The following is a 70,807-nucleotide window of genomic DNA, read 5'->3' on the forward strand; positions in this document are numbered from 1 at the left end:
TCAATTGCATATATATGGGTTTAGCAGTTGCACTTTTCTACCCATTTCCTTTACTTTTTTATTTGCATCAGTAGTTTCACCTCTTTGATGATTGGTTCCTAATTAGCCTTAGTATAATTCTCAGTCTCTGGCTTTTGATTTAATCGCTGGTGGACTTTATACATCTATAGGCGTACACTAGATTTTATTCCAATTGTCCTTGAAATGAAAGAATTTTATTTTGTTTGAAAAGGAATAATTCATGATTTGATTTTCTTATATAACAATGGAATAGCATTGAAGCCCAGAATATAGTGTACAGAGAACGAGCGAGCAATACTCACAGAGCAACCATAACAATTAGGCTGATTTAACGTTAGTCGAAAAGAAAATCGTTTAAGTGAGTATTAAGGCCTTTAATCCTGTAAATGACAGTTTGGGAAGAAAAAATTATATGAGTTGTATTTAGTGACGAGATTATTTTACTAGCCGTTAGATCATATGAAAGATGAGGATTACACTAACTTTACATAACTTTACAGAAACTCACTTTAGAGGAGTCGGATCCATATCGGATTTCTGTTAGCTGTGTATGTGAACATTTCCACCCGTATGGTGCAAACAGTATATCCATTAGATGCAGGTCAGTATGAGCTGAGCAGAACTAGACTCTAGACATGATCTAGTTTCTCCATGTTTGTATAAGACTGCGTAGAAATCTTGCAAAAAGAATTTCGTAACCATTTTCTCCATAGATATCTCTAAACATGTGGGTACACCAAACATGAAATCTGATTGATGTCAGTTTACCAACCAAGGTTCACACACTAGCAGTATACAAAGTAACAGGAAACTGTGTGATTATAGTTTATCCACTGGTTCTACATATTAATGTTCTATAGTTCATCAACTTAAGTTAATTTTCAGAGGCGTTACATACTACGAAGAAAAAAAAGAAAAACAATTCTGCCTTTTTTGGGGTTACATGTGTTTCTGCACTATTTGATTTTAAGAAGGGTGGACAATCCCTTGCCACCTTAATTTCTAAATCATCATCAAAGCTCTTTGGCCGAAAAAGAGCATATAGAATATTATCAGCAAACATTTATCTTCTTATAGTTTAGTAAACAAGTTATTACATAAACTAGCAAGATCGTAGACAAGATAATGTATGTAAACAAAACCATAAGCTTTATTTTTATGTCCTTTTGGGTGACCTTTCACTACTTGTTATTTTCCTCTATTTTTATGAAATGATATTGGGGAGGGAGGGAATTATACTTGGGACCTCAAATGTCAGGGTAAATTATTCTAAGCCCCCATGTTGTTATCCCTTGAAGGATGCACAAGTATAAAGACTATTCCAGGGTCAGGATATGCGGTGTTCTATAGAGTCTTATATTGCAAAAAATTCAAGAATCATCACTTTTTAATTCTTTGCTATAGAATATAATTATTTTCTTGGAATAAAGTATGGGTCCTTATGCTGTTAAGAATTTGGTTTTTCAACTCGTCAGTGGAACAAACAAGCTCGGACAAGAGGGATTGTAGTGTAATTGGTTTTCCATGTCTTTAGGTGGCAAGTCTTATGCCTTTCAGTGCACTAATTGTCAAACAAGATGATCTATAATTTTCCTTTCAGTGGTGGTGTTCTTAAGCTCTGTAATCTGGAGTACTCGGTATGTCCTTGCATGAAAAAGCAGCAGGATGACTAAACCCTTGATAATTGAACCTGTCAACCAGAATGAGTTGTGTCTGCTTACTATATGTGATCATGTCATTAGCAGATATTAGCACTTGGATATTGTAAGAAGCACTTTAAATAGACTGAAGTAGAGAGTGCATGGAACATTATTGTGCTTTTCTTTATTCTCATGAACACAGTTGCATAAGTTTGTCAAGAAATTGCTAGGAAGTTTTAGGCTAATAAGAGAGCTCATAAAAGTGTGTTAGAATTGCGTCTGCTTACTATCTATGGTATGTTCTTAGCAGAAATTAGTACTTGATTTTGTGAACAACAAATAGAATTAGTAGAGTGCATGCAACATTGTCACACTTTTGGTTATTCTATTGAATACACTGTCACACGGTATTAGACTGATGAGAGAACTTAAGAGTAGTGTATTAGAATCTAGATAAAGTACAAACACGTACAAAATATGGACAAATGAGTTGGAAGACATCATGTTTCAATTGTGGGCTGCATACTTCTACTTAGCGTGCGCACCACAATATGCATCACAGCAAACAACCAAACTTCTAGCACTTCGATGTTATAAGCTTCTTGTATATGATAAACTCAAGCAACCTACCTTTCTCTTACAGTTTTACTCCACTCAATTCTTTTGTCTTTGGTTTATAATTCTGACTTATCTACCCGTCCTGCTCTTTCAAATGTCAACTATTTAGATGGGGATGACAAACACACTGCGACAAAGTATTTTGCAGTTTTTGGAGGTTATCAAGAATGCAAGAATTGCTCCTCAAAACCGTTCCCAGAATGCTGATTCTGAAACTGCAGTTTTATGCTTTGCAGCAACTGTTTTGCACAACTTTTTTCATGGACTTCCCTTGTAATTTATGGCCAACAGGTTAATGACACTTAGTCCTCTGCATTAGTACTTCATGATCCATGGCTTTATTGCTCCCTTTAGGCTCCTATTTCTCTTGAATCACTCCACAAACTACCTAAAAAGAAAACAAAGTTAAAACTGACTTTTTGAAGGAAATAGCTAAGAAAAGTGTAAAGGTTTGCACATTATATTTGTCACATTTTATGCTCCTATCATTACTAGACAGGATAGGGCCATAGTGATTTGGCCGACAGATAATAAACTGTAAGCTAAAGATGGAACAATAAGAATAGTATCTAAGGTCACGGAAGGTGATAAAATTACAGAACCCTCTCCAGTGACTGGAGAAGGACTACCATCTAGTAGAGATAATAGCTTGAGTGGAGGGTTTGATGGATTGGAGTTGATTTGGGTCATTAGTCATATGATCTGATACACCTGTATCAATTATCCATGTAGAATTACTAGCACTGGCATTAACATTGAGAGACTGACCAAGGTTACCTGTTTGAGTCACATTTGCTTGTGGCAGTGAGCAGGTACCTGTTTCTTGAGATGTTTTTGTAGTTGCAACTGCAGCTTTGCCTCCAATATTCTTCCGAGGCCTCTTGGTGAAATCCCACCATTCTGGATAACCCATAATTTCATAACACTTCCACTTAGAATGACCAGCATCCCCACAATGTTGACACACCAAACCTCCAGGTCGGATGGAAGAGCTATTCCGAGGCCGAAAACTTTGTTAAGAAGCTCCAGGTTTTGTCTGTGAGAATCCAGGAGGTGGGCCTTATCTAGGACGATTTGCCATTGCGGCGGAGCCCTCCAGGTTAAGTCTATTGACAGCCATAACTATACTTTCTGCATTCATTGAAGAATTTTCCATAGTCTTCTTTTGTTGCTCCACCATACGCACATAAGCATAACTACTCTCAAGATCCAGTTTTGTTTCCTTCCTCAAAATTACTCCACGCACCTGGTCAAAGTCTGAATCAAGACCACTTAAGAAGATATGAACCCGAAGTCTCTTCAGAGAGATGCTGAGCTGAGTAACTCCTTCCACCGTGTCTTCTTGAGTTGTGCTCCTGTGATCAATTTCTTGAAAAATAGCAATCAATTCATTATAATATGTAGAGAGAGGTCTAACATTCTGCAGAGTAGTGAATGATTTCCAGTTCAATTCAAAAATTCAAGTCTCATTAGACCCATCATAAAAGGTCTTGGAAACAGCTTCCCAGATTTCCTGAGCGGTGCCAAAACGAATGAATCTCTGCATCAGTGATGGAATCATTGAATCAATAAGCCAACTTTTGACTTTGTGGTTGTCAGTTACCCACGTATCATAGTTGGGATCTCTAGGTGCTAGTTTAACTGTTGTGCCGGTAAGATAGTCGGCTTTGTTCCGCACACCAATACGCATCTCCAAGACTTGAGACCAAAGAGAATAATTGGTTTCATCCAGGATGACTCCAGTAGGGAATGGTGAATTGTCACTGTGATACTAAACATGAAGAATTGGTAGAGGTTGGACTAAGATGACGATGCAAATGATGACAATGGAGGTGGAAGATTCGTTGCGGGTTCCCGTCGGCATCCACGGCTGAATAAGCTTTGGATGTGTAAGGATTTCACTTCAATTCTGTTTTAGAACTGTTTTGGTGTTTTGGTTGTTTGTGTTTGCAGCGAAATGAGATGGAAATTTGATATTCGGGATTCGGTATTCAGAATTCGGAAGTCGGGATTCAAGGATTGGAAGGCAGGAGAGCATTGTCCTATGATTTAGGATCGAACAGCTCTGATACCATATCAGAACTAGTGAATAATTTGGTGATACTCTATTCTTCTCTATGAGGAGGAATATATACAATTACATTGTGTGTACAATAAGAAAGGCAATGAATACTGCTTACAATAGGAAACTAAATCCTAATTGATTACAAAATATTTACAGGAATGTTTACAGCTCATTCCAACACTGAAAAGTTGCTGCTAATTTGCCTTAAAGAACCTAATCCAATTCCTCCTCTTAACCTTGCTGCTGCTGTTGCTAATCCCGGTTGAATCATCTCTTTTGTCCCTGATTTTTCTTTTGCTGTGATAGGTTTTTCTTTTCAGTGCAACCTTGCTAGGGTTTTTGTTACTCTAGCTAATTCCCTTTTCTTATTAGTATTATATTATCTCTGGTCAGCCAAAACCCTAGTCAAGGTTGGAAAAGGGATTTTATTTTTACTTGTCCATCGCAATTTTCAGATTTCACTGGATTTAAAGATTTTCTTGCCCTTTTTTTTAGAACAAAATAGAGAAAATCTCCATTTACCCAAAATTGAGCTTCATTTACCCCACTTACCCAAGCATCTTATAAGATTTCCCACTTACCCAACAAATTACATATTTTTTGCCCTAATACCCAATTAAGTATTTTTTTTAAATTATTTTTATGTATATTATTGAGACAATTTTGCCCTCCCTCCCATTGTCACTTAGAGAGAAGTCAACGGAGACTTGACTGGAGTCTGGTTAATGCTCGCTGGATTTCGATCACATGTCGTCGGAATCAGGTCACCGGTTGTCGGAGTCCCATCACCGCCGCCGGAGTTCGGTCACTGGTCGCTGAAGTCCCGTCACCGGTGGCCGGAATCCGATCACAAGTCGCCGAAAGTTTTCAAAAAGCTCATCGGAGATCTCATAGGTCACAGGAGCATATTAGTGTTCCCCAATAATATAATTACTGCCCCACAGTAACCCCTAATAATAGGATTATTGCCTCCCAGTAATATGATTATTGTCCCCCAATAGAAACATTACTGACCCCTAATAATATGATTATTGCTCCCCAATAGAAACATTACTGCCCCCAAGAATAAGTGTATTGCCCCAATAAAATGATTATTGCCTCCCAATAATTGGTTAATCCAACTATTCTGATCATCAACTTAAGGGAAAAACAACTTGAAACAAAATCCAAAAACCCAAAATATCACCCACCAAAAAAAATGTAAAAAATTGTAGACCTTACGTGTTAGAGCTTTCCACACGGAACATTGCACAAATACTCAAGACAGAGAGAATGACCCCGAGAATCAATTTCCACAAATTCTTGCTTACTAAATTGCCAACGGCACTCTCTTTGAGCCCTTTAAGCTTTCTTTGACCTTTGATTCAAAAACCCCATTTCTGAGGTGGGTGAAGCTTCATGGGGTCGAACCCATCTCAATCTCTTTCTTCATCAATCCAATGGTCCAGTTCGTTCACTTCGTTCCACGTCACCACTTGTTCGATCAATTGATCATCATCATCACTGTCTATAATGCAATAGAGAAAGCTTGCAGCTCTGTGAAGAAGAGAAGGGACTTAATTGGCTTCGTTCACTGAACCCTCGTCGACGTCGTAGAGTTCGAGTCCTTGAACAATTCGAATATATAGAGACTTGAAGGCGACACCGAGTCGAGTTGGACTAACTACACCTCCACGTGTTTCAGCATCGAAACGGCGAAGAGTTAAGACAATCCTGCTTTGATTAGGGTCGAATCCTTTTTCGGACTAGTTAATTTCAACAATTCAGGCAACACTCTGTCCCGCTCGGTGCTCACGGCGATCGATTCCAGAACCCTAGCAGAGGTTATTCGAGTCTCGGCACTTCTATAATAATGTCTTTCCAGATCATTAACAAGTGTCATACTAAGGAGGAACAAAAGATGGTGGCTCGGCAGAATGAAACCAACACCAACCAAACCAAAACCTAATCATATCAGACATGTAAAGTTAACCAAACTCAACAAAATAATGCAAATATAAAATATGATCTTCAAGACCAGCTTGAAATACCTCAACCACATAACCTAATCTACATCTACTTTAAGTTTAATTATCCAAAATAAAATGCAACAATTCCATCAATAATTGCCATAATTGAAACTCCAAAGCTTACTGAAGGAGTGATCTGATACTCTGCCTCTACAGCAACTTGAATGCCCAATCCTGTAGCAATTTTGGCAACACAAATTTTAAATTCCACAAATTAGAAACCCTAAATCAACACTAATTTCAATCAATTCGAAATAAACAAAAAGAAGATTCAACTTACAGGTAGATGAAGCTAAAGTGGTTGCGATCTAGTGATGAGGAAGATGGTGCCGATGAATCTCAGGCAGTTGAGAGCTCTTTGCGCTCTCGATCTCGTCCTTTGAAGCTTCGTCTTCAACCTCCTCACCTAGCATCGCCGGACCGTCAGGTTGCCGGAACTGGACGACGCGGCGATGGGTTTGTCGTTTGGATTCCAAGATCTGAGGCCGAACTACTCCAGCTCGTCTCCGTTCGGGTCAGCTCCTGCTGAGAACGGTAATAGAGAACGGAATCGATGACGGAGTTGTCGCATCCGACAGTCCTGTGCTACCGGAGCCGAGCGAGATGGTGAGGAAGGATGCTGTCAGAGCTGAACGAGATCCTAAGGAAGGGTTCTCGCCGAGAGAGAGAGAGAGAGAGAGAGAATGATTTTCTTTTTTTGCAATAGAGAGAGTGAATGATGCAGTTAGTTTTCTTTTATGAAGGACAAAACGGTCAGAAAAAAATAATTTGAGGATGCAAGTGGCCTTATATGTACAAGAAAAATTAAGTGACCTTATGACTAATTAAAGTTTCAAAATGACACTTATGAGAATTTTCTATAAATTCTTTTGCATATTAATATTGATTGTAAATTACTTTTGAGTTTTAAACATATACATAAAAATACAAGAAACCGGATAAACATCAGAAAACACAATATTAAACCAAACAAATCAGATAACATAAAAGAGATTTTTGTACATATCAAGACACGTTCACTCTCTTACAAGTTACAAGGCCTTGCCACTAAGTTAAGGTACAATATAGAACCGTCTAAACTAAGACATGAGAAATACTGAGCGTCGAAGTAGTTATAATTACATAAAGCCAAAAGTAGTCTCTCACAAATTCACATTATGACGGGTTCATTTCTGAACCTTAGAGACATTCCTGCCTGCAAATCAATCAAAAACCAGACAAATAAGTTAATGTCACATAAGAATCCTCAATACGGAAATGAAAATCAGTTGAATGGACAAAAGATGAAAACAAAAATAGACTACACAGAGAAGCTAGGCCAGTTCATTGATTAAAGAAGAAACTTGCAACAATTTTCATATAAGCAACTTTTGCTGCACATACTTGTATCCCCAACCTAAATTCAAAATACTTGGTTCAGCAACCCTCTCTACACCTTTCAAATGTGTCCACAGTGATGGTGTAAAAGACTAAAATAATAACATTGGACCTAACCAAAAAAACCATGAATTTAGAATTCATATCAACTGATCTAACTCAAATATCGAGATCAACCTTGCTTAATAGCTATCTAAAATACTTAATAGCTATCTAATACACAACTACGCATTACAAGTTGTTCTTATATAAGAGCAATGGTTTTGATAGGGAGGGGATATAAGCAAAGACTAATAACTGGTTCAGAACGTAGCAAGCCTATTGTGAAGTAGTCTTTCAAAAACTTGAAAAAGTGATGTTCCTACTAGGCTAAGAAAAAGTGAAAAACACATAAGACCAACAAACAAGAGTTCAATTTTCATACCCATAACTTCCTACCATCCTGGCTCCCCATCGTCTCTTTCTAATATCCTTTTCCAATTTCCAATCAACAACCGGTAGATCTATAGGAGATACCGACAGCCAGCTTTTCTCCATATTTTTATAGAAGCTAAATAAATAAATAAGGAAGGAGTTCTAAACTTCTTTTTTTACTGATCTGACTATTGTAAATTAGTCTTTCAGAAACATGAAAAAAGTGATACTCCTACAAGACTAAACAGCACAGAAGACCAACAAACAAGAGTTCAATTTTCATACCCATAACTTCCTACCATCCTGGCTCCCCATCGTCTCTTTCTAATATCCTTTTCCAATTTCCAATCAACAACCGGTAGATCTATAGGAGATACCGACAGCCAGCTTTTCTCCATATTTTTTATAGAAGCTAAATAAATAAATAAGGAAGGAGTTCTAAACTTCTTTTTTTACTGATCTGACTATTGTAAATTAGTCTTTCAGAAACATGAAAAAAGTGATACTCCTACAAGACTAAACAGCACAGAAGACCAACAAACAAGAGTTCAATTTTCATACCCATAACTTGTTACCATCCTTGCTACCTTTCCCGCACAAAACCGAAAGAATAACAGGAAGAAAAAGATTTGTATTGGAATTTCTAAGCAACTTACATAGTTATATTATTCCACAAACCAACCTAAATTCAAAATACTTGATGATGACAAAAAAGAATACAGGACAACAAGAAGGCATTAATTTTGATGAATATAGAGATTAAAAAAAAGAAACTAATTAATAAAGGATAATGTGCATCCAAACAAACTAGAGAATCAATATGATTTCAGAATCCTATTAGCGTCTCTAATTAATAAAGGAACATATCGATCACAAAATTCAGAGATACACATCAAAGTAAATAAATCTGGAAAAAAGGAAAATCACTTTTCTAACCAACCTCTTTCTCTCATCTCCTCCGTGCAAGATTCCAGTATGATCTCGTTGCTACGTTTCCAGTCTTTTAGCATGTCTTCAGCGATAGGTGTGACCTTTGCAAAGTATCCAACAAGCAGGACTCCCAAAACGGGGTTTACGAGAGCATAGAACACCTCAGACGATACCATGATTCGGCGAGAATTGGGATTTTTCTGGATCTGATTTTAGGGTTTCGCTAGATATGCCTTTATATCGTTGGACATGAAGTGTTGGGTTGGGCCCTTTTTACATGTGTTGGGCCCGTTCAAATATTTTTTATATTCAAGTCATATATATCTATACCGTTATTAAGATAAGAGAGTTTGTCAACCAAAACAGAATTTTTTACCAAAATATCCTTAAAATATTAAAAAGTATTTCAACTGAAATATTCGAGAAGGAAAAAAAGACCAATTCACAAGATAAAAGAAAAATAAAAGAAATTTTACAGAAAAAATAAAAAATAGCAAAGATGAAGCAATTTTCTCTATATTCTATTAAATAACTGCCCACGTAATTATACATTATACATATCTATAAAGTGTACTTGGCGTCTAGTATATATGAATGAAGGCATTGCAATGTTTTGGTCTCATAGTGAGAGATATGGATTCCTGTAAATGGTATGATTACTGCCAGTATTGATTTCTTCATTTTCTTGAGTCCTTGGTGAAAAGCTTAACAAGGATCAAACATGCTGTTTTCTTTTCCTAATGCAATTTATGATTGTAATTACTATCTTCTCTTTAAAGAAGAACAAATATATGCATAGAGGTTTTGCCGTCCCTTTATATGAATGGACTGCACTAAACTAAATTGTTATCACACATATGTATAATCATATATATATATATATATATATAGTATATGCATATTTATACATCTGCCTTTTCTTAACTTTTATGCACTGCACTCCCTCTAACTTATTATGCATAGCACCACACACACACACACACACACACACACACACATATATATATATATATAAAATTTAGTCTTGCTAGTATATATGTGTTTCTAGCTGTCGAAGCCAACCATTATCTTAAGACTGATAACTATTGAGACTTAAAATCACACATGTGACCATTCTCTAGGCATTAGGTTTCTTCGAAGTGTGTACATAGCAAGAATCATGCTACTTCACCATTATAGGAATGCTTCCAAGTATTTTGTCTGATTTCTAAAACAGGGTGGTGCAACTGTGATGTTTGTAGATGAAGAAGGTGAGGTTACCCGACTAAATACTTGGGGAATAGTGAAGGACTTTGGAGAGGATCCTCTCTTGGGCAAATTAAATACCTGAGCTTTTCATAATAATCTGCCACGTGTCCAAATACACATCTAATGGCTCTAATCTTTTGTTGCACTTATTTCATTTTTTGCAGCTTAATCCAACAATCAAAACATTCTCATGGCAGAACGAAGTAGAAGTCTCTATGGGCTCAAGCCTAGGCAACATTTTGGGCCAAAAACCCTTGAGTATATATATATATATATATATATATATATATATATATATATATATATATACCTTTAGCCCATACCAGCCCAAAGAAAAAAAAAATTATATGATGATTCATGATTGTATTTTTAGTTAGAATTATCGACTGATGTCTCTAGTGACAAATTACTAGCTAAAAAAAAGAAAAAATAAAGTAACAACAAGCGAATGAGCTTTTGTTGGGTTTTGGGATTTCTTGATGCTTTCTTTGGCTTCTGATTTCCCTACATTGATAATGATTCTTTGATTGCTGAGTTTGAAGTGAGTGGGTCTCGGAGGGTACGATTTAGTTAGTTTTTTGTTGTTTTACAACAAATGTATGCTTGTAGTTTTTAATTTATGGGATTTGGTTTTATGTCCCCTCCGTTGTATGTTTTGATATATCCAAAATAATAAAGGCGTGAGGATGAGCCTCCCACTGAGTTCTAAATCTCAAAAAAAAAAAAAAAATTATTGTACACTTCTAATTAGCCTAGACAACAATTCGATCCTGGATCCGCCACTGATTCTCTCTTCTTCTTCTTCTTCTTCTTCTTCTTCTTCTTCAACTTCGTATTCCATTTTGTGGTTCAATTAACTGCAATTCTCCACCTCCATTATCTCCACTTAACCTCTCTCTTTGTTCATGATCATTCTGATTTTTTTTTTTTGGCTTCCTTGCTCTCTTCACTTTCATACAAACCCAAAAAATAACAATCCAAAATTGAAATCCTTGGCATTCAATCTTAGCAAAATCAAATCTAAACGAAAACCAAATCTCAGGTTTTACCCTTGGCATTCTCTCTTCTCTTCCTATCCAAGTACCCAGACCAAATTAAGGCCGTGGGTTATAAAAATTGAATCTTTTGAAGTTCATCCTTCGAGACCTGGGTTATCTGGGTACTCTACTTTGTTTTTGATTTGATTCTCCAAGCGACTGTGAATGGGAAGTTGAAGTCGGATGAAGACGAGAGAGAGAGGGGTGGATTGCAAAACAACAAATCTCAAGTTGCTTTAAATGCCAAGAAAGCCTACTAATGAATCAATTGCAAAGTATAAACGCAAAAAAAAATTGGTTTAATGAGTCATTCAAGTTGAGGACAGGGAGAAAGAGTATTTGACTATTATCTGTAAGAAATCGAAAAGTTTTGGAGCTGAAGATGCGGTCTTTAAGAAAAAGAAGCAAACTTTGGGAGAAATTTTTGTTGTTGGGAAATTGCATTCATTGTGAGTATATCTTTTATTACAACTTTCCAATCAGTAATCAAGTATTAGGCAATGGAATATTAGAGAGAAGAAACATAAATTGAAATCAACAATTGAATCATAGCCCCAAATTCTACCCATCAATTGAATCCCAACCCAACTCATCCACTGAATCTTAATCCCAGAGTGAACATGAAAGATTGCTGGACCTTAAATTGACCGGAAATACGAGGGTGAAGAGGAAGAAGAAAGAACTGTTTAGAGCGGGAGATGATAGCTTAGATGTGGCAAAATAGAGATTTAAAACAGAGAGAGGTTTTGTCATAAGAAGATTTCATCTGATAAAGAGTGAAGAAGAACAGAAGAGAGAGAAAGGGAAGGAAAAGAAGAACGTGCAGTGAAGGAAAGGGAAATCAGAAGAGAGAGGAAGGAAAGAAGTGACCAAAGGAAAAGAAGAATCATAGACTGTTAGATTTGATAAATCCACGTGTCGTCATCTGCTTCAAAGCTCAGGTAGCTCAGGTGTTTAATTTGCTCATGAGAGGATCCTCTCCCAAAAGACTTACCAGTGGATGGAGAGGATTTTCGATTGACCATGAGTTGGTGGATGGGGATGCACGCGTTGGTGTTTCAATTAATCAGGCCCATGACATTCAAGGTGATTACTTTAAAATCAATTTTAAGGACCCAGTGGATACATGAGAAACTTTTAAAACCCAAGACCCGGGAATTGGTATATTAGCTTAGAATAGACCAAGAAGTACTTACTTAACCATAATTAAGACCTACTTACAAGTTTCTTGATTTGGTTCAAATGTAAGAGGAATCTCTAGGGAATGGTGCAAATAAATATACTATCTTCCGTAGATACAAATGATTCCAACTAGATAAGTGCCTTATTCTTCTTTCTTTTCCAAGTCTATACGTACATTCTATTTTTAATACACTGTTTTTGCATTATCATTATAGGTGTACATCATAATGGTGGAAAGCTCTTCAAGAGTTCAACTACCTCTTAACTCATGAGTTAGGTTGGTTGAGGTCATATTTTTTGCATTTTTCAGTATGTACATTGATAATTAAATCTCAATCTTTGATTTTATTTCTGTCACTGCTCAAAGCATTAAAGTGAGTCAAAATTATCCCACTTACCCCAACAACATATTTTTATCCCTACTAATCCAATTTAACATAAAAAGATAATTTTATCCACAGCCAAAATAAACAATTACATCAAAGACTCATTCCTTATATCTGCACACTCTCTCTCTCGCCGTCCCCGCACGATAACACCAACTTCAATCGCCGATTGCCTTCTTTGACTATCGCAGATCTAGACTCCTCAAGGTAATCGAGCTCAACCTTGTTGTGATCGGCGTCGTGGCCAGAGCATCGCCAGCCCCCAAATCCAGCAACAAAACAAGCATCGAAGAAGGAGGAAGAGGAGGAAGCATCTACGATCACCTCCGGCAATATGGCTTACCCATCGGCCTTCTCCCCAAAGGCATCATGGAATATTCCCTCAACGATTCCAGTGGCGAATTCCAGGTCTTTCTGCCCCAGCCTTGCCTCGCCAAGTTCTAAAATCGGGTCCGGTATGATTTCAACGTCTCCAGGACTCACAATTTTGGAGAATCCGGCATCTCCGCTCAGGATCTCTTCCTTTGGTTTCCAGTGAAAGGTATCCGAGTCGATGTGCCCATCTCCGGCCTCATTGACTTCGATATCGGCGTTGTCGATAAGCAGTTCTCTTTGTCCTTCAGTGTTTTACGATGACGAAGAAGTTAGGGTTCTCGTCTGCAACCATGGAATAAGGAAGAAGAAGCAGATTGGGTGCCCAGAGCATTTTTTTTTGGTGCCCAAATCAATTTTTGTTTTTTTTTTTTGTTTTAAGTAATGGGAGAAAAGGAAAGAAAAAAAAATAGTTTTGAACGTCTATTGGAGGGCAATAGACGTTTTGAATTGATGTAATCTCCTCGTTTTTCTTTCTTCAATCAAAGTTTTATTTGTCTAATTTTAAGAAGATTAATTCTCATTTCAATGACCGAAAGTTCTATTTGGGGGGAAATAGACATCTATTGAAGGGCAATAGACTATATATTGCCTCTCAATTGGGGGGTAATAGACGTCCATTGAGGGGTGATAGATGTCTATTAGAGGGCAATATATGTCTATTGGGGGCAATAAACCTTTTTAGCGACCTATGAGATCTCCGACGACTTCCTTGAGAATCTCTGGGGAGGTTTTCAGAAAAGTCCGGTGGGCGGCACCGATGACCTGATTCCGGGGTAAGTTACCTGATTCCTACGACCAGTGACGAGAATTCGGCGACTGGTGACCGGGTTCCGGCGAAGTCTCTTATAGTTTTTCTCTCTTTCATTCTCTCTCTCTCTCTAAGTAATAAAGGGGTGAGAGTAAAATTGTCTTAAAAAAAAAAAAACTTAATGGGGTATTAGGGAAGACTTCCTTAGAGTGTTTTGGGTAAGGGGAAATTAAAAGAACTTAATGGGGCAAGGGAGAAAAAAATCCCTAGAAATGGGGTAAATTGACAAAAACCCTAAGATAAACATGTAAAAGTTTTCTGTAAAGCAAAACCAATCAAGCAATCTCACATAAGCAACATAGATATCACAACTATAGAAATCGCAACTTTTATTCAATCATAGAGATGGGCTTTAAACTTTTCCCTTAATGTTTTGCCCTTAATGTTATATGTTAACTAATTACATAGTTTACAAAATCAAACCAAGCAAACTTAAAGAAGTTCATAAGGAAAAATGTAAAATTACACCGTGAAGGGGATGAGATGAACACTTGAGACGTTGAACTTTGAAGATCTTGAAAGCAAGTGTCCTCAAGACAACGGCACAAGATGGACGATGGCTAGGCAAGATGATGCTCACAGCTCATTCTCCTTCTCCTCCACCTCCTTGGCTTGAAGACGTAGAACTAAGAACTAGAGAATGGAAAGAGTTTTTTCTGAAGTTGAAAAGAATGAATCAATGAGGCTTGAAGGGTGAATCTATATATAGGAGACGTCTAGGTCTTTTGGATCTTTCTTTTAACTTCTAGGAATTATTTAATTGATCCACACAACATTAGCCAATCAGATAATCACGTCATCCTTCCTGTGTCATCCAACTAATGGGAAGCCTCCAAAATAACACCTTGATTTAAGGGAGATTATTTTTGCTGAAATTCTATGGATCTTTCTGATTTTTATCTCTTCAATTTAGGCCAAGAATGAAATGTGGACTTCAAGGAATGTATGTGGACCTTTTTTCAACCTTTCTACATATTTCAATCCCTTGAAATTCTCCTTCATTATTTGTAGAAGTCTTCCTTTGGCCGCAATCATGTCTAGATGCATTTAGAATTTAATTGAGATGTCATTATCAAGATGTATACTTGAAGTTCGGCCAAAATCAGTTTATGTCTAATACGGACTCCAAATTTAATTTTTAACCATCTTTTGTTGTTAAAAATGACTCCCAATCCATATCACCATTGTAGAGGACGTTCTGAGCTTGTTCTTGGGCTCTCCTAGTCCACCCAGATATCTTATTGTCATCAAGACTCCTAGTCTAATGAGGACTCTTCACATGAAATGTTCTTGAACCTTCCGGAATCTTCTTTTGCTTTCCTAGTTCAACTGGGACTCCTTGTGTCATTAGGATTCCTTTTCCTGACAGGAGTAGGTTTCCTAGTCCAACTTCCAACTAGGACTCTGCATTTTTCGCTATTTTTCTTCATTTCTCCGAACATGTTTCCTAGTTTATCCAGGATTCCTACTTTGACTGGGTTTCGTAGTCGGACCAGGATTTCTTGGTTGGATAAGGATTTTCTGGCTGGACCAGGAATTTTTTTTCTTCTTCATTTCAATTCATTTCTGCATCCTTGTGCCTTGCCTTTATCGTTTCCAACATCTCGTTTGCTTCTCATATGCATTTAGGCTCATTTGCTCCAGTGCACCTAAAAATAGAAACTTTATTAAAACTGATTTATTTAAGGAAATAACTAAGTAAAATATGAGGAAATAACTATTAAAACATCGCATTAAAATGCTTCTATCATTGCCAACTCTATTGATATTTTATCAGTCTCCTAGTTTTGCTTTGCTATGAGAGTTAGATAGGTTTATGGGGGATTATGGCAGTTGATCGCAATTAGTAAGAAGGAAGATTCATAGAAGAGTAGTTAAATTTTGAACACTAAGCTAGGTCTAATAATTGATGCAAAGGCTTTAGTGAGTTTGTGTTGAAGTCTAGCTGAGCAGTGGGTTTGTGTCAGGAGTCATGAGGTCCCTGTGAATGATTGCAAGGATATGAATTTAGTTGCTAGTCTGTTTAATAAATTATATATATATATATATATATGCTTTGTTGCTAGTAACTCGCAGTTTTTTTTTTTTGAACTTTAATTGCAGTGTCCTTTGCTGTTACTCTTTTCTTATGCCAGTGCTGCATTTGTTCTTGTAATTTAAATAAAATTGCCAAAGTAGAAGCACTTCAGATTTTCTTTCCATTTATATCCTGGAGCTCGTAGTTCGATTTATGTGTTTTAGTCTGTCATTGGCCGATTTGCTATTATTAGGGACCTGTAGATTATATTGTTACATGTCTAATAAATGATACATGTTTACTCTATGTCTACAACTCAATATTTTAGAGATAATCTGTTGTGGTGGTTGCAGACAAATATACAAGTTGCACATATATAATCTCTTTTAAGTTAACATTTTTAGAATTAGAAGTGTTTGTCTTTCAAAATTGATGGTCATGCATTCATAAGCTTACGAGAATTCAAGCTATTGTGACCATTAGCTTTATTGTTTGTACTTAAAACACCTTACTCACAAAATCTATAACTTGGACGTTGATTAGAAAGTAGATTGTTTTATGTGCATGACAAGATTAGAGATGGTGGTGTTACTGAGAATAAGATAAAGGTTGCAAAAATAGCAAGGTAACTTCTACACACTGGTGCTAATAGACAAAGGAGGTAAAAGTTGTTGATTAATAATCATATTGTTGTATGTGTATTAGCTTGAGATTTGAAGAACCTACTATCTAATAACATCATTATCAATACATATCAGTATTGATTCATGAAAGAATTTGTTCTCTTCAGTTGAATTTGCTCAATATCCAATTACCTTCTTTGATAATTTTTGGTTCTTGCATACTCTCAATTGCCATTAGCATAGTGGGAGATCAGATCTAACACTTTCAGTGCCTGAAAGTTTTGATGTAGCTAATATAGTAAGTAGAAAAGAAAATATTACAATTGAGAGTTAAGTTCATACTTACATTCATTGTGTTTCATGTTGAGAGTTAAGTTCATACTTGCAGTTATTTCTTTTATGGCATTTGTCTTCAAATATGCTTCACACAATAAAATTATGTAAGACTATGGTTGTTTTGTTTCTCATACAATACAAAACTGTTGTTTTACCACTTTCAAAGATACAGATCACATTGGCCCTAAAATGCAAAACTCGTCAGACAACACATGACTTTTATTTGTTTCTGTCTTCTGATACCCCAGGACACAACATCGTACTAGACGACAGACTCGGGTTCCTGCAGACGATAGAACAATTAACTCCAGCTCCGGTCCAAACCCCTTTATACAATCCAAACCAAAGCCTCTTTGCAGACCTGGCAAGTGCAACAAGATGTGGAAGCATATGAAGGAGAGAGACCCCTCCTATTGATTCAGTTACAGATTTGTTTGCAACAACCACACTTAGCTGGTAAACTCCTAAAATGAGAATTATCTCTTCCTTGTACTCATTTTATTTGCTTCTCCAATTAACATGTTATTGGTTAAAACCTTCTTTTTTCTTTATTTTGTGATGGTGCTAAAGGCTATGAATAGTGACGTTTTTCAGTCTCTATGAGACGTTGTGTCAACTTACATTCCCACGAAAACATTTTGCAATAAATTGGTGCAGGCCTTCATATTGGGACTAATGGTTAAACACGGACAGCACTATATAACCCAATTACAAGGTCTTAAAATTAAACATGGAGTCGCAAAATAAGACTTGCGGCGACAATCATATAAAAAAGCCATAAGGCTGGAGGTGCCTTAAAAGTAAGCAAAAGATAGACATAATAGATACATAATTCAATTACAAGGTCTTAAAATTATTCAAGCAAAGTATTAGTCATCCTCCAACACCCATCGCATCGCATCACATTACATTACCATTGCACCCATTAATTTAGAACACAAGGGTGTTACTCGGTTCGAGACCTGGACCAGCACTGATGAAAGGCCCTGCAATAAACCGGAAAGTAGTGTTACTCAGGCAATTTGCGCTAGCCAAAATACAATTTTATGATGAACACAGAACAACAACAACAGGCCACCGAAGAGATTTGAACAAAATTAAAGATTGAATTAAAAATTGGTCAAACACCGGCCAATGAGGATTTTTGAGTAAGCTACGATATTTGCTGTGACCTTTATTTATATTTTTGCTGATTACAAAAATAGATAAATTCTTACTGAAATTCAAACAAAACTGCATATAATATAAGACGAAGAACAAGAATATCAGAACGGATCAGGGGAAAAAAAGAAAAAGAAAAAATCTATCTCTTAAAATTGTTGGCAACACAAGATCTAGATCTCAAAATAGTAATTAAGAAATTTTCCAAGTAATTAGAATGATAAAAAAAGTTTCTTACTCGTTTGCAGCCTTTTGGGATTTCATGACTTCACCGAACAACGGGACCGTACGGTAAAAAAAGTAGGCTGTAGATCCAAAAGTTAAGGTTCTAGTAAAGGCACTCGAAATTGCAATCCAGGGCAAGGCCTTTGTGACAGAGAAAACCTTCGACCACATGTTTGCGAGCGATGGAGACGATTGATGACTAATCGATTTTAGGGTTCAAGGACGTTTATATAGCTCCGATCCCCATTATGTTTTCAGCCGTTGGATTCCTCTCAAAACTTGTAGTTGGGCGTTTCGTTATGTTATGCCCAAATGTTCAACATTCTAGATGGTCCAAAAGATAAAGTCTTCAATTATCTGGACGAGCCCAACACATGTCCACAAAAATCTCAATTCCAAAGTGTACTATAGCCATCACTCAACTTCTTGTTCTGTTGTCATAAAAAAAAGAAAAACTTCTTGTTATGAGGTGCATATGAAATCTCGCTATATGTGTGTGTATATATATACACATTAATACATATCATGAAAGGTACATGATATTTATTATATACTAATTCTCAGTTAACTGTTCATCGCTTAGTAACAATGCTGGCTTAAGCCGAGACCAGCACTGTAAAATGATGATTTTGCCCTTCCTTTATTGGCTTAATTACAGTGTGTTGTTTGACCTAACGATAGAACATGCTAAACTGATAGAGCCAATCTTTTTTCTCTCTCTTTGTTCTCGGCTGAGCTCTACGCATCTGGAGGTAGTGCAATAGCTAAGTCCTTGGTCATTGAGCACAGTCTTGGATAAAGGGGAGCTTCAAATTGCTGGCAGCTTCGATATTTTGCCTACTTTTTCCCCTTTCTCTACGTTCTATCATTGACAAAGAGTGAAAGAGAGGGAGAGAGTTGTAACAGGTTCTGCATGTCGTGATTGTGTGTGTTCTCTTTCAATTTAGGGCTTAGTTAGTGAGTTTTTGTGAAAAGAATTTCTTCAAATTCACTTCGAATCTTTGTATGTGATTGCTTTGGGGATTTGCTTATGCAAGGTTTTCGGGTTGTCATATTGGGTTTGTCATCAACAAGGAGAAGGAAGATGATTCTGGAGGTAAAGTGGTTAACCCAAGCGAGTGGATTTAGTTGAGGTTTTCATTGCGCAAGAGATTTTATTACAAATTAGGGTTCATGGAGGCCTTAATCACTTACTAAATTGGGGGTTTTCTTGGGTAATTGAATTTGATTCTCTAATTTCAGAATTTCAATTCCGAGTTTGTTGAAAGTTAAATTCAGTTCACTTTGCTGGGATTATGCTTAATTGAACAGTTGGCTAATATGATTGATTGAAATGAAGTTTCCGAATAGAATTGTGGAAATGAAATTTGTTAATATGATTGTGGTTATGGAAATAAACCCAAAATATGGTAATTGAAATGAAGTTTTGTAATATGGTAGTCTCCCTTTTTTTTTTTTGGATAATAATATGGTAGTCTCCTTTCTACCCATGTATATCAATACATGTGTTCGATCTCTTTTGGCAAAAAGAGTGAAATTCTGGTGAATTTTTCATGCACCACCACTTTTGGAGGCACAAGTGGCAGCGCACCACCACTCGCGGTGGTGTCATTATTTTCCGACCATATTCCTGGAGGAGCAAGGAGGATGAGTAACGTATCATCTATTCCATTACATCTAGATCACCATCATTCTATCTTAACAAAATTCCAAACTTCTTTCTTCTAATTCAACCATATCTTTCTTCCATCTTTTCCATATCATCTCTAGAAAAAGTGCAGCATTTCATTTGTATCTCCGCATTGTACTTATAGCTGCAGATCCCTGCAAAAAGATGAGGAAGAAAGTAATTCAAAACTCAATACAATAAAAGTAGAAATTAAAATAATTTTGATTTGGCTCAACAAAGATTTGGGTGTTACAGAGTAACCTGTACTCGGAGCAACTCATCATCAGTTTACTTCTGAAAGACCTATTCACCTAGATTATGACTTGTTCAGTAATCTAGAGTCGAACAACATATTTTTGTCTTAAGCAATTTTAATCCACCGCTGGCAATGCATGAACAGCAAGATTTTCATCCACATTGACCACCATTGACCAGACCAAAACAACTCTCTTTAAATCAATAAGGCGCTTTGCTGCTTAATAAAGTAACCTAAAACAATTCCAATGGCCTATTTTTTACACCGTTCTGCACAACTTGCTTTTATAGATCATCTGCTATGACTGAGCTACGGTTTTAAGTTCTACAAAGTCGAGCTATGTGAGTGATTCTCCATATATCTGTGTCAAATTGCGTCAATTACAGATATAGCTAATGACCAGTCAAGCACAAACGAGAGAAACACAACAAATAGGAGAGAACTGAAACTTACCTAATGATCAGAACTGACGCATTCTGATCGGTTTTCTGCAAAATAGGAATTTATTAAACACAATCTTATATATTCAGAAAAAAAAAATTTCTTCAAGTGTTTACTACTCTATAGTAAAGGGCTGACTATAGTTCATATAAGTCCAATAATATATATATATATATATATATATATATATCATTCTAAATTCTATTAAGATATTAGCAAATAACACCAGGCTATTGTCTGCTACTAATTCAAAAGCTACCTAGCTTTCCGAAAATACATCAAAAACTCCTGTGGATCATGATGCATATGTTTTTGGAATCTAGCAAAGATTGAAATATCAGTTTTTCACCAATGTTATTGTCCAGTAGTTACTATTGCATTGCTAAGAGGGAAACAGTGAAGGCACAGGTTAGATCAGAAATAAAAGGCTCTATTTTGAGTTGAACCCCTCACCCATTATGATGACAAACCATTGCCTTGTGTTCCAATCGGTACCAGCATTGTGGGGGCTCTAAGATCCTCTATCAACATGTCAAATGCCTTGTTCGCCAAGGCAACATCATTCCTAGTAATTGACTTAAAGCTAGTTAATTTCTTTACTTCGAAAGCCATCCACAAGGTGAACTTGAGTCTCAAAGCAATGAAACTTAACCCTGGAAAATCAAACCTATGTTTCCTGAGATACATGCACATGGTGAAGACTCAAAGTCAAGTGCCAATTCAGCTCCAACAGATGTATAAAACCCTCTAACTTCACGTTCAGTGAATAGGTGAAATAAGAAAGGAAACAAAGATACAATTTTAGCATTGCAGCGCAGTTATGCCACTAAGGCATGCAATACCAAACTTTTATGGCATGAAGGAATAACGACCATGCTACTGCATGAAAAAATCAGTTAACCATGGAGCGAAGCTACATTTTTGTATTGAACCATGATTTCTACATATATGTGTGTAGTAATGCATATTTATTCATATGACTCTTTAACTTTTAGGTTTATGTGCTCAAGGCATGAGTTGGGAAGCACTGCATTCCTTGAATCGTTCTTATGGACCATTTTTGACGTTTGTTTCACAATTTTAAAGTCATTGGGAAAAATACTGACATGAATTTTAAAGATTGTTATAAGACATGTCTACCCAATTCAGTTAAAACCCCTGCCAATATGCATATCAGTTGTTAGATCATACATAGAAGAGATACAATGCATCAATCTTATTCCTCTCATCCATGTGCATTTCAGCCATCCAAATCTAATCAACTAACTATTCTCATTAGAGTTCTCATTAAATGCCACAATACATTCTTGCTCACAAACATACACGTGGATGATGTGTGTGTGTGTGTGTGTGTTAGACAAGTCTTATACTCTTATGGATGAGATAATCTGTATTAGTTAAGGCCAAAACACTTTTGCGTGAATATTTGAACACAAGAAATACCCCCTGTAGAATGGTAAAATGACAGGAGTTGTTCATGAAGTACATAGATGCTGTAGTTTTCATAATGGCAATATAAAAATTTCTTCTAAAGTCTCTCTGTGTGAGTGAAAATGCTACTTATTTTATAAAGCTGTAGCTACCTGTGGTTCTTTCTGCAACTTCCAGAATATAGTATCCAAGTCTGTGTGCATTCTTAAGCTATCTGAAGGAACATTCTTTAACAAGTATTGTAAAGCTGAGACAACTTGTTCCTGAACACAAACACAAAGATTGAGGTCCATCAGTTCTAGCTGTTGTCTGCAAGTAATTAATTAATTGACATAACAGAAGAAAGAAAGTTTGGATGGTGTTCAAAGTTCATGCAAGAAATAAGACAAGAAGCATGATAAGGATTAATGTATGAAGGTAAAAATAACAAAGAAATACACAATGAAGTTCAGAGTATAAATTAGGGACAGATAAAGAAAACAGTTAAGTATCTTGAGCTTTACTGTTTTAGTGGTCCATTTTTGCAACAAATAAACCTGCACTGCAGTTAGATGACAAAGAAATGTCCACAAAACCAACATTTCCATGTTTGGCTCCTGATATGAACAGAAAAGGCATAATACCCGCAATGATACTCTGAATGTTCATAACTATAAGGACTTGAATACTTGATGTAATAGATAAACTAGCTATCGGGACCTTTACCATCATTCCAAAAATAATAAGGAGAAAGTAAGAGAACAAGAGAGGAATTGCCTTATCGGGTAAAAATGAGTAATTTCAGGGTTTAAGGTCCTCAAAAAAAAGAAAAAAATAATGACCAGCATCAGCTGGAAAAAATAACGTTAACCAGTGGCATATTACACGAGATTGTATTTTCGGACAACTGGAAATACAAGAACATTTCTGGCTTAACAAGGCATCTTTCGAGAAGCAAAATTTATATTATACCATTCTGGCATTGACAACAATTCACTTGAAAATGCTTAAACTAATGAGTTTGACGTTAAGGTAGAGAACCTATATTATGTTAATGAAATTACATGGTTTTAAGTGATCATATCTACTGCACAACCAATTTGCTGTGAGAACTGTAAATAAGAATAATAAGCAATCTAGTCATTATCTGATGATGAAATACTTGATATGTACTTAAATGATTTTCCAATGTACATTTCTTCATTCCTAAGAACTACATAGCTTGTCAGCTGAAAAAGACCTAGGTCAGAGATTCTCCAAGTCTGCACATAGAACGATGTATCTAAAAATAAGAAAACATAAAAAGAGTACTGGATGTGTTTCAAGAATGTGATTTAGATAAGGAAAGGTGATCTTTGACAAAAAAATTGAGTAGGGAGTCATTTATAACAAAGATGAGACACGACCATGCCCACTGGCTTGAAGGCATGTACGATTAAACATAAGATGACCAAATACTAACTAGCATAAACCACACGAAATTCATGAATCATACATAACCAATCACAATGTAATACCTTGACTGTTGGGTTCCGGTGTTGGTCAAGTGCAGCGTCCAGTGCATAGACAATCTTCAAATGATAGAGAATTTGCATTGTCTGGACCAGAGTTGTAGGCTGCTGCATAAAATTAAAAGCTGCCCAACAAACTCGAGGATGAGGATCTTTGAATGACTTCAAAATAATGGCAATAACTTGGTCCAAACAGTCTTTCCTCATAACCTGCAGTAATAGAGTCCATTGAGAGATATGAAAGATTTAAGGACCACATCCCAAGTTATCAACAAAAAATTGAAAAACTACAAATGGCTCACGCTGTCAGGTGAAAACCTAGGTTTCTCATTAACCAACCTTAAAACCAACACTCTCAGGCCAGATATGCAAATAGGATTACGAGGTGTGATTTTCCTTTGTCTTTTACTGATACAAACAATGTCATTTAACTGAACCATATCAAAAGGAAACAAGTTATACTTTACTGGTGGCTAACTCAGGCAAAGAAAATAAGGTTTTGCTCAATCATAATGCTCAGAAAGTGTGCAATAAAGTAGTATATCAGATTTATATTTCTGTGTATAAAGTCTAAACTTGAATCAAGCACTAGTACCATTTCATCTGAGCACTCCTCGGCAATCACTGCTAGCAAAGAAATCCCCGCATAACGTTTCTTCCACTCGGTAGCCTCCATGTGCCCCAAGAACAATTCAAAACATATAGGAACAAAATCCCAGATTTGTATACATCCATCTTTCCATCATTCTCACCCTGCTCGCTTTCAGTGTTGTACCATGCATTGTCATCCTTAATAGAGAGAAGCAGTTGCATTGAGGTCGTGAGCAGCCTAAACATTGTTTCATGAGTTAGCTCTCTCATCATAGGTGCCAAATCCGTGGCTTCTGCCATTGCGAGCAAGAACTTGTCAACAAACAGTTTCGTTTCATCTGTCACTTTTTTACACTCTAGCACATTAAGCATGTCGAGTACTAGATGGTTAAGGTAAGGCTTCAAGATTTGTGGCTCATCCATGACCAGCATTATTAACTCATTGACAGCCCCACGAGCATATTCTTCTTTCAAGTGACTCAACAAGTTAAACAGTCCCAACATCATTGCTCTCAAAAGGTCATTAAACCAGTTCCGCCCCTTTGAACTCGTAAACAAACCTATCAAACTGACCACAGCACCAAATGCTGTAACCTGAATATCTGCATTGGGGGAACTCAACGCTTGTAATATTGCCGAGTGTATAGGTTCAAGGATAGGAAGTAAAGCTTCACAAACAACCGGACGGAACCCTTTTGGTAAGCGAACACCCATAATGCAGATTGTTGTAACTTCTCATAATCCGATTGAATAGAATTCAACAAAAACTCCATGAGCTCTGGCCACTCATTGCCAGCCTTGGAAATCTCAGAGCCCATTTCAGACACAATGCCACAAAGTAGTCTCAAAGTGGGCATTGAAACTTCCTCTTGAAGACAAACAAGGAAGTGGGATTTCATGTAATTTTGAGCAATTAGTGACAAGGTAGGCCAAAGGTCACAGATTTTGAGATAACGAAGCACAAGCGCAGACCTGGACCTAGTGTCAGAGACAGGGCTACATCTAATAACAAAAAAGAGTTTTATGAAGAGCAAATGTGGGAAGTGCTTTTTGCAACAATGTAAAAAGGTGTAAGCTTGGGACCTTTGGGGTTCTTGGGAGCCAAACACGTGATAAAAGAGTGTCTCCAATGGCTCAACATCGTTGGAGCTCAGAATTCCGTAGGCTTGTGTTTGCAATTCCCGAGGAAACTCCGACTCCATCATAAGTAGTCTTGTGGGTCTTGAAGAATCAGAACTCTCATGTGGGTTTCTAAGGGCTTAAGTGTGACTGTAACATGATTCCATCAATAATCAAAATGAGTGAATTTTTAAGGGCTGACGGCCTAATGAGGGATCGTAGTTTGTATAACAAACCAGCTTGCTTCCAAGGCAAGGTCTGTATATAGCATTTCATATTAAAAAAAAAGAAGAAGGAATTTTTCTTTGTTTCTCCATCTGATTGGGTAGTGCAATCACTACGCCAATAATATGATCAGACGACAGTTTTTCACTGTCGTCTGATACCCCTCTTTGCTGTTGACTGAGTGAGTGCCGTCTGATGGAGGTATCAGACAACAGCGAGATTCTGTCGTCTGAAGAAAATTTGGACAAGAGCAAGAACTAACAAAGCTATTGTCTGAACACCAGAAAAGACAATAGACAACTTAAAATAGCTATTGTTCAAAGTGAATTAAGTCAGCAGAATCTAAAGAAAATGAACTTCTGAGGTCATTAAAACAACATAACTTACGGTGTAGCATTGTCTGTTAAAGTTTCACACTATTTTTCTCATAGTAAACTCTTGTGTGTTGTTTAATCAGACAACAGCTTTTTGGGTTTTGCAATTATTGAAGTTTATTTCCAACCATGGTTTTCCTAGTATGATGTACTAGTTAATGAAGTGAGACAATAGTTTCTTTGTACTCTTTGTTGTTTTCCTTTGTTTCACACAACAAAATATGTACCTTTGTTATTGTGTTTTACAATGTTGGGCAATAGAACCAATTTAAAAGATATTGTTGTTATGTTATACAGACAACAGTTTTTTCATTTGATTTTTTTGGTGCTCAATTGTAAGACAACGGTTTCTTGGTGAAATTGCATTGTCTAAGATTGGATAATAAGACATACATTCTAGATATTGCATCTAACAAAAACTTATCAATCAATGCATCCACAAACACATCCAATATTGATACCAAAAGGTTTCCATTAATTCCAACAAGATCTACAATATTCCATTAGCAGTATTCATTCCAATAACATCAACACGGTATTCATCCAGAAAATTCCATTATGAATTGATGGTACAGTTTAACCACAACTAATTGAAGCTTGAGGCAATGCAGGGAGGATTCGAGATGGATTTGTAGCAGGAACTGGTTCTACATCTACACAGCTTCCAGTAGCAGACCTGTAGAGAATTGGGCACTCAGATGTAATGCAACATAGTGCAAAATGCTAGTTGATACATATACCAGATTGGCGGCTTATCAAAATAAATGCCCCATCTCACTTTTCAAAGTGCACTTTGATGCTAAAATATATTGATACCATTTGTGCAGTGCAGTTCTTACAAGGCTCTATAGAAAGTAATAAGGAAATAGCATATAGAAGTGAAACCATAACAAGGAAATCAGCAAGCATTATAATTAATAAGAATAATCTACAAAAAGTAAATCTCAAACTTGAACACACATATATAATAGCACAATGCAGGCATTATCAACAAGACATACATGCATCAGCAAATATGTATAAGAAGTGGGCAGTAGCTAGAGAACTTAGAAGAGGTAGGACAGTTAAAAGAATTTACCTGATCAATGGTATTTTCTCATTCTCTGCTTCTTTAGCATTCTGTCAAGTTGAGATGTCCAGAGTTTTTCTTCTCTACTCCCAAAGTTGCATTGCACACCAAGTTTTCACTCCCAGTACTATAACATAAAAAACCACAGCAAGTATTCGATCATCTGAGTACATGAATACAAGATCATTCACTTAAAGTCATAAACATGAGAGTATAAGCAATGCATCACATTCTGAAGTCATAAAGAAGGATGTCACTACTTCATAACAAAAACAACAATCAAGCATTAATTTATTATGATTAGATATTAAATAAAGAGACGAGAAGGGAATACCTTGAGAGCTTGTAATGTAAATAAGACAACAAGCACCCACCACCTCACTTGGAATATTCAGCCATTTCACTTACATACGTAACTACTGATAAAGAAATACAATTTGAGTTAGAGATGGAGGTCGATCATCTGCATGTAAAAATCAATCTGATGAGATAAAATCATAAAATCTACCAACCTAGAATTCACCAAACTCCATTGTAGCCTAGATAGCTTCTACATCATGCCAGCATAGTATCACAATAGCAAGTATGTGAGTTGCTGAATCTAATCTCAAATCCCAACTTATCCCATTTGCATTCAATATGCCCATTTGAGTTGCAACTGGCCTTGGTTGCTGTAAGTAATAAACAAGGAAGATATTAGAAAACAACAAGAGGCCCTCAACAGTTGATATTCAAATGGCTGAAATTGGCTACACGTGCATCCTTAGCATTCACCAAGAACCTTGCCCCCCCCCCCGCTCCCCCAAAACCCTAACCAAAAAAAAAAAAAAACACCCAACACATCTATCTCTGTATTCAGTCTTGTCGGTAAGTGTTTCAGTCATATATAGGAAATTACCTTCTGGTAGTACCAAAGAAATCCAAAACTATACTTCATGTAAGTTCTATTAGACAAATCACAGCTGAAAGCCTAAAATAATCCTATACTTCCTTTCCGGCAAGATATGACTTTCAACAAATATAGACCACCATCAAGACCCCTGCAGAGGGATATGAGCAATAGACCATCTAGATATGCCAAACTAACCATCCAACAAATCAAAACCATAAAGGTTATATACTCCACCATATTAAGTTGCGTTTGGTCAGACATGACCATCAAATTTTCAAAGTCTCCTCAACTACTGAACATTCTAAAATTAACAATTGGATTGATGTTTGAACCAAAACCCAATTAGCAACTACATATTACACAATCAAAGCATGTAAAATCTGAGACAACAGATAGTAAAAACAAAAGAATAAAATATTAACAAAAACTACCTTAGAGATTAACCAAGCTTTCTCCATGCGATTTAGAGGAGCCTTAGGATTCCACAGCTGAAGCTCGCACCCCACGAATCAGTTAGGTAGACTATCATAGAGGAACTTCTATCTCTCTGCAACTTCCACCAAACAAAGACTCGTCTCATATTAGCATAAAAAAAATAAAAACCTTCTGAGCCTTTGCCAAGTAATCAAGAAGGGGAAGGGTTTAATGCATTGAAAAGGGTAGTGGTAGCATGTTTGAAGAACATACCTTATTTGTCTCGATGTCGGCACTTCAAGAAACTTATTGTACTCTGTGTTGGTCAATTCTCGATTTCAATATTTCCAACTAACTAATAGAAAAGAAGTTTGGTCAGTGCTAGATTAAAACAAGAAATAGGGATTTTCGCAGCAACAAAAACTTTTTAGTTCAGTTTGCCTTTTCAAACTAATAGATAGATTAACCAAAATTAAAAGAGAAGAATCAAATGACCCAATTTAACAACTAGTTTAGTAATAGATGAAGAAAAGTCTTACTCGTGATGAATGGAAGATGACGAATCTTAGGCCACTCTCTTCCCTACATCTTTCTTCTAGAAAGGGACAATGGAAGATGACTATCTCTTTTCAATTTGGTGAGGCGAATCTGATGGCTTTGATTAAGAGAGAGTGGAGATCTGAAACTAGCGACGGGTTGGCTGGGGTTTTCTCCCTGCTTTATGCGCCGTCGCTTGATGGTGGCGGTGTCGAAATAAGGCCAAAAGGCTGGTCTCCAATTTTTGTAGAGGCGGAGGAGAGAGATGGGGAACTCTCGAGTGTTGGGCCTCCTTGTAAGTATATTGTGGTATTGCCCTTCAACACATGCTTTCCCAAATCTATAAGGAGAACAAGCTCTCCTACCTTACTGGTGATTCAAGTCAATAAAAGAAGATCGCAGAATCAGATCATCAAAGAGAAAATCAAGGAGGATCATTCTCACTGATCTTGAGTACAAGTGGTATTCATTTCATATTATGCTAGATGATTTAAATTGATATGCATGTCAATTAAATTGATTTGGCATTTACATTTGCATTCAAGATTTTTAACATGCATGGCTGATAAATAGGAAGTGTAGATTTCAGTTTAACATCCTTCCATATTTATCTTATTTGCTAATTAAGAAAAGATTTGATTGAGGGGGAGTTTTCCTCCCTTATAAAAGGTTTTGAAAACTGAAATTGTAGACGGGGTTTTTTTTTTTGCATAAAATCGTTCTCTCTTGAACTACTAGTGTTTTTGTTCAAATCTGTTTTAGAAAACTCTCTACTTGTTTCATGTATTCTATTGCATAATCTCTCACGTTCATAATTCACTCTCAAGGTCAGTGAGACGTGGAGATCAAGGAAGATTGGTTGATTGGTTCTTGTTGAAAGAGTGATGATTAAGTAATAAGTTAGAACAGTTAGAAATCAAGTTAGCATTTGTTGCTAAGTGAATGTGTTTGTTATGAACAACACTACTTGTATACTGTAAACTCATTTGATTCATATTGGATTGATTTCTCGTGTTGGCTACGTTAAAAGCCACGTAGTGAAGTTTCCTCAGTGGAGAGGTTTACACTGCGTCAGCAAAAGCTTGTGTTCTTTTTACTTGAGTTGTTTGATTATCTAGTCTTGTTCTTTATTCAAGTCATTGAGTTTTTGTTCCATCTGGTGTTTTCAATTGGCATCAAAGCGGGTTCTAGAACTTTCTAGTGATCCCAGGAAAGATGGAACATTCAAGTGATAGGGCTGCTGGTGGATCTATAAATAGTCCTCCATGGTTCGATGGTGGATGTGAAAAATATACTCAGTGGAAGATATACATGAAATCATATCTCTATGCTCAAGATGAACATGTGTGAAATATTGTAGAAAATGGTTGGACTATACCTATGGTAAAAGCAAAAGGAGAAAGCTCTTCAACTGCTAATCCCAAACCAAGGAAGGACTGGACTGAGGAAGAAGTTCGTGATCTGCAAGCAGATTTCAAGGCTAAGAATAGTATTTTCACAGCCCTATCTGAACGGAAAAAACTGAGGATTAGTCACTGTGATACTGCCAAGCAAGCATGGGACCTTCTACAGACTACATATGAAGGGAATAAAAAGGTACGTGCACAGAAATTACAAGCACTGATCTTTGAGTTCGAAACTATGACTATGGGAGATGATGTAACCGTTGATGACTTCCATGGTAGAATTCTTAAAATTTCCGGTCAGTGTCGTAGTCTGGGAGCACCTTTCGATGAAGATAAGATTGTCAAAAAAATTCTCAGGGCCTTGCCAGAAAAGTTTCATTCAAAGTCACTAGTATAGAGGACTCATTTGACATTGATGAGTATCCACTCGATGAGCTCATCGGCAATCTCAAAACCTATGAGATGAGGTTAAAACCTGAGAAGAAAAATAAGGGTGTGGCCTTCAAGGCTGTAAAAGGAGTAGAAGAAGAAGAAGAAACACTAGATCTTGCTCTACTGACGAAGGAATTCAAAAGATTTCTCAAAAGCAAGAACTCCTCTAGAAATCCCAATGCTCCTAGGAAAAACACTTACGGAGGAAGCAGTAGCAGCAGTGACTACAACAACAAGAGTGGAAAATGAAGCTTTAAGGGAAACCACTCAGGAAAGCCTAAATGTTATGAGTGTGGTGGCTATGGTAATATCTCTACTAACTGTGGAAATAGGAAGCATGGAAACAGCAACAACAAGTCTCTTCTTTCAATTTGAAGTGATGATGAGTCTCAAGAAGTTGAAAATCTGGCTCTTGTATCATCACTTCTACCTGATTCAGACAGTGACGAGACCTTCTCTAATGATGAAACAAATGTCCGCTACAGACAACTCTACAATGCTTCAAAGGCAACTCTGCTTAGAAACTTGAATTTGGAAAAAGAAGTAGAATTTCTGAGAACTGAAAAAGAAAAGGTGGAGCATCTATTGGAATCCTCACAATCTGCATGGAAACCAGAGAAAAGCAAACATGTGAGTGATCTACAAGATCACCAAGAGTTATTAACATGGAATACTGAAAAAGATGAGTATCTCAACAGGATCAAATTGCTGGAACTGGATGTTAAAGGACAACAAGCATTGAACTTGGAATTGTTGACTAAAAATGAGTCTCTACAAGATGAATTAAAATTGACTCAAGAAATATTCACCAAGTTTGATGTCAGCTCTAGCTCCATGTCAAAATTGCTCGGATCAGGAAAAGCTCCTCATGACACTTGTGGGTTAGGATACACCGGAGAGAATTCCAAAAGTACCAAATTCGTAAGAGCATCAAGACCTTCTGTAGAAAAAGAAGAAGTCTTCACTAATGATCATGGCAAGATTGTGAAGGAAGGCAAACCAAACCCAAACTTTCAGGTAAAAATTGACCAAGAGTTCCCCACTGGTCAAAACAGGTACGCAAACTCTAGAACCTTTGTTCCTACTTGTCATCACTGTGGTAAGATAGGCCATATCAGACCTAGGTGTAATGAAAGGCTTTCAAACTCACAGTTTTCTCAACAAAAATGTACGGTTGAATCCCTATAGTTTGAGCTTAAAGAACAAAAAGAACTCATTAACAGACTAGCTGAAATTGTTTCTAAGAAGAACTTTCAAACTGAAAGAAGAAAAGAGGTCTGGACCAAGAAAAATGAAAGTAAGTGTCTTCAGTCTTATGAAACTAATGATACATGTCTTTTCGCGTGTGCAAGGAAAGCACAACAAAGCTCTCACATTGAGGCAACTTGTTTGGTAGCCTTGACTGCATTAGCTGACAAGCGACAAGATTTCTGGTATGTTGACAATGGTTGCTCTAGACACATGACTAGAGACAAATCTTGGTTTACATCTTTTGAGGATGAAAACACAACTGGATCAGTCACGTTTGGGGATGGAAGGAAAGCAAATATTCTGGCTCGAGGCACAGTAAACACTCCAGGTATACCAAACCTTAAAAATGTTTTATTCGTTGAAGGCTTAACTGCAAATCTGATTAGCATCAGTCATTTGGCTGATGACTATGAAGACGTGTGGTTTAACAAACAAAGATGTTTGGTCTTAAATCAGAAAGGAGAAGGCATCATGGGAGGTAAGAGATCTGTTGATAACTGTTATCATATTCAAGCTAATGAATCTTCCAGCTTGCAGTCTTGTTTGTCTGTAAAATCCACAGAGGAGACCTTTGAACTTTGGCACAGGAAGATGGGACATGTAAACTATTAGGACTTGCTGAATTATCTTCCAAGCAATGTGTCATAGACTTGCTGAATTATCTTCCAAGCAATGTGTCATAGGCTTGCCCAATTTAAGGGGTAAAATTGACAAGATATGCGGGGAATGCAAAATCGGAAAGCAAACAAAGGCACCTCACAGGGTGATGAATTCTACAACAACCACAAAGGTATTGGAGCTATTACACATGGACCTCATGGGACCAGCTCAATCTGAAAGTATTGGAGGTAAGAGCTATATGCTAGTAGTTGTAGATGATTTCTCAAGATACACTTGGGTAAATTTCTTAAAAGACAAGACTGAAATGTTTGAGTCTTTTAAAAACTTGAGTCAAAAATTGATCGTTGAGAAGCAATCATCTAATACTAGTATAGTGAAAGTAAGGTCGGATAATGGTACTGAATTTTAAAATGCTGCTTTTTCTAACTATTTTCGTGAGCTTGGTATGTCACATGAATTCTCAGCTCCAATCACTCCACAGCAAAATGGCATTGTGGAAAGGAAAAATAGGGTATTGCTAGACATGGCTCGAGTGATGCTACATGTTGCAGGTCTTAGCACAAATTTTTGGGCTGAGGTTGTCAGCACTGCGTGCTATACAATAAATAGAGTCTTTCTCAGACCAGGTACTGATCAAACAGCGTATGAGCTGTGGAAAGGTAAGAAACCAAATGTGGGATACTTTCATGTTTTTGGAAGTCCTTGCTACATTTTACGAGATAGAGAACACCTCGGTAAATTTGATGCTAGAAGTGATGATGATGTGTTCTTGGGATATTCTCCGAACAGTAGAGCTTATCGAGTTTACAATAAAAGAATTGTTATGGAATCCATTAATGTCTCTATTGATGATCAATGTGTGAAACAGGAAGAATCATTTGCAGATCCATCTCCCTCTTCTGTCACACAACCTCTGAACACAGAACCTCCAACTGAGGAAGAAGGAGAGGGAATCCCTGACAGCATTTTTGAACCAACTCCAACTCTGAGGAGAGGGTTCAAGCAAGTTCAAAAAGACCACTCCAGTCAAGATATCATCGGAAATCTAACAGATGGAACGACAACTAGGAGAAAAGCTGCAGCACAGGTAAGCCCCTCCAAGGTAAGTCAAGAGAATGTGTTACTGTGTTTTGTTACCAAAAATCTGCTAAGCATGAATATTATATCCCATTTGGTTTTGTGTCCATTATTGAACCAAAAAAATATTAAGGAAGCTTTGTTGCATGATAACTGGATTAGTGCTATGCAGGATGAGCTAAATTAGTTTACTAGGAATGATGTGTGGTACTTGGTACCTCGACCTAGTAAGTGCAATGTTATAGGAACCAAGTGGATTTCAGAAACAAAAGTGATGAAAAAGGGAATGTGATTAGAAATAAAGCCAGACTAGTTGCTTAGGGATACTCTCAGGTTGAAGGTCTTGACTTTGACGAGTTCTTTCCTTCAGTGTACCTTACCTCATCGAATCACCACAAAAAAGAACCCTAATTAATGTAGGCTACACCCACACAGCCGCATTCATTTGTGATTTCTCTCTTTCAGAAGCCTATCTCTCATTCTCTCTCAACCTCCAAATGAAAGGTCAACAGCTCGATCTCCCTATCTCTCTCCATGTCTCCGACGTCTCCCTTGGTCAGCCATCTCCGACTGGAGATCGGTATGTATGAAGAAATTACTCTCATGGGTATAAAACTTGAGTATAGATACTGGGTTTAAAATTGAGTTTATCTCTCTGCACATCTATAATTATTAAATATGATTATGGTTTGGAACTGTGGTTTGGATAGGTGGTTTATGATTATGGTTTCAGTTCTCTCAACCTCCGAATTAAAGGTTGACCTCTCAATCTCCCTATCTCTCTCCAAGTCTCCGACGTCTCTCCTGGTCAGCCATCTCTGATGTCTCTGTCTCCATCGAAACCGACCCTCCCCGATCCAAGAATTCGGCCCAACCGAAAATTCGGCCGAAGCCAGCAAGAATGCGGTGTTCGGTTCCAAAAATGAGATTTCCGATTATTTCGGTTGGTGTTCGGTTTGGGCCCGTAACCGACCCAGCCCGACTATGCCTAGGCCTATTTGTGATGACATCCATCGATTATGTGCATCCTTCTTTTGGGGAGATACAGATGAAAAAAAAAAATACACTGGCGTACGTAGCTGGGAAAAGTTATGTCTCACAAAAGTCGAAGGAGGTATGGGCTTCAAAATCTATATGCATATAATTTAGCAATGTTAGCTAAACAGGCTTGGAGACTTGTGTCCAATCCCAACTCGTTGATTGCGAAATTATTCAAGGCCAGGTATCACCCGCATTGTTCATTTTGGGAGGCTGAGGTAGGTGATTCTCCGTCTTTCTCTTGGAGAAGTATATTACAAGGAAGACCAATTTTGCAGGCTGGTGTACATTGGCGTGTAGGAAATGGCAGGAACATCAACATGTGGAATGACCGATGGGTTCCTGACTGTCATCAGTTCATGATACAAAGGCCAAACAATTGTCCTTTTGAACAAGTCTCTGACCTTATTGATCACCGTTCTCGGCAATGGATCCCAGCATTGGTTAACATGCTTTTCTCTCCTGAAGTCGCACAAAAGTTTTGTGCATTCCACTTGGCCAAAGGTCCTTAAATGACAAGCTATGCTGGAGCCCGGAACGCAATGGAATGTTTTCGGTCAAATCAGCCTATTGGATTGCTCAATCAAAGGTTCTTGAGAATGCTTTAGCCTCCTCTTCACGGGGCAACCCATACAAAGTCTTGTGGCAGTGCCTATGGCAAGCTAAAGTGCCGGGCAAAGTGCAGATCTGTATGTGGCGTGCATGCCAAGATTTGCTCCCCACAAGGGCTAGGCTACAAACTAAAGGCTATGATGGTGATCTACGGTGCCTTCTCTGTAACCACCAATGTGAAGATATTTCACATGTGCTATGCAAATGTCCGCTGGCTACTACGGTCCTATCATCGCCTCCTTTCAACCTTTGTAATAGTCTACTGCCACATCTCAATTTCAGAGAATGGATGCTTGAAAGAGCTTTGTCATTGAACAAGGGAACCTTTGAGCAGTTGATGATGGTTCTATGGGCAATGTGGATGAATAGAAACAGTTGTCTGTGGCCGAGGACTAGCAATGGGGCTCTTATCGACGACATCAAGGTTGCTGTGGATGCTTTACATAATGTCTCTATTAGTTATGGGCCGAGGACTAGCAATGCAGTGGCCCATCGATTGGCTGGAATTGCGTATGAAGCCAACACGAGTATGGTCTGGTTTGACCAAAGTCCCAGAATGTATTCTCGATGTATTAAGCTATGATGTAAATGTAATCAACCCCACTTTGGGTACTGCTTAATGAAATTTCCCTTTTAGCTCAAAAAAAAAATGTTATTAGTTTGTGTTGGTACTAACTGCTATGAATAGTGATTTTTTCAGTCTCATGAGGCTTGACACAACTTACATTCCCACGAAAACATTTTGCATGCAATAAATTGGTGCAGGCCTCCATATTGGTACTAATGGTTAAACAAGGACGGTACTACATGAATAGTGATACTTTTGAGTCTCAAAATAAGACTTGCGGCGACAATCATATAAGCCATACGGCTGCAATTGCCTAACACACACTGCCAAAGTAAGCAAAAGCCGACAATATATAGACGTAGCAAAAGCACACTGCACAATATCGGTCATCGATATCTCAGATGGATAGGTTTTCATGACTACAAACATCAAATAAATATATAACTCTCTTACAAGGTCTTAAAACTATTCAAGAGATAGTCATCCTCCAACACCCATCACATCACATTACCATATATTGCACCCATTTAGAACAGAAGGGTGTTACTTGGATGGAGAAGTGCGCCAGCATCGCTCCGTCTCCCTGCAATGAAGCCAGCATCGCTCCATCTCCCTGCAAGCAGTGTTACTCAGGCAATTTCCGCTAGCCAAAATAAATTTTATGACGAATACAGAACAACAACAGGCCACCGAAGAGATTTGAACAAAATTAAAGATAAAATTAGGGTCAAACACTGGCCAATGAGATATTTGTTGTGACCTTTATTTATATTTTTGCTGATTACAAAAATAGATAAATTCTTACTGAAATTCAAACAAAACTGCATATAATATAAGACGAAGAACAAGAATATCAGAACGGATCAAGGAAAAAAAAAATCTATCTCTTAAGATTTTTGGCAACACAAGATCTAGATCTTAAAATTGTAATTAGGAAATTTCGAAGTAAATAGAATGATAAAGAAATTCTTACTCGTTTGCAGCCCTTTCCGATATGACGACTTTTACGAACAACGGGACCGTATGGTATAAAAAGTAGGTCATAGATCCACCAATCATGGCGTAGGTAGTGGCATCCGAAATTGCATGCCAGGACATGGCCTTTGTGACAGAGAAAACCGTTGACAACATGTTTGCGAGCGAGAGATCCTTTCGATTGATTGCTGATTTTAGGGTTCAAGGACGTTTATATACAAATTAAGCTGCATGCCCACATAATGTTTTCAGCCGTTGGATACTTTAACCACTCAGATTACCGAATTTGCCTTGGATGTTAAGTTACTTCTGGTTCCAGTTTCTCTCTATTTCAGTGCATGGTAGCTATTATTTGCAAGTGGATCTATTGGGGATTCACATCCCAATTGAGGACAATAACAAATAATGAGCACGAACATGGATGTGATTTTTGGCATTCTGTTAATTGATTTTCATCACTCTGGAAAGAGTTTTTCTATTAGAATCTCCAAATTTACTCACTTGACCTCTGTGCTTTTTACACCTATTTTCAAATACTAAATTTACTCATTAAACCTCACTAAAGTTCCTCAAATAACCTCACTCATATAATTAATTTACAAACAAACTAAGATCTTTATAATAAAAAACTTAGTCATTTCAATGATTTAATTACTCTATAAATCTTAATTACATCTCCATTCCTTAATCAAATAACATAAATCTCTTATCCAATAAAAAAAAAATCAAACACAAGGTATTGAGTTTTAAAAATTAATAAAAATAAAATAACATGAAAGATTATGTGATTTTTTTTTATTTACTTTTTCTTTTTTAGCTGTTCAAAAAAAAAAAGATTTCTCTATTTTCTGTACCTCATGATTAAATATTTATTATTTATTTTTATTTGCTAGCTCTTTTTTTTTCTTCTTTTTACAAATATAATAGATAGATTTAGATTTAAGGCATAATACAATTTATTTTGTTCTCCCTGACCAATATGCGTTCAATATGCATATCATACATTTTTATCTTAATCATAGTTTTATTTCTTAATATATATATATATATATATATATATATATATATGAATGCTTTAATGAGTACGTAGTGAAATTGGAAAATGAAAATAGATAGGGAAAATAATAAAGAATGCAATATAATATTATTGAATTGGAAAATCTAGAGAAAATAAATATAACCATTTTTTTGGTATAATTATTGTCCCTAATAGTCATTTTATAGTAGGTTATATATGTCATTTAATAATTCATAACAAAGTGAGGTCAAGTGAGCAGATTTGGAGGTCTCAATAGAAACTCTCCTCTGGAAATCTCTCAAGGCCTTCTTTGGTTAGTATATAGTGACTGAGAGAGTCGGCCTGTAATTTGTGTAAGATGAAGCTCTGGTACTTCAGTACGTGTTTCAGAATGATCGATCACTACATAAATTAAAACCCCATTGCATGTCTAATGTATCATTGCCTCATGGAATGATACATTTCATACAGACCCATTTCCTAAGAAAACAGGGAGGGTACAAAAGAGATGGAAGAAAGCATACCAAAACCTGATATATACAATCTTAATCTAACTAGTACGTATAAAGCATTATCAACATTCCGACACTAAAATTACTCTCCTCATATTGGTTTGCAGGAATTACAGGGTACGTACAAGAACTGGGAACTAGCACTGATTTAAGGTGAATGAATACACAAAAGCTGAGCTGCTCAAGAACTTATTCAAGGAATTTGATAGCTATCAATGTGAACTAAAGGAATCTCTTTGATACTACTTCCGGGACTAGAAGAAGTGCAGCATTTCATTTGTATCTCCACATTGTACTTATAGCTGCATATTCCTGCAAAAGGATGGGTTAGAAAGTAATTCAAAACTCGATACAATAAATGCAGAAATGAAAATAATTTTGATTTGGATCAACAAAGATTTGGGTGTTAACAAGAATCGATCATCCTTTCAGAGGGACAGACTTAAGAGTATCCTCTACTTGGAGCAACTCATCATCAGTTTACTTCTGAAAGACCTATTCACCTTGTTCAGTAATCTAGAGTCGAACAACATATTTTTGTCTTAAGCAATTTTGATCCACAGCTGGAAATGCATGAGCAGCAAGATTTTCATCCACATCGACCACCATTGACCAGACCAAAACAACTCTCTTTAAATCAATAAGGCGCTTTTGCTGCTTTGTAAAGTAACCTAAAACAATTCCAATGGCCTATTTTTTACACCGTTCTGCACAACTTGCTTTTATATATAGATCATCTGCTATGACTGAACTACGGTTTTAAGTTCTACAAAGTCGACCTATGTGAGTGATTCTCCATATATCTGTGTCAAATTGCGTCATTCACAGATATAGCTAATGACCAGTCAAGCACAAACGAGAGAAACACAACAAATAGGAGAGAACTGAAACTTACCTTAAAGCTGACGCATTCTGATTGGTTTTCTGCAAAATAGGAATTTATTAAACACAATCTTATTCAAAAAAAAAAAAAAATCTTCAAGTGTTTACTACTCTATAGTAAAGGGCTGACTATAGTTCATATAAGTCCAATAATATATATCATTCTAAATTCTATTAAGATATTAGCAAATAACACCAGGCTATTGTCTGCTACTAATGCATATTTATTCAAAGGACTCGTGCTCAAGGCAAGAGTTGGGAAGCCCTATATTCCTTGTATTGTTTTTATGGACCATTTTTGACGTTTGTTTCACAATAAGTCATTGGGTAAAATACTTACATGAATTTTAAAGATTGTTATAAGACATGTCTACCCAATTCAGTTAAAACCCCTGCCAATATGCATATCAGTTGTTAGATCATACATAGAAGAGATATAATGCATCAATCTTATTCACTCTCATCCATGTGCACTTCAGTCATCGAAATCTAATCAACTAACTATTCTCACTAGAGTTCTCATTAAATGCCACAATACATTGTTGCTCACAAACATACACGTGCATGATAAATGTGAGTGTGTGTGTGTGTTAGACAATTGTCTTATACTCTTATGGATGAGATAATCTGTATTAGTTAAGGCCAAAACTCTTTTGCGTGAATATTTGAATTTTGAACACAAGAAATACCCTCTGTAGAATGGCAAAATGACAGAAGAGTTGTTCATGAAGTATATAGATCCTGTAGTTTTAATGGAAAGATAAAAACTTCTTCTAAAGTCTCTCTGTGTGAGTGAAAATGCTACTTATTATAAAGCTGTAACTACCTGTGGTTCTTTCTGCAACTTCCACAATATAGTATCCAAGTCTTTGTGCATTCGTATGCTATCTGAAGGAACATTCTTTAACAAGTATTGTAAAGCTGAGACAACTTGTTCCTGAACACAAACACAAAGATTGAGGTCCATCAGTTCTAGCTGTTGTCTGCAAGTAATTAATTAATTGACATAACAGAAGAAAGAAAGTTTGGATGGTGTTCAAAGTTCACGCAAGAAATAAGACAAGAAGCATGATAAGGATTAATGTATGAAGGTAAAAATAACAAAGAAATACATAATGAATCAGGCAGTTCAGAGTATAAATTAGGGACAGATAAAGAAAACAGATAAGAATCTTGAGCTTTACTGTTTTAGTGGTCCATTTTTGCAATAAATAAACCTGAATTGGAGTTAGATGACAAAGAAATGTCCACAAAACCAACATTTCCATGTTTGGCTCCTGATATGAACAGAAAGGGCATAATACCCGCAATGATACTCTGAATGTTCAAAACTATAAGGACTTGAATACTTGAGGTAATCGATAGACTAGCTCTCTGGACCTTTACCATCATTCCAAAAATAATAAGGAGAAAGTAATAGAACAAGAGAGGTATTGCCCTATCGGGTAAAAATGAGTAATTTCAGGGTTTAAGGTCCTCAAAAAAAAAAAAAAAAGACCAGCATCAGCTGGAAAAAAATAACGTTAACCAGTGGCATATTACACAAGATTGTATTTTTGGACAACTGGAAATACAAGAACATTTCTGGCTTAACAAGGCAACTTTTGAGAAGCAAAATTTATATTGTACCATTCTGGCATTGACAACAATTCACTTGAAAATGCTTAAACTAGTGAGTTTGACGTTAGGTAGAGAACCTATATTTTGTTAATGAAATTACATGGTTTTAAGTGATCATATCTACTGCACAACCAATTTGCTGTGAGAACTGTAAATAAGAATAATAAGCAATCTAGTCATTATCTGATGATGAAATACTTGATATGTACTCTTAAACGATTTTGCAATATACATTTGTTCATTCCTAAGAACTACATAGCTTGTCAGCTGAAAAAGACCTAGTTCAGAGATTCTCCAAGTCTGCACATAGAAGGATGTATCTAAAAATTAGAAAACATAAACAGAGTACTGGATGTGTTTCAAGAATGTGATTTAGATAAGGAAAGGTGATCTTTGACAATAAAATTGAGTAGGGAGTCATTTATAACAAAGATGAGACATGACCATGCCGACTGGCTTGAAGGCATGTATGATCAAACATAAGATGACCAAATACTAACTAGCATAAACCACACAAAATTCATGAATCATTACCAATCACAATTTTATACCTTGACTGTTGGGTTCCGGTGTTGGTCAAGTGCAGCGTCCAGTGCATAGACAATCTTCAAATGATAGAGTATTTGCATTGCCTGGACCAGATTTGTAGGCTGTTGCATAAAATTAAAAGCTGCCCAACAAACTCGAGGATGAGGATCTTTGAATGACTTCAAAATAATGGCAGTAACTTGGTCCAAACAGTCTTTCCTCATAACCTGCAGTAATAGAATGCATTGAGAGATATGAAAGATTTAAGGACCACATCCCAAGTTATCAACAAAAAATTGTAAAACTACAAATGGCTCACGCTGTCAGGCGATAACCTAGGTTTCTCATTAACCAACCTTAAACCCAACATTCTCAGGCCAGATATGCAAATAGGATTACGAGGTGTGATTTTCCTTTGTCTTTTACTGATACACACAATGTCATTTTACCGAACCATATCAAAAGGAAACAAGTTGTACTTTACTGGTGGGTAACTCAGGCAAACAAAATAAGGTTTTGCTCAATCATAATGCTTAGAAAGTGTGCAATAAAGTAGTATATCAGATTATATTTCTGTGTATAAAGTCTAAACTTGAATCAAGCACTAGTACCATTTCATCTGAGCACTCTTCGGCAATCACTGCTAGCAAAGAAATCCCTGCATGACGTTTCTTCCACTCGGTAGCCTCCATGTGCCCTAAGAACAATTCAAAACATATAGGAAGTATTCTTTTTTCACCTAAGGCCGTTGAAAGTTTTCTCAGGAACAAAATTCCAGATTTGTATACATCCATCTTTCCATCATTCTCACCCTGCTCGCTTTCCGTGTTGTACCATGCATTGTCCTCCTTTATAGCCTAACCATTGTTTCATGAGGTAGCTCTCTCATCATAGGTGCCAAATCCGTGGCTTCTGCCATTGCGAGCAAGAACTTGTCAACAAACAGTTTCGTTTCATCTGTCACTTTTTTACACTCTAGCACATTAAGCATGTCAAGTACTAGATGGTTAAGGTATGGCTTCAACATCTGAGGCTCATCCATGACCAGCATTATTAACTCATTGACAGCCCCACGAGCATATTCTTCTTTCAAGTGACTCAACAAGTTAAACAGTCCCACCATCATTGCTCTCAAAAGGTCATTAAACCAGTTCCGCCCCTTTGAACTCGTAAACAAACCTATCAAACTAACCACAGCACCAAATGCAGTAACCTGAATATCAGCATTGGAGGAACTCAAGGCTTGTAATATTGCCGAGTGTAAAGGTTCAAGGCTAGGAACCAAAGCTTCACAAACAACCGGACGGAACCCTTTTGGCAAATAAGCCAACACCCATAATGCACATTGTTGCAACTTTTCATAATCCGATTGAATAGAGTTCAACAGAAACTCCATCAGCTCTGGCCACTCATTGCCAGCCTTGGAAATCTCAGAGCCCATTTCAGACACAATGCCACAAAGTAGTCTCAAAGTGGGCATTGAAACTTCCTCTTGAAGACAAACAAGGAAGTGGGATTTCATGTAATTTTGAGCAATTAGAGACAAGTTAGGCCAAAGGTCACAGATTTTGAGATAACGAAGCACAAGCGCAGACCTGGACCTAGTGTCAGAGACAGGGCTACATCTAATAACAAAAAGAGTTTTATGAAGAGCAAATGTGGGAAGTGCTTTTTGCAACAATGTAAAAAGGTGTAAGCTTGGGACCTTTGGGGTTCTTGGGAGCCAAACACGTGAGAAAAGAGTGTTTCCAATGGCTCAACATCGTTGGAGCTCAGAATTCCGTAGGCTTGTGTTTGCAATTCCTGAGGAAACTCCGACTCCATCATAAGTAGTCTTGTAGGTCTTGAAGAATCAGAACTCTCATGTGGGTTTCTAAGGGCTTAAGTGTGACTGTAACATGATTCCATCAATAAACAAAATGAGTGAATTGGGTGAGAAAGACTGAAACTTTTTAGGGCTGACGGCCTAATGAGGGATCGTAGTTTGTATAAGAAACCAGCTTGCAAGACAAAAACAAAAACAATTCCAAATCCAACTGGTTAGGGTCTTGAGACAGCGCCCACTTTCTTCATCATTTTCTTCTCGCTGTAAAATCCCGTAAGGATAACCCCAATCCCAAATTGTTTCTCTCTTCTTTTTTCGTACATTAATTCGATCCAAGATGTAATCTTTTTCGCATGGGTGGCTCTCGGACGTTTCAGAACAGAGGCTGAAGCATAATTCTGGAACACCCAAGACATGAGTTTTATTTAGACTTACTGAATCAGATTATGAGTTTTATTTAGACTTACTGTTGTAAATATAATTATTTATATGGTTGTCCACGTAAATACTCATTAGTTATGCACTTTGATGTAAACCCTACCTCTATATAAAATAGGCTAATGAGACTGAATGAGAATACTTCTACTTCCTCCCTACTATTCTCTCTACTTTATAACACGTTATCTGCACGCTCTGCTATTATTTTTTGAAAACTCTATGATGATCTACGAGTTTATGGTGCAACGTTGTTGCTATTAACTATAACTTATGATCTATGAGTTTATTCATGATCTATGTCATTTATGCATATCAGTTTATTTCTTAAGGTGCCATCGATTCCTGCCTTATTTCATGAGTTTATTTCATGATCTATGATCTATGCTTTAATCTTATATATAATCATTACGGTGCCATCGATTCCTGCTTTATATACTGATATAAATATGTTCTTTTCTCATATATGAGTATAATTTGGTTGATCACGCAAATAGAATCATACCCATTTTCATTTTCCTTTTTGACAATCTCAATTTTTTTTGTCAATAATCATGCCTCTCTCCTTTATTTTTGGTTTTGCAACCAAAACCCAACGTATTATCCCATAAGGTGAAATAGAGGCATTAGTTTTTACTTGTCTATTTAATAGCATTTTCTGGGGTTTTTTGTCAGTATACACTCATAAGATTTTTTGTGTTTCCCTCAATTATCGTTAGGCATCAATCCTAATTCGTCATATATTTCATGATTACAAGTATTAGTATATGCCTTATGTTGTCATCTGCACATGTATTTATGAATTGATTAATATGAGAAGCAATCTTGACGTGATGAGAGTGATGACCACTATCTATGTTGATTCAATTTATGGCAGGATCAGTAACTCCCAAAGGCGGATCAATATTTTTTTGATATCCAGGTTATACAACCCTACGATTATGTGCATAAGTATGCTCAAACGGTAAGGACGTATGATATGATTTTATTGCTCATAGACCGATTTCAATGACCATTGTAAATTCAATGCGATCAAAATATTTTCTTTATATGATTACACGAGGGCCTGAAGTTCCTCAAAGATTGTGTAGTGGAAAAATTGCGATATGAAGTCTCATAAATTTATACAATTACGAGGGCCAGAAAATCCTTAGAGTTATATAATTGGGTATATGAACTCACATATTTTTAATCCCCAATAATTATAAGAGGGCCGGAAGTTCCTCAAATTATTTTAGTATTGGGGTTCCCTCCTCCGTACGACAATGTGAATTTGAAGTTCAATTTTGAACACTTGGTTAAAGCTAGAAGCTACGTACGTTCTCCACAAGATAAAATTATGTACTTGTGTGATTAGAGGAGAGAAAAAGATGATCATTTTGTGAAGTTAAGCAGACTAGAAGTTCTGTGTAATTTCTTCATTAATGGAACCAGAAGTTTCCACAGTTAATTTTATTGCATGGTTTATCTATTTATTTTTCTTCCCTGCAATTTTCCTATTTTGTTATGTACTTTCGTTACAGTACTTATCTTTATTTTTTTTTTTTGTTACTCATACAGACCAGCAGTCCTATACCTCGAACATATGAATTTTGAATGTAATATTTTTGAACCAGAAGTTCAAAATTTCATAGCAGAACCTGAAGTTCTAACAGTAAAGCTCAAACCCGAAGCTTTGAGTACAAAATATAAATTACTTAAAAGTGAACTTGAAGATTCACTTTAGTCACCTCGAGCCTGAAGTTTCGAGCACCAAATTTATTTGAACCCGAAGTTCAAATTACAAAATCTTAGAACTTGCAGTTCATAGAAAAAAATTCGAGCCTGAAGCTTCGATTACACATATAATTCATTCATAGTTTATTTGACTTTATGTCAACTCGAACTAGAAGTTTCGAGTAAATTTTCATATGTCGACTGATACATTCTTCTTATGCCTGCTTAAAGCATTCCACCTTAGAACCTGAAGTTCTAATTGTGCAGACTCGAGCCATAAGTCTCGAGTGAATATATTGACTATTTATCATAAAGTTTTAATCTGGGTCAACCTCAAACCTGAAGCTTTGAGGGGATTATTTTGACACCAAATTTAAAAGTTAGCAGATATTTAACCGTTGGTTTATGACGAATGAGTATGAGTATACCCCAAATTTGTGATCGTAAATTTTTGTAATTAAAAGAGATCAGAACCTGTAGTTCCTTGATCCTTAATTACATGTGGACTTGAAGTTCCTCAATGATCATACTGACTAGATGAGCACCTGAAGTTTCTCACTTATAAGTTATGGTCATGAAGCTTAAACTTGACATTTTGAATATATCATTTTGGCCAGAAGTTCAAAATGCATTTGATGTTAATCTACATCAAACAATAATGTAATAATTGAACGTCATGTTTTAACTGTAGAACATGGACCAGGAGCTTCGTGTATATCCTATGAGATCCACCGTTCAATTCTTACAAATTTGTTTTGTGTCATCTTCAAACTTATGTTTTGAGTGACTTTCAAGCAATGCAATTTTATCCATGGTGTCCATAGAACATTATTAAGGCTTATGCTTATAAGACTAATATAACAACATCTCAGATCTTACATATCTGATTGATAGCTCCAGAAGAGCACACATTATTGTCCCTTTGCATTCTGTGCCTCCAATATTACTAGAGATGTATAATCTCCCTGTCTCATAGATATCATTGTATAGTAAGAAAGCCGATTGACATGGCTATACCATGAAATGCCACCAGAAGTGGATCATGGCAAGAGAAAAATCAGGAGTCAATGTAAATATTGTCCTAACATCCACATATGTGAGGAAATTGTAAATTAGGTGTGTGTCGCCTATGGTACAGTATATGGTGGATGGTTATCAAGCCACTTTCGAAAGGGCACTGGTCAAATTAAATTGCATTGACAAGTAAGAACATTGAAATCATCACACATCCCTGATGTCTCACTACTAGGATAAAGTTCATAGACATCAGTTCACAACTGATGTTAAAAAAAAAAATCCGATGTCTTAGTGGGTGATGTTAAAGATCGCCAAAACTAAGACATCGGTTGTGAACCGATGTCAAGTATGTGACCAGACATCGGTTTCAGGTTCAGAACCGATGTAAAAACGTTAATGTGATCACCATTTTGGTGTGTTTAGCTATTGTCAAACCTTCATATTTTGGCATTAGATGCTTAATGAAATATAGCTCTAACAACACAATTATCCATTTTAACATCATTTCTGATTTAGAAACGATGTCTAATAATATTTTACACATCGGTTCCCATTATTTTTTGCTTGTGGTTCATAAGCTTTTCGTGTGTTTGGTACATAATATTTCACTAGATATTCAATCTACATTCTGTAGTATAGTTTTAACTGATGTCCATATTTATGCTAGACATCGGTTTTGTATATATATCGATGTCCCTAGTTATTTTAGACATCGGTTTTTGTTTATATATCGATGTTTATAGTAATTCTAGACATCGGTTTTGTTTATATATCGATGTCCATAGTAATGCTAGACATCGATTTTTTTTTATATCTCGATGTCCATATGTATGTTACACATCGTTTTTGTTTATATATCGATGTCCATAGTAATGCTAGACATCAATTTTTGTTTATATATCGATGTCCATAGTCATCTAGACATCGGTTTTGTTTATATATCGATGTTTATAGTAATCCTAGACATCGGTTTTTGTTTATATCTCGATGTCCATATATATACTACACATCGGTTTTGTTTATATATCGCTGTGCATAGTAATGCTAGACATCGGTTTTTGTTTATATCTCGATGTCCATGTTTATATTAGACATTGTTTTTGTTTATATATCGATGTTCATAATAATGCTAGACATCGATTTTTGTTTCCAAACTGATGTATTTTCTGTTTCTGACATCAGTTCTTCATCAGTAACTGATGTTTTTTTCATTTCTTGACTGCTGTTATATATATATATATATCCCTTTTGCTGCTATATTTGGTACTAGAAAGCTAATCCACAAATAACATGAAATTCAAATGTACTTTAAATATTAGGGAATTGTATTAATTTCTATACACAATTAGAGCTTGAGGTAGTTTCAAAAGTTTTGCACAATAAACCCTAACATAATTTAAGGCTAGTGTAGAAGATACCACTACTGCAATAACTACATGCAGCATAATTTGTTCACAATTCATCCTGATATCACTCCATATATCTACTACAAAATGGTCAGCAAAATCTAGCCTTACTCAAAATCATATTGCTTGTCAAGATCTAGCTATAGCAAAGTCTGCAAGTAGTCAGCCGCTTCAATGCGCACCTCATCAAGTTGCTCTTGGGTATATGAGTTCCGACTCTTTGACGCCCACTAGAAATGTATAGCACAACATAAGTCATAATCATTGAAGCTATTTAAATTAAACTGCTTGTCAAACTATAATATATGCATTTACCTTGGTTGAAAATGAAAGAGTGTCATCATTTATAATATCTTTCATATATCGCATCACATAATAGCCACACTCAACTCCACCCGGTTGCTTAGGTACGCCCTATATATTAGGATTATTGAATTAGAAATGCATTATTGAATTTGATAATCAACCACACATATCATTACTTACCGGAAGAAATTTCACCTTGGGCACTTTGTTAACCCTACCCGTTTCAGCGTTGAAAGCTTTAACCGCACTGCACACCACCAAACTATGTCATTATCCAGCATATATATTGTTACTTGGTTAGAGAAAAATATAAATAAAAATTCAGAATAGTGCTTACTTTATCACTATGTTCTCCCATGATTGGTAATGGACTGGTTTAGGCAAAGGGTCCAACATGTAGATTTCATCCTCCCAAATAATTGTCAATATCCAATGTTCCCTACATGATTAATGTAGCCCACATGATGCAATCAACCAAGAAAATTATATATATATATATATATATATATATATGCAATTGAGCATCAAAAGGCATCATGATCAAATATAATACTCACCCCGGGTTATATGGCATAAAAAATATACGGTCAGTCTTCCCCTCTTTCAACCGGTCCACCAAGTATGGATGAAATCCTGGTCTTTCACATTTATATGTGGCTGCTAGATCAATAAAAGCGAATGTATCCAACTCATCCCTTTGACTAATAATTTCATGTAGGTGCCTGTGTCATAATAGTTGAATTAAATTTATGAAACTTGGCACATAAAAATAAAATTTATGATTGTATTAACAAGATGCTTACGCCATGTATGCTGCTATCACTCCTTGGCCAATCCACTTCATTTCTAAGAGATTAGTCACATTCTCAGTTAAGATGTAGAGTTCTTTTGGCACGTCAATGACTTCATCATCCAACACTGTGCTTATTGACTCATTAGTCTCTTCCATTATAGTTTTGGCATGTTTGTACAATAACTTGCAGCGCTTGGGCACAAAAGGGTGTAGCTCAGCTTTATCGAACAATGATTTCACAATAGGACACTTCTTCTTGTTGTTGTTCTATTAGACAGTAAATTATATCACATCATCATTTAGCATTCTCTACTATAATACTTAATCATAGTCGCAATATGAAACCAATTAATCATACATTATGCACCAAACTATAAGTCCATACCTTTGATGGATGTTTCCGAATAACAAGCTCCTCAGGCCAAGCTACGTGACTTCCAATAGCTTCACGAACCAATTCCATCTCACCTAATACAGGAAAAGGAAGTCGTGCGTCACCTTGAATATCACCATCCACCGATACCTTAAGACATCCCTCCTTCAATGGAACTCCATGTATTGTCATTGTCATATCCTCGTCATCGAATACGGTACCAAAAGCAACTATGTTGCTGATGGTATCCACTGCTAACTCACATGTGTTACCCTACAAAAAAGTACCAAATGCACAAAGTAGCAAAAAATAAATATATTATACACAATAACAAGAAGCATGATTATTAGGATTGAAAATTGGAATAATAGAGTTACCATATCAGTAGGGGGAGGAATAATCTTGCAGTCGTCCACATTTACTTTCACATTATCATTAAGATCAAATGAGTTCTTTTTTGCTGCATCATGGAAACTGCCTTTATCTGATATTTGTGTCAGCAGATTGTTTTCAAAAACAGCAACATTCATAGGAGGTGCATAGGGTGTCTTTTCTGAGAAACGTGCTTCTAATTCAGCAAGCCTTTTATTAAAGAGCTCTTCTGTCTTTGCTTGTTGTTCATAAAGCAATTTCTTTGTCTCTTGCAACTCCCTATCTCGTTCTCTATCACGGGCCAATAATTCTGCTTTAGTAATTGTGACCCTTCTCTGCTTCGGAAGATTAAAGTATGTGGTTAGATTGACAAAACCTCCAACACCCCTCACCCTACCCGGGTGTTCAGGAGTTTCTAGTGCCTGAGTCAATACATCATCACTTCTTGAAATGTCTAGCTCACCCTTACTCTTCTTCTCTAGCAATTCATCCTGATACGATCAATATCCATAACAAGTGTCACAAGCATCATAAGAAAAGCAATGCTCAGTTACCGGCCATGAACACGAATGAAATAGCTATATAGATTCAAAACTTTCAGTTTCTATGCTACTTACAATTTTTGATGCTATTGGTGTCACCTCCTCATCTATCTTCCCATTTTTAGGTACACGAGCTTTCTTCCATAACACTGCATGATCAATTACCTTTCCTTCAGGCCAAGTCTCTCTCTGTGCATACCAGAAAAGTAGTAGTAAATGCAATGTACAATTGAAACATGACAAATTTCATTTATTTGCAAAAAATCAGAGACAAGAACGGATTATAACTTACCAATTCCTCCTCTAGTCCAATATAACCCTTTCTTGATAATTTGTGATGATATTTTCTCTTCTTCACTCGCTGACTTTGTTCATGATGAAGTTTCTACATAAAAACAAAGACTATTAATCATTATACCATAAAGTAAGCTTCTATTACAGTCAACTACTTGAAATCAGAAAAGTAACTCCAATATATAATGTACAAATGAGAGCCTTATACATATAAACTCATCATACCAGCCATTGTTCTGTACTCCTCTGTTTTACAAATTCTCTCCATGGCAATAACCCAACGAATTCATACCCCTTCGGAGGCTTTCTCAATTTCTTCCTCTTTCCCAAGTAAGGCAGCACATGTTTATTTGTTAAGTCAGTCTTAAACTGTCTCCATTTAGTCCCAGCAGATGCCAACACCATTTTCTTACTTTCAGGGGCCACTTTGAATGTATCCTATGCATAAACAAATGAGTTTCATTAGATGAAAGATTAAAATAATAATGTACTTAAGCTGTTCAGTAATTGCACAGGAAAATATTAATACAAATCTAGTAATAGTTGTCTGAGTTAAGCTGTTCAATAATGTACTTAAGCTGGTCTTAATTTTGCAACCCCAAATGGGTTTGTGCTTAAAGCATCAAATTCCATTTGATTGAATATTTCATTCCCTTCCCTTGTATTTCTCTGTAAACATATCACGTATATTGATTTTAAGACAAAGGAAAAGATTAAAGAATTCATTTCCCAAATCAGAAGATCTACTGAGAGACAAAACCCAGCTGCTATTATCTACAGTAATGTTATGGGACTCATTAAAGAAAAGGAAGAAGTCAAGAAACTGCTTTCATAGTAAGAGAGTAACCATATCTTGCAAGTAATAAGTCACATAACCGAAAAACCAACCCAATTTTGAAACCGAATAAATAAAAATAGACAGAAAAAGATTTTCAACAAGAAAGCACCAAAATTGACATGAAAGCAAGAAATTTTCATCTTTGTTTCACTAAATGAACATGTACCAGTCCAAAAACTAATATGTGTCACAAAATATGTTATATCTTTCATATATCAAAGGAAAAAACAAAACATTACCTGAACGTCGATCCAAAGTTTGTCTTTCTCATCACGGTCGACTTCGGGCCAGCTTTCTATGTTAATGGACACCATTTTCTGCACTAGCATTCCTATGTATGACTGTAGAGTGGGCCGTTATCGTCCACTTGGATTACCAGTGTCATTGTACGCCACTTTAAATAAAGGATAGCATGTAATGTCGCAACTTACATACTGAGAAGTACAGCGTGAGACAGAGCTTCTCCATTGGGGTATACCTTGTCTCGCAATCTATTAGTGTCCTGCTGAGGTAAAAGATAGCATGCTCCATGATACACCAAAAACAAGCGCTCAACTTAACCCTGCAAGATGTAGTCGTTAGCAATATAGAGTAAGCAGGGATCGTTCAAGCCGGGGATTGAGGGTAACTAATTAATCACAAAGAAAAATAAAAATAAAGTAATCTAAACTAATCAAAGATCACAAATCAAGCAACTAAAGAAACTAACTAAAAGAAAAGAAAACAAACGTAGAATAGGGAGAAGGAGAGTAGGAGAAACGAAAAAGAAAAAAAATAAAATAAATGTTTTGGGGGTTTTCTAGGTTTTATGAAAATAAGAGGAAAATAAAGAAAGCAATTTCGATTTTAAGTTTGAGAGAAATAAGATGGAGAAGACGTTAGAGACGCGGAAATCCACCACCAATTACTTTCGAACAATGTTAAGTTAACCTAGTTTCAATTACTAAGGTGTGAACAGAAATCAACCAAGAAACAAGTCGGAGCATATCATGTCCCTTATTAATGTTTCCCTAAATACTTAGTCTACGTGAACGCACAATAGCTAAGCCTATCAAACATGCAATCAAGGTATAGAACGCTATCCTATCAACAACACATATAGTGTCAACATATTTGAAGCATTAAGATCTCATGAAAACGATTGATTATAGAGTTGCAGTCTAGTGTGGAACGCCTACCTAGCATGCTCTTCTAGTTGTTTAAAACATCAACTTTTGTTCAAAGCCTTGCATACTTGTGGATTAGAAAACAAGACGATTAGGTGAATTATTTTCTAAACCTAGCTCCAATTACATGCATAAATCCTATGTTGGCCACCATAAAACAAACACATGTAAAAGTTTTCAATCAATCAGAGATAAACAACCAATCCACACCACAGATCAAGAAACTAAGTTTAAACAAACATATGTTCTACATAATTAGGGCTTCAAACCTCGCCCCTAACAAAAATTAACTAGTCACACATCGTCTTAAATTCAACAAATAAAAACATGAGTATTCGATTACAAGAGGATAAAAACCGTAAAGAGCAGAGTATGAGAGCCACGAATTCACTTTTAGGCAGCCCTAGATGCAGGCAATCCTTCAAGATAGGGCACGGCAGGAGCTTGATGGAGATGGATGGTGATGTGCACGATTTTCCTTCTTGAAGACTTGGGAATTTTAGACTTTGTGTGCTAGGGTTTGGGAGCAGAAGATGGCACTGTAGGATGGTGAATTTCAACGTGTTCAGAACCTCTATATATATAAAATACACAGCCCAAGTTTCCTTTTCCAATTCCGCTTGAAAGCCTCTCCTAGTTGCTTGAGGATTACTCTACTTGGTGCATAATTAAATGATTTTTCAAGCCTTAATAATCTTCCTAAAATCTTGAGGAATCATTCTAGGACTCTCCTTCATATTTACAGCATCAATAACCATCCAAAAATGCACCCAAAATTCGTCCACAAAAGATTTCTGCCAAACAGTCCTGTTTCGACTAGGATTCGATTTCTGACTCTGAAGCTTCCTTCTTGGACAAGGAACGACTTCTTCTTGACAAGTTTCTGGATGGTTCTTGACTCCCACGTGCTCTATGACATCATATCATCTATAATGATCAATAAAACTCTGGAAAAACTCCAAGAAAATAGCCGGAAAAGATCTCCCAAAAAGCTTCGTGAAAAGCTGACAGTTTCTGCTTTATCGGGAAGCCTAGTTCGACTTTGATTTCCTACTGTCTCGTTGGTGATTTTGAACTGTTCTTTGGCTGTATTTGAAGTATAACATCAGGTCTTCAAGGATCGCTGGCCCTTTCTTCAAAGGTGCATCTGGAAGAATGCAAGAATGTCTCCTCAAAATCGTTCCCAGAAAGCTGATTCTGAAACTGCAGTTTCTGCTTTGCAGCAACTGTTTTGCACAATGAATTCCGTGGACTTCCCTTGTAATTTCTGGCCAAATGGTTGATCAAACTTGGTCCTCTGCATCAGTACTTCATTATCCATGGATCCATTGCTCCCTTTAAGCTCTTATTTCTCTTGAATCACTTCACGAACTACCTAAAAAGAAAACAAAGTTAAAACTGACTTTTTAAAGGAATTAACTAAGAAAAGTGTAAGGGATTTCACACTATATTCGTTGGATTTATGCTCCTATCACTCCACACCAGCCTCATCGTCTTGAGCCAGTAAGTTGCCAATCATGGAAGCCTCCGTGGCCAAAATATACAGTTTCAGGGGAAATCCTGGCCTAGGAGGAACAAGTATCGGCGGAATAGCTAAATAGGCCTTGATTTTATCAAAAGCCTCTTAATGCTTAGGCTCTCCCATAAAAACTTGGAATGTCCTAGCAATTTTAACAGTGGAGAAAAGGGCTGGGTCTTACCGGCAGAGTTAGAGATGAATCGCTGCAGAAAGTTGATCTTTCCCAATAATCGCTGTAATTCTTTCTTCGTTCGTGGGGGAGATGCGTTGATCACCGCGTTTGCTTTATCCTCAGGTACTTCAATGCCTCTTTGATGGACTATAAATCCCAAGAAGTCGCCTGCCTGAACTCCAAAAACACACTTGGCTGGGTTCATCTTTAGCTTGTGCAATAGCATGCGCTCGAAAACCTTCCTGAGATCTGTGATGTGATCCCTTCGCCTCTTAGACTTGACGACCACATCGTCGATGTAAACCTCTAAGATTTTTCTGAGTATGTCATGAAAAATCAGGTTCATAGCTCGCTGAAATGTGGCTCCAACATTCTTTAAGCCAAAGGGCATAACCACATATTCAAAAACTCCAGCAAATCTTGGACACCGGAAAGCAGTCTTGTGTCTATCTTCTTCCGCGACTGGAATTTGGTGATACTCGGCGGTGCCATCCATAAAAGATAACAGTTCATGTCCGGCCACTGCGTCCACCAACATGTCCGCTATCGGCATGGGATAGACGTCTTTAGGGGTAGCTAGATTAAGGTCTCTATAATCTACGCAGACCCTCATCTTACAATTTTTCTTGAGAACATGCACTATATTGGATAGCCACTGGTTGTACTTGGCCACCCTAATAATACCTGACTTGTGCATCTTTTCAACCTCCTCTTTAACTAGTACTTGGGTCTCCGAGTTCATCCTTCGCGGTTCTTGTTTCACAGGCCTCTTGTCAGGCAATGTTGGTAGCTTGTGGCAAACCAAATCTGGTGACAGGTCTGGCATGTCTTCATATATCTCTGCGAAACAGTCCTTATATTCAAATAGTATATCGATAAGCCTCTTTTTCTCACTAGGCTCTAAGTTGGAGCTGATAGCCACTTCCAAGGGTTCACTAGATGACCCCAGGTTGACTTTCTCAATAAGGTCTCTGACCCTTGGAGGTGTATCGTCTAGTGCCGCTGGGGCTAGTTTAATTTCTTCCTCTTCCTCTTCATGGTTAGAAAAATCCTCGTTGACGTACTCCAAAGTCGCGACATGCATGTAGGCCTCTCTTTCCACTAAGTACGATGACAACCTGCCGTACAAAGAGTGGAAGGCCTCTTCCCCTTCGCCTGGAAGGGTTTAATCCATTAAATAATGCGCGATTCGCCGGGCCTTTCCAGGTCCTCTTTCGAGAGTGTAAGCCCTCACTGTGCCAATTCAGAGGTCGTCACCCATGTGAGGCGGCCCTTATTGTTGATACCACTGACTTGCAATGGAATATTGGGCTCCAAATAGTACCTGGAATCTACGTAGTTTGCAGAAACGGGAAAAGGTCGCGGATCAGCTTTGATTACCTCTACCTTATCAATGTTCCTGTTACCCATAATTAGTTCCTGATGGAGAGTGGATGAGACACAGTAGCTCCTCTGATCCAATCGCGGCCTAAGATGGCTCTATAGGCTACATAGTAGTCTGTAACAAAGAAAGCATAGACGCCCTCAGCTGGACTAACCTTGATGCGAAGGAAAAGTAGGCCCAAGGTTTTGGTGACAGTCCCTGCAAAGTTTTTCAATGTCAGCGAGGTGGACTGAATCTTCTCCTTCTTAATTCCTAACAACTGCATGGTCCTTGTAGTAATAACATTGACTGCGACCTCGGTATCAACCATGATTTTGCTGACCTTGATGCCACCGATGTCTGCGGTAATATATAGAGGTCACATATGCTGGACCATAACAGGTGTTGGTCTTGTGAAACTCATGAAGAACTCCCTACTGTTGGCATCCTCGGTCTCTACGAATACTGCTTCCTCCACTGGTGTCGTCTCAGCTAAGGTGATTTGTAGTAGCTGTTCGCCAGTTTCTGCAGCCTCAGTACACTCCTGTGCAGCGACTGGGATGGCGTATTTATCAGGCAGGATGAAAACCATCCCGCAGGTGGTGTCTGGCAGCTCTGCATCCTCAACATCCTCGATATCATTTTGAAGATTGAGCTTTGGTTCGTCCATTTGGATTTCCGAGTTGAACTGCTTGGCGACCAAAGCAACCAAAGACTCCTCCGCGGGGATTAACTCTTCTCGCTTCTCCGTCGCTATTGTGGGAGCTGACTTTGCTTGTTCTGACTCTTTTCCTCCTCGCGTCGCAACTGAACCCTGACATATGGTCGCGGTCACAACATCCTGCTTCTGTTTGGGCCTCCATTGCAGGGTTTCTGTTTTCTAACTTTTGCCCCCCAGCCTTTCAAATACTGAGGGTTTGACCTCTTCAGGCTCTTCATGAGACAACCTACGTCGAATGCTTAGTCGCTTTGTGGGTGAGCTTTCTCTCCTAGCTGGCGGAGGTATCCTCGTAGTTGTCCTCTCTTTGGTGATTCTGCAGAAAACACTAGGCTTGGTTGTCCTTGATGTTGGGCTTGTTTGGTTCTGAAGATTGCGGGGAACCACCAAAGGTTTAGCTGCAAGCGCTTCCATCTCTTTCTGATACTGCTCAGGAGACTTGACTAGCTGCGAAGGCTTGATCAGGCCCTGGTCCAGAGCCTCTAATGCTCGCTTGCCTTCTCTAAACCTGTGCTGTAATTTCCTTTTCTTTGATGGGCTGATCTCAACTACCTTCCCCTTCTCTCTAGTTTACCATTTACCCTCCTTGATAGTGGATATGGAAGAGGGTGGAATGTAAGGCTTAGTCAAGATATCTTTGTGTTCGCTTCCAGCCTTTTCAACCTGTTTCTGTTCGGCCGCGGCCTCTTTCAACTTCTCGAACAAGTTGGAATCCTTAGGGGATGTTGGTGATCCCACCTTCTCCCTTGTTCTTGGGCTAGAAGGTTGATAATTTCACGATGATGAAGCTCACTTGATTAGTGGGAGGGATCCGAAGCCGAATGTTTGCTAGACCTCTTCGCGCGACACTTGGATACCATACTCCTCCTTGCATCGAAAGCACAGGACCATTGGTGAGGCCTCGCTGGCAGGTCAAATCTTCTTCTTTGCTGGGGGTTTTTCTTTCACCTCGCTTTGACCTCTGGTGGTTAGGTCTAGGGTTGGTTTCCTTTGGCCCTTCTTTGTCCAAGCCACATCAACCATGTTGACCCCAGTATCAAGAAAGGGATTCAAATCGACTAAGGCTGCAACGGTCGTTGGAGCTTCCACCTGCAGACTGCCATTGTTGAGCCAGATTTGAATTTGATCCTTCAGCTTTACACAGTCAGCAGTGTTATGATTCCACAGATTGTGGAAGTTGCAGTAATTTTTTCTTTTCAACTGCTCTGGTTTAGGGATAGAACTGGTGCTTGCCAAACATCGGAATTGATAAGTTCTAAGATAGCTTTGCTTCTAGCATTAGAATTGCTGAACACCTTAATCTGTGCTGCTTACTAGTGATACAATGCTCACAAAAGGGTAATGAAACCTTTTTTAGCCCTGGAAGAAGCTTTTGTTCAATGATAATCTTCAAACCTCGTTCCGACATGTGGCAGCCAAGCTTACGATGCCACATCATCGTTGATTCTTCTAAAGATCTCAATGACGCAATATACGCTTCTCCTTCTTGTTGTGTTTCTCCTTTAAGCATGTACAGATTTGCAGCTATCTTTTATGCTTTCATCACCACAAGTGCGCCTTTAACTATTTTCATGATCCCATGTTGACCATAGATTTTGTATCCACTACTATCTAATTGTCTCCAAGACAATAGATTCTTCAAGCCTTTCACGTGCCGTACTTCCTGAATGATGCGAACTGTACCATCATACATCTTCACTTTGATGGCACCAATACCAGCGATCTCAAAAGGATAATCATCTCCCATAAACACAGTTCCTCTTGAGATAGGTTCATATTGGTGGAACCATTCTCTCGAGAGGGGGGGGGGGTCATATGCCATGTTGCTTCTGACTTGATAAGCTTGATATCAGCAAATTTTCTCCTCCCTTCAGGACCTGTTGTTGCCTCGCTATATAAAACTTCACCATCATTTGAGGTGCTTGCTACACAACCCTGAGCTCTTGATGACTCATGACCTTTTTCTTTGGTTTCCATAGTGATGACACTTGACATTCTTCTTACTTTTGGATTTTGGTCTACTTTGACTTTGACTCCCACTGGGGCCATGTTCCGTTGATCTTCCTCTCATTATCATCAAAGCTTCGGCCTGCTGTGAGCCTCCCAATCTATCTTCTTTGCTCTTGAGCCAACTTTCTTCTTCAAGAACCTCAACTTCAATATCATTGAAGACTAGTATTTCTAGATTATTGGTTAAGTTGATTATGAGTTGATTATACAAATCAGGTAGACTTTGAAGTAGAATTTCTGCACGTTCACCCGTCTCTATGTTATGCCCCATTGCTGTGAGCTGTGAGAACAAGGTGTTGATGTGGTCGGTCATTGTAGTCGACTCCATCATCCGAATGGTGTAAAGCTTTCTCTCTAAGAAGATTTTGTTGTGTAGTGATTTGACCTCGTACAATTTTATGAGTGTATCCCATATCTCTTTTGTCGTCTTCTTCTCCACCACACATGACAATACTTTATCGGCTAGTGCTAAGTGTAGATTAGCAACAGCACTACCATCCATCTCATTCCACGTGCCATCGTTAGTGATCTCCTCAAGCTTATCTCTAATTGCTGTCAAGTAGTTACCTTTTCTCAAAACTGCTTTTATCCTCATTTTCCACAATAAGAAATTGTTCCCATTGAACTTCTCTATTTCGTATTTCGTCGTCATTGTTGAAGATGCCTCCTTGCCACTAACTAGATCTGACTATAGCACGAAAAACCGGCTATAAACCCGATGCTCTGATACCACTATTAGGAACGTTGTGGTATGAGGCACCCAATTACAACTAAAGTAGAAACTATGAAAACGAGTGAAGCACAAGATGATGGACAAATCATAGAAGGATTTTACTATGACAAAAGGATACAACAATTTCTCTCTTTGCAATAAGGAGAGCATAATTGACAACACTCTCTCTCTCTTATAACAGGAGGAAATACATTAACAAAGGAAAGACACTTGACTTTTAGGCGAAATCTCTATTTTCTCTCTAAACTCCTCTCTCTTTCTCTCTCTTTGTTTTCACTCACAACATGAGATTACAATTCTATAACACAATACCTTTATTTATACTAGATAGAGAAGGTTACAACTGCTTAAAGCTTAAGAAACTTAGCTATAGATGAGTTGGAAATCCAATCTTTACAACTATCATATGTGAAAGTATGCCACGATCTTTGATCTATCAACAACTTAAGTATGAAGTAAGTCACAATTTTTAACTTATCAACAACTTAAGCATGAAGTAAGTCACAATCTTTGACTTATCAAGAACATCATGCTTATCAAGAACTTAAGCATGAAGCAAGCCTCCATTTTTAACTAATCAAGAACATCATGCTTATCAAGAACTTAAGCATGAAGTAAGATGCACAAGTGGCTTTACTTCCACAGCAAGCAGAAACAAATCATTCTGGTTGACAGGTTCAATTAATTATCAAAGGTTTAGTCATCCTGCTTTCTCATGCAAGGCCATACCGAGTATTCCATATTACAGATCTTAAGAACACATCACTGAAAGAAAAATTATAGATCATCTCGATTAACAATTAGTGCACTCAAAGGCATTAAACTTGCCATCTAAAGACATGGAAAACTAATTACACTACAATCCCTCTTGTCTGAGCTTATTTGTTCCACTGATGAGTTGATCAACCAAATCCTTGACAGCATAAGGACCCATACTTTATTCCAAGAAAATAATTATCTTCTAGAGCAGTGAATTAAAAAGTGATGATTCTTCATTTCTCTTTTTTTTTTCCTTTGCAGTATAAGACTAGAACATCCCTTATCTTGACCCTGCTATAGTCTTTACAGTTGTGCATCATTCAAGAGATAACAACGTGGGGGCTTAGACCCCTAGTGTTAAAGATCATTTACCCCGACATCAAAGGTCCCAAGTTCACCCAAATGGACATAAAAATAAAGCTTATGGTTTTGTTTACATACATTATCTTGTCTACGAGTTTGCTGGTTTAGGCAATAACTAAACTTTAAAAAGATAAATGTTTGTTGATGATATTCTATATGCTCTCAATCTCTCATTTTCAGCCGAAGAGCTTAGATGATGGTTTAGAAATTAAGGTGGCAGCGGATTGTCCACCCTTCTTAAAATCAAACAGTGCAGAAACACACGTAACCCCAAAAAAAGAGGCAGATTTTTTTTTTTTTTTCTTTTTCTCCCTCCCCTCGCAGCATGTAACTGTATCTTCATATAAGTATTCTTCTTTCATATTGTAACGCCTCTGAAAATAAAAATAAGTTGATGAACTATAGAAGATTAATCTATAGAATAAGTGGATAAACTATAATCATATAGTTTCCTATCACTCTGTATACCGCTAGTATATGAACCTTGGTTGGTAAACTGACGTACATCAATCAGATTTCAGGTTTGGTGTACTCGTAAACAAACGTTACATACAGGTTACACAATATGAAAATTTTGTTAATAAAGAGTCATTTTTGCAAGATATCTTTATTAATTAAGCAAACAGTGCTTAAGGTTAAATTTTTTAAAACCCTGAAATTGCCCCTCCTAATATATAACCCTACGGTAAATGGATTAAATAAAAGAAGGGCAAAATTGTATCCATGTGGTGGAAAAGAAGAGGATAAACAGTTACTCCCACGTTCAGTTGAATAGCAAAGAAACCCAAACTGATTGCAGTTATTATCCTACCGCCTCATCTTTATCCTACAACGCCTGCTTATTGTAAGTCGAAGACGTTCTCCCGATAATCTCATAACGTTCTCCCAATAATCTCATAATCTCCCAACAGAAAATCAACTACAATAAGGGTATCGTGGTTGCAGTGAAGAATATACAAGGTATTCCCTATAGTTATATTTCTTTTAACATTGGTTTTCAATCTCTCCTTTTCTGGCTCAATCTCAGGTGTTAGATCAAAGAAGAACAACGGAAGGGGAAAGAGAAATCAATGAAGAGCCTTAGAATTGCTCAATTTAGTAATTTATTTTCGTAGAATTTCTTTTTGAACGATTTTGGGTGTTTCAAGAAGAAGATTGTTCGTAATCCGGTGCAATGGAGAAGCAAAGCTAAGTAGGCGAAGGTATATCATACATTCATACATGGTATGCAGACCTTTACAGTTTGGTGAACATGTCAGTTGGGATTGTTACAAAGCCCAAAAAGAATAATATTAGCCAGAGAAAAAACAAAACAAACGCATGGCAACGTACAATTTCATTTTTTTTTTTTTGGAATTCCCTCTGCTTTGAAGTTGCACTAGCATGGAATCACAGGTGGCATGGTAATGTTGCAGTTCTTCTGCTTAAGCAATTTAAAAAGCCCGTTCATAAAAGTTATTTGGTATTGATATATTAATAAGTCTTTCATAGATTATTTGGCTTTTTGGTTGATTGGTTCTTTGTTTTGACAACCAAAGTTTTCCTTGAACCTATGTAGATTGCAGGGGATGAAGGAAGGAAGAAAGGAAGACCCAAAGAAATTAGAAGGGCTTAGAAGAATGGTGATAAAAAGGCTTCCTTTCTCTTTTTACTTGATTTTATAATAAATTTTCGTTTAAATAATTTGGAGTTTATAAATCAAGAGAAGCTGTTGTTTATAAGCTGCATGTGTTCATGAGTAAGCAGCATAATAAGCACCTAATTTGTGTTGATTTCTTGAAATTATGTTGTTTTTGCAAGCGTGGTCTTTTACACTTCACAGACTGATAAGGACGAAATATAAATTCGAACCTTGAATCTAGACTTATGTGAGCCTTAGCTCAAGTGGATTAAGAGATGTTGCTATCGAATATTTGCTGATTTCATATGTTAAGGTTAAATGATTTCGTCATACGTACTGGTACACATATTGTCATGTATCTCCATTTACTCTTTACAATAGACAATTTGATTAGAAGTTAGGACCATTGTTCCAAGGTTTCCACATACGGTTCTAAAATTAGTAAGTAAGGCTTTCAGTACATTAGTAGCAAGTAAAATGCAAATGCTTTTTAACATGAGTAAACTAAAGTAAAGCAGGCGTGTCATTTCATTATTATACATGCACACATATTTTAGTGGTAGGATTCGTTCCGTATGGAGGGATCATATTATCAGTGTATTTGAATTGGTTCTTAACTTTTTATATTGGTTATCCAGTTTTTGTTATCATGAGAAAAACAAAATTAAAATTAAAATACAAACATATCCTTTCACAATGACTAGCACTTTGCACATTTTCCCGAAAGAAAATCATTTTCCTCGATCAGATTCCACTCAAGTAGAGTTGATGAGGGCGCTCATCATTTTAAAGGAACTTTTATTACAATTGTCATTGTTAAATTTTTTATTTATCTTTATATATATGATCCATATATGTGAGATATGTGCACTCTGTTGCAGGAATATGGGCCGGTATATCAACGGTGGTTCACACGCAGTTGTTCTCACATTCGTCAAAAGAAAGGCAAGCCCGCCGGATGGCTTTTACTCCTGTAAGCTCTCATTCAGACCTTCCATTCTACATTTTCGCACAGCTATTTCATAATAGGTGTCGTTTAAAAGTTTTTGGTAGACGTATTAAATTCAAAATATGCAACTCATAATGAATCAAATTTAATCTATCAGAAAATGAATGCATCATTAGCCTAATATCATTTGATTTAGTGGTATTGATTTACAAAAGTAAAAGGTTGACAAACCATTTAAGGAATTTGCAATTTAAAGTGAACTTTCAATTTGGTTGATTATTGGGCAACCAAATTAGTAATAATCTATAAGCGGAATTAGTACTTAAAATAGAGAACTTTTATTTATACATACCTATCTACTTTATAGACACTCCGGGATTATTTTTGTTCCAACTTTTCCCTCAAAGTTCCTGCTATGGCCCTCTACTTTATTACCCACAGTCCCACACCAAGTCGCCCTGTTCACCTCAACCCTGCAGCCTAGATATTGCCGTATTTACAAACTAACAATTATACAAGTATACTGTAATAATATAAAAGCGGAAGAAGAAATTGTTATGATATGTTTATTTCCAAGCTTTTGATTACAGAAACTTCCAATTGATCTATGGCTCACAGAAATCTCTTCGTTTTGAAGTTTGGCTTGACAAATGCATTGAGATTGTTATAATTCTCGACATGTTAGTTGCTCCAAAAGATTATAATGCCATGCATGTTACTTTGCTAACATGTTAGTTTCCCAGAGGAACCAAGTTTTGATTAGTATAGACTAGTCTTTACCGATGCATGTGTGCAACAGTTTTATTGATATTTTTATTTTTGGAGAAAATGAAACTGATAAGAAATATCTGTAAGATGTGGGTAGTTATTCCAAGATGTGTGAAGTTATCTGCATGATGTGGGATGAGTCGTGGGTAGTAATGTCTGCGAAATGTGGGATGAGAAGTTGTTAGCAGTTTTCTTTCTTTTATTTATTTATTTATTAGTTTTCTATTTACCGCAATGTCCTTCATATATTAAAAACTAGGGATTTTGTCCATTTACTCCATTTTTTAGGGAATTTTTTTTTCCTACTTTACCCCATTAAGTTTTTTTAATTCCTTCTTATCCAAAATACTCTGAGGAGGTATTCCCTAATACCCTATTAAGTTTTTTTTTTTTTTTTTTTTTTAAAAAAAACTATTTTACCCTCATCCTTTGTTATTTAGAGAGAGAGAGAGAGAGAGAGAGAGAGAGACTATAGGAGACTTTGCCAGAGCTGGTCGCTGGTCACCGGATTCCGGCCAACTTTCGCCGGATTCCGATCATCAGATTCCGACCAACTTTCACCGGAATCCGGTAACCGGTTGCCTGAATCCAGCCGCCGCCTATCGGATTTTTCAAAAAACCTCAATTGCCCCCAATTGAGGGGCAGTAGACATCTATTGCCCCCCAATAGACGTCTACTGCCCCCAAATATACATCTATTATCTCTCAATAGACGTTTGGATTACCAAAATGAGAATAATCTCCTTAAATAAACTTTGATTAAAGAAAAAACTAAGAGATTACCGTCAATTTAAAATGTCTATTGCCCCCCAATAGACGTCTATTGCCCCCTAATAGACGTCTATTGGGGGGCAATAGACATTTTAAATTGACGGTAATCTCTTAGTTTTTTCTTTAATCAAAGTTCCAATAGACGTCTATTGGGGGGCAATAGATGTCTATTGCTCATTAATAGTAACTTTTTTTTCTTCCCTTTTTTCTTCCTTTCTGGGCATTCTGCCCCCATTAAAAAAAAAAAAGAGTGCTTGTGAGACGTGTTTTCGATCTCAGAGGAAGGAAAAGGAAAATAAATAAATAAATAATTTGTGCTCAAGATTGGTGTAGTGGCCCCTGGGTAAGAATGGATGACAGTAGTGCAGTCAACCTTTGAACAACCGCCGTGAAGTGCCTGGCCCCCGCCTTATCCCTCAAAGTCTCAAACCGACTGACTTTACTTTATTCCTTCGGCTTGAGACGTTCGATCTCAGACGGAAAAAAAAAAAAAAAAAAAAGGCCATTCCAAACAATTTGCATTCCTGCTTCAAGATCTAACACAAATTCATGGCATTTCGTCACATCCATGATCGGGAATTGAAGGGAGAAAGAGGGACCTGTTTGTCATCGACTCTGTGGCTAGATCAAAATTTGATTCCAAGACAAGACGAGTGGAACACTCTATCGGTGATGGATTTGGATCGTCGCCTCCAACCACTATCGTCGAGCAACGACGACGACGTGGCTTTACTGCCACTTGATCCCATCTTCTATACTCCTAGAGATGAGATTCGAACCGCAGAATTGGGATCTGCAGCACAGCTCGCACTCGATCGAGTGGAGGATTTTCTGTAGAGGAGAGAGAGAGAGAGAGAGAGAGAGAGAGAGAGAGAGAGAGAGAGAGAGAGAGAGGGCACCGGAGGTGAGAGAAAGGAGAGAGAGACGGCACACAGAGGAGAGAAAGATCGGGATGTGAGAGAGATTGATGTTGAGAGGCAGTGATTGTGATTCTTTAATTGGGTTTAGGGTGAAATGGTCATTTGGTGTCAAATTGTGTATGTGGAAATAAAAATATGTTGCTGGGGTAGGTGGGATAATTTTTACTTATTTTGGGGCTTTGGGTCAAGATCCCAAAAAACTATTTTAAATTAATCTATGATCTAAGGATAATTTTGTTATTTCACACCCATTTTGGTTGACAAAGTGGGTTCTCTTAATAATAGTACAGACTAGAGAGTGAGGAAATTACAACATCCATGGAAGGAGAGGTTAAGTTTTATATCGTATTAATTTGTATTCTCGTATATATTATCCATAGAGGTTGAGATTTGAATTTCTTTCTTTTGTTTTAGTTTTTTTTTTTTTGGATAAAATACTGTGTACTCCCTATACTTATAGGGAGTCGACGTTTCAATCCCTGACATTTCAACTTCACCTAAAAACTCCCTAACCTCTCTAATTTCACCAAATTAGTCATTGCCGTTAATTTTCCGTCAAAAGCCCTGTTATCTTGCTAACGTGGTATTCCGTACACGACCAAAATGCCTATTTTACCTTCATCGATTTTTCCCCCCACTTTTTCTCTCTTTCTTTTTACGTCTTCATTCTCTCTCTCTCTCTCTTGGTCCTTGCAGTTAATTTTCCGTCAAAAGCCCTGTTACCTTGCTAACGTGGCATTCTATACACAACCAAAATATCTATTTTACCATCATCAATTTTTTTCCCTCTTTTTCTCTTTTTCTTTTTATGTCTTCGTGCTCTCTCTCTCTCTCTCTCTCTCTCTCTCTCTCTCTCTCTCTCTCTCTCTCTCTCTCTCTCTCTCTCTCTCTCTCTCTCTCTCTCTCTCTCTCTCTCTCTCTCTCTCTCTCTCTCTCCCCCCCAGACTTGCACTATCTCCTTATCCTCTCTCTGCACGAACCGAATCCCTATCTCCATCGATGGCGGCCGCGGCGCCACGATCTCCAAGAATGTCTGGATCAGCACCGGCTGCGACGGCAAAGACGTCTCTGTCTGGCGCAAGAGGTAGACTTTGTTGTTCCCGATTCCATGAAACCTCCCTCCTCCTTTTCCAAATTCCTTATTGAGATTCGAGAAATCCCAGTCATATTAGTAAATTGACTCCAACCGATCCCACTTGGTGCCTATTGGAAACGCTGCCTCCATAGATTTTGAAGGTTGCGCTGCTCTCCTACGTATTCTGGTGCCGGTTGCGGCTGTGAGGCCTTGACACGCTTAGCTCGTGTGGCGGCGGCTTTGGGTTTAGTGGCGGCTTCCTCCTTTGCCACCGGTCAGGCCTTTCTCTCAACTCCTTTACTCATTGTAGGGTTTGAATTTCGGACAGAGATAGGTTATAGAGAATGTGGGGTTTGGTGAAGAAGGTGTTTGTTTTGGTTTTGGCTAGTAACCCGACCCGTGGTATGGTGCCATGTTGTGGCACGGCGAGCTCGTGATCTAGGTTTTCAGTTGACGCCAAAATCAATCTGTCTCTCATTTTGTCATGAATTGTTGGGTTTTCAGTTGAAGTCTGAAGCTCGTGGTCAACTTGTCTTGCTCTTGGTTCGATTCAGAAATCTTCAAGCTTGGTAAATAAGTTGTTGCCTTGCTGTTGGTTCGAATAATGAATGTACGAATTTCAGTTGCTGCCTTGATCAAATTGTATGATTGAGCTGTTGACAAGTTGGATAATTGGTTGTTGAGTGTTTTCCCGTTTTTGCAAGCTTTTTAGATGTTAGTTTAAGGATGAGATTATTGAAATGGTAATTGACATTGAACAGGCCTCGACAACTGAATGCCTTTAACTTTGAAATGATTTCTCGATTGTTGGAACATTTCCTTACATATGAAGAGGATGCTAATGTCAAGTTGGTGATTCTTAAGGGAAAAGGAAGAGCATTTTGTGCTGGTGGTGATGTTGCACGATTTGCTATTTTTGGGAGAAGTCAACAAGGATTTCAGAGAGAGGGCTGTAGAGCTATATTGTCGGACAAGGATAGGAACCCAATGATCATATGGTTGAGCAGTACTTTTCTAAGTTGGATGATGAAGAATGGGAAAAGTTAAAGCTCCCTACAAGATTTAAAAAAAAAAAAAAAAAAAAAAGAGGAGGAGAGAGAGCTGGAAGAAGAAGAGGCAAAAAGAGAAGGAAGGACAAAAAAAAAGGGAGAGGAAAAACAAAAAGAAAGTGTGAGGCTAAAATAGACATTTTGGTCTTGTACAGAATGCCAACATCAGCAAAATAACGGAGCTTTTGATGGAAAATTAACGGCAAGGACCAATTACATGAAATTGAAGACTTTAGAGAGTTTTTAGGTGAAATTAAAATATTAGGGACTGAAACGTCAACTCCCTATAACTATAGGGAGTAAACAGTATTTTGTTTTTTTTTTTCCTTTTTTTTTTTTGGGGGCTCATCTTTGTTTCTTCTTCTTCTTCAAGAGTTCAATAGTTCATACTGTTGAAAGGGTAAAAAAGTATTAATTTTTTTGTTTTTTTTTTTTTTTTGCGAAAAACAGGGGTGTGTATTAAGTGAATGGATATGTGTGTGTAAAATTTTCCCTTAAAATATTATATTGAAAAATTATATAGCGAGTGTAGAAGATCGGAAGATAGTTTGGATAGTTTTTATTGTGTCTACTAAAATATTAGATTGAAAATTAGATAGTTAGTGTATGGTCATTAATTCCTACAAGAATGTCGATTATAGCGGACGGAAATAAGGTAAGGGTCTTCCACAGTGGATTAATCTAAACTAAAAGCTCCACAAAAGATCACAAGAGTGACCGCTGGTCCTGTTGATAGCAGTGGATAAATAAAATAAAAACCTAACCAAAATAACTCAGAAAAACATGAAAATTTACAAAGATGTACTAGACATAGAGGCAATCCAGCACACATTTGGCGAAGTTTGGATGACATTTGATATGGGAATAGAATGAATAAAGAAAAAGGACAGTCAGTAAAGAAAGCTGATCGAAAACAAATTTTAGAATGGTTGATATCAAGATGATGAAACTTGTTAGGACCTAGGGAGATGCCTCCACCCCCAACAATCACACACAACACACTTTGTCCTGCTCTAATCCAATTAACTCGGATCAAGATGCTCAGGTTGGCTTGGCACTCTTGAACACAACATATCCCCCTTTCTTACTTCATATGCAAGGCAGGAAGTGCTCTACACCTAGGCTATTCTCAAGTAATGTGTCATGAGCCGCACTTAAGAGTAGTGTTAGTGTGACACTTTATGAAGGAGATGTCCAAGAGGGGCGAGCTTTGGAGACCCAATGGCAAGCTAGGAGCTAAATGGAGGATGAATGACATTATGGTAATAAAGTGGAACTTTGGGTTTGAGGTACTTCGGCTTAGAATTTGGGAAAACTCAAAAGACGAGAATGAAGAGGACGTTGGGATGAGTTCAGGGCAGTTGACAGTATGTCATTTGGATTTTGTATGAATTAATTATGAATTATTAGTCTCCTTGGATATTTTGATGTTTCCTCTTACCTTGGCCATTTAAGTCTGATATGCTCTATAGGGGGAGACCTGGTGTCTAGCTCTCCACCACCCCAAGTGGTGGTCTTCATAAGCAACCAAGTGAGCTTCTTCTATGTATCCGTTGGGGCATAAGGGCCGGGCATTTGTTGTTAGAAAAAGGCGGCATATTTTTCCACGAGTCAGGAGGTCATGCGAACAATATCAGTTGAAAAACCGATATTTGGGGTCAGCGTCAAAAGCGAAGTTCGTATGTGGGTGGTCCTTTTGCTATCGTCGTTAGACAAACATGTGGCTTTACGGTAGATAAACTCCGTGGTGCTCATTAGGTACGAAGCAAGCAATATGAGTAGGAGTTTGAATTCGACCTTGCCTAAAGAAAAGTGATGCCAGCAAGCATAGGATGGGCGACTCTGTGCTAGATTAAAGGAAACTCGAGAGGGGGATCGAGGGTGAGTTACTCACTCGAGCGAAGTGCCAACATGCGAGAAAGCAAGCCCACTTGAGGTTTGGCCTAGGTGAGAGTAGACATTAGAGAGAGGATGGACACCAAGAAGTGGACAATGTTAGCCTCAATAGTAGGGAAGACCACAAGGCCAAGATGGCTTAGCCAAAAGATGCACCAGGCTTAAGTATGCAGATGTGTTGCCCCTGAGCTGAATGGGTTATGCAAGTGATGCCGATGAGGTGAATGAATTGTGCAAGCTACTAAAAAATGATCCAACGAGGGAATATGTAGGCCAACTAGGTCTTTGTGCACTGTCATGTCACCTGTTATCGATGTATGGGATGCACACAGGTTAGCGATGGACTGACATTAGCTGGGATGACAATGAAAGCCTATCGGGTGGGCGAGTGTCTTGAAAGACAACCATGACATTGGGAAGCGAGCGGTTAGTCACAAAATGTGAGACTCATGTGTGAGTAGCTTTCGTTGGTAAACCCCAACAAGTAAGGGGACAATGTCAAAAGGGTCAGGCTGAAAAGATAAGCACACAGAGGAAAAGAAAAATGGGATATCTCTTCTTTAAGGAAGATAGGCTGGTCTTGATTCATAGGAACCTTAGCGCCTTACGGGCTAATTCCGCTGCATATATAGTCGGCCCATGGCACAAGGCAAAAAAATAAAAGAAATCGTGGTTTTGACCATTTACTCTAATTCTAGTGAATTTTCCCCCTTGCACCACCACTTTTTTTTCTTTTTTTTTTTTCCCGTCATCGCCCACTGGAGTGCGGTCATTTGATAAAAACAACGATAATGATCATGTAAAATTTCATGAGAACAAGCAAAAATTTCAATAATTCAATTAAAGTCCAAACTCACAAAAGCCTCGTAGGAATAAAAGTTTGTTGGGGGTGTGAGTGGGCTTTACTGTAAATTTGGGTTGGTTGACCTAAACCCTAGGCCTATAGGGTCCAAACTCACAAAAGCCTTCGGTCTCATTCCCCTCACGCCGCTCCCCTCGCTTATCGATCTCCATTCCTTTCCGATGGCAAGGGTTTTCGTGTGGCCCTTTCTTAGGGTTGAGGTCGTTGTTCAGCCGCGGGTTCTAGTCGTACCACCTCCAATTGTGGTAGTATCTACCTTCTTGGGGACCTTTGTTGTGGTATCGTCTGGTTTTGCGCTTGCCAGCCAGCGGATGCTTCTAGATTTGAAGTTAAGAAGGGCCGCAAGAGAAATCTGCAAGCAGCAGAGGGCAGTGGAAGCTGCGAAGAGAGAAGTCAGAAGGGAGAATCGCGAGATTGAAGCTGCAGAAAGAGAAGCCCGGAGGGAGGCGAGAGAAGTGGAGGCCGCTCACAGGGAAGTTGCCAGGGCGAAGAGAGAGACTGAGGCCTCAGAGAGAGAAGCCAAGAGGGAGAAGAACCGCTGGTGGAAGTAGGTAATATTTCAACCATATGCCATTTGTTTCAATTTAGTTTGGCTTTTTTTCGGAATTCAATTCCTGTTGCTTTTCAGACTGGGTTTGTCTTGGTGGTAGGGGGAA

At 37.5% G+C, this 70,807-nt stretch overlaps 5 protein-coding genes and 4 long non-coding RNA genes across 25 annotated transcripts in view; 1 reads left to right on the top strand and 8 right to left on the bottom strand.

Annotated features, from left to right (window-relative positions):
• Positions 1 to 6,321: 6,321 nt before the first annotated feature.
• On the bottom strand, positions 6,322 to 9,502 carry LOC112196452. Its single transcript, XR_002935208.2, has 3 exons — positions 9,085 to 9,502; positions 6,634 to 7,548; positions 6,322 to 6,527 (listed from the first exon to the last, which is right to left on the bottom strand). It is a non-coding gene; the product is annotated as an uncharacterized LOC112196452 (long non-coding RNA).
• Positions 9,503 to 17,825: 8,323 nt separating this feature from the next.
• On the bottom strand, positions 17,826 to 18,787 carry LOC112201031. The gene is made up of 2 exons (XR_002936549.2): positions 18,486 to 18,787; positions 17,826 to 18,072 (listed from the first exon to the last, which is right to left on the bottom strand). It is a non-coding gene; the product is annotated as an uncharacterized LOC112201031 (long non-coding RNA).
• A 1,170-nt stretch (positions 18,788 to 19,957) lies between these two features.
• On the bottom strand, positions 19,958 to 24,485 carry LOC121052574 (importin subunit beta-3-like). 3 transcript variants are annotated; one of them, XM_040517893.1, is made up of 5 exons: positions 24,355 to 24,485; positions 23,766 to 23,969; positions 22,422 to 22,532; positions 20,851 to 20,885; positions 19,958 to 20,296 (listed from the first exon to the last, which is right to left on the bottom strand). In XM_040517893.1, exons 1-5 carry the CDS (start codon positions 24,433 to 24,435, stop codon positions 20,281 to 20,283), a joined length of 447 nt encoding a protein of 148 aa, XP_040373827.1. In that variant the 5' UTR covers positions 24,436 to 24,485; the 3' UTR covers positions 19,958 to 20,280. The 3 variants fall into 3 exon arrangements, 2 of the variants coding, with proteins under 2 accessions (XP_040373827.1, XP_040373828.1); XM_040517894.1 differs by lacking the exon at positions 24,355 to 24,485 and adding an exon at positions 24,099 to 24,190; XR_005809501.1 differs by lacking the exon at positions 19,958 to 20,296 and adding an exon at positions 21,292 to 21,491 and having other exon boundaries at positions 20,866 to 20,885.
• A 2,100-nt stretch (positions 24,486 to 26,585) lies between these two features.
• Positions 26,586 to 29,389, bottom strand: LOC112196539. Of its 2 annotated transcripts, none has more exons than XR_002935250.2 (7): positions 28,983 to 29,389; positions 28,717 to 28,798; positions 28,461 to 28,576; positions 27,650 to 27,808; positions 27,472 to 27,556; positions 27,147 to 27,300; positions 26,586 to 26,744 (listed from the first exon to the last, which is right to left on the bottom strand). It is a non-coding gene; the product is annotated as an uncharacterized LOC112196539 (long non-coding RNA). The 2 variants fall into 2 exon arrangements; XR_005809177.1 differs by having other exon boundaries at positions 28,461 to 28,582.
• Positions 29,390 to 36,295: 6,906 nt separating this feature from the next.
• On the bottom strand, positions 36,296 to 37,216 carry LOC121052448. Its single transcript, XR_005809092.1, has 2 exons — positions 36,959 to 37,216; positions 36,296 to 36,598 (listed from the first exon to the last, which is right to left on the bottom strand). It is a non-coding gene; the product is annotated as an uncharacterized LOC121052448 (long non-coding RNA).
• A 1,350-nt stretch (positions 37,217 to 38,566) lies between these two features.
• Positions 38,567 to 43,087, bottom strand: LOC121052522 (importin subunit beta-3-like). Of its 3 annotated transcripts, XR_005809336.1 has the most exons (6): positions 42,132 to 43,087; positions 41,544 to 41,747; positions 40,199 to 40,309; positions 39,713 to 39,764; positions 39,386 to 39,414; positions 38,567 to 38,802 (listed from the first exon to the last, which is right to left on the bottom strand). XR_005809336.1 is itself a non-coding variant. In XM_040517736.1 (5 exons), the coding sequence occupies exons 1-5, from the start codon at positions 42,312 to 42,314 to the stop codon at positions 38,787 to 38,789; spliced, it is 543 nt and encodes a 180-aa protein (XP_040373670.1). In that variant the 5' UTR covers positions 42,315 to 43,087; the 3' UTR covers positions 38,567 to 38,786. The 3 variants fall into 3 exon arrangements, 2 of the variants coding, with proteins under 2 accessions (XP_040373670.1, XP_040373671.1); XM_040517736.1 differs by lacking the exon at positions 39,713 to 39,764; XM_040517737.1 differs by lacking the exons at positions 38,567 to 38,802; positions 39,386 to 39,414 and having other exon boundaries at positions 39,651 to 39,764.
• Positions 42,371 to 43,344, bottom strand: LOC112197168. The gene is made up of 2 exons (XM_024337746.1): positions 43,226 to 43,344; positions 42,371 to 43,145 (listed from the first exon to the last, which is right to left on the bottom strand). The coding sequence occupies exons 1-2, from the start codon at positions 43,342 to 43,344 to the stop codon at positions 42,371 to 42,373; spliced, it is 894 nt and encodes a 297-aa protein (XP_024193514.1).
• A 4,444-nt stretch (positions 43,345 to 47,788) lies between these two features.
• Positions 47,789 to 51,019, bottom strand: LOC112200371. The gene is made up of 11 exons (XM_040519053.1): positions 50,825 to 51,019; positions 50,598 to 50,690; positions 50,381 to 50,494; positions 49,769 to 50,254; positions 49,404 to 49,664; positions 49,029 to 49,285; positions 48,783 to 48,947; positions 48,563 to 48,664; positions 48,406 to 48,472; positions 48,235 to 48,333; positions 47,789 to 48,149 (listed from the first exon to the last, which is right to left on the bottom strand). Exons 1-11 carry the CDS (start codon positions 51,002 to 51,004, stop codon positions 48,060 to 48,062), a joined length of 1,914 nt encoding a protein of 637 aa, XP_040374987.1. The 5' UTR covers positions 51,005 to 51,019; the 3' UTR covers positions 47,789 to 48,059.
• An 11,286-nt stretch (positions 51,020 to 62,305) lies between these two features.
• The window catches only part of LOC112196680, a 12,780-nt gene continuing 4,278 nt past the window's right edge, over positions 62,306 to 70,807 (top strand). For 3 of the 12 annotated variants that reach the window (XR_002935319.2, XR_005809360.1, XR_005809361.1), the window contains exon 1: positions 70,188 to 70,702. The gene's annotated coding sequence lies outside the window, so the exon portion shown is untranslated. Of the gene's footprint in view, positions 62,835 to 70,181; positions 70,703 to 70,807 lie in introns of those variants that run through there. The other 9 variants (XR_005809359.1, XR_005809362.1, XR_005809363.1 and 6 more) reach the window with 4 other exon arrangements.

The sequence above is a fragment of the Rosa chinensis genome, chromosome 4 (genome assembly GCF_002994745.2).
Source record: "Rosa chinensis cultivar Old Blush chromosome 4, RchiOBHm-V2, whole genome shotgun sequence".
Classification (NCBI taxonomy): Eukaryota; Viridiplantae; Streptophyta; class Magnoliopsida; order Rosales; family Rosaceae; genus Rosa; species Rosa chinensis.

Bases quoted from the DNA above. Each gene is read 5' to 3' on its own strand.
- LOC112200371 (XM_040519053.1), bottom strand. From the start codon at position 51,004: ATGGTGTTGGCATCTGCTGGGACTAAATGGAGACAGTTTAAGACTGAC. The intron at 50,691-50,824 runs GTATGATGAGTT...GTTTTTATGTAG, and splicing joins GGAGTACAGAACAATGGCTG to AAACTTCATCATGAACAAAG. The intron at 49,286-49,403 runs GTATGGACTTAT...ACTGTCTAATAG, and splicing joins TTCGGAAACATCCATCAAAG to AACAACAACAAGAAGAAGTG.
- LOC121052522 (XM_040517736.1), bottom strand. From the start codon at position 42,314: ATGGATGTATACAAATCTGGAATTTTGTTCCTGAGAAAACTTTCAACG. The intron at 41,748-42,131 runs GTACTAGTGCTT...CTATTACTGCAG, and splicing joins AAGAGTGCTCAGATGAAATG to GTTATGAGGAAAGACTGTTT. The intron at 39,415-40,198 runs GTAGTTACAGCT...CCTATTTTGCAG, and splicing joins AGTTGCAGAAAGAACCACAG to AAAACCAATCAGAATGCGTC.
- LOC112197168 (XM_024337746.1), bottom strand. From the start codon at position 43,344: ATGGAGTCGGAGTTTCCTCAGGAATTGCAAACACAAGCCTACGGAATT. The intron at 43,146-43,225 runs GTCCCAAGCTTA...TTTTGTTATTAG, and splicing joins GGCTCCCAAGAACCCCAAAG to ATGTAGCCCTGTCTCTGACA.
- LOC121052574 (XM_040517893.1), bottom strand. From the start codon at position 24,435: ATGGAGGCTACCGAGTGGAAGAAACGTTATGCGGGGATTTCTTTGCTA. The intron at 23,970-24,354 runs GTACTAGTGCTT...CTATTACTGCAG, and splicing joins AGGAGTGCTCAGATGAAATG to GTTATGAGGAAAGACTGTTT. The intron at 20,886-22,421 runs GTAGCTACAGCT...CCTATTTTGCAG, and splicing joins AGTTGCAGAAAGAACCACAG to AAAACCGATCAGAATGCGTC.